The sequence below is a fragment of the Syngnathus acus genome, chromosome 13 (genome assembly GCF_901709675.1).
Source record: "Syngnathus acus chromosome 13, fSynAcu1.2, whole genome shotgun sequence".
Lineage (NCBI taxonomy): Eukaryota > Metazoa > Chordata > Actinopteri > Syngnathiformes > Syngnathidae > Syngnathus > Syngnathus acus.
Genome location: NC_051098.1, coordinates 4,796,289 through 4,851,951, shown reverse-complemented (window position 1 = coordinate 4,851,951; position 55,663 = coordinate 4,796,289). Strand labels below are relative to the sequence as shown.

Genomic DNA, 55,663 nt, shown 5'->3' with positions numbered 1-55,663 from the left:
CCCTTTTCTGTCTCCTTGTACATTTTAGACTGCATTGTAATATTTTTTCCATTTCTCTTTACATCTTGAAATGGTCTAATCCCATCTCACCTCTTTGAGCTCCTCCACCTCTTTGTACCAGCCTCAAGTCAGAGGACCAGACGCTACTTTTTCTGTCCGCCTATAAGATACATGTAACACCTTCCAACCTGTCTCCCTTATCAGTGCTGCTGTATCAAGCCAATTATCTGCCAGTGGCTCGGCATAATCCAGAGCTTTTCTCAGCTCCTTCTTAAAGTCCCCACAACATTGCCTCCTTCTTGACACCCACCATTTGATCTCCAGCTCTACCTTTCCTATCTTGCTATTTCTCACTTCCAGTCATCTTGCACACGACCATCTGATTCTGGCTGGCTGTGCTCTTCCTTGTCAACACCCGACAGTTTGCAATCTTTCCCAGGCCTGCCTCCATATGTCATCTTGCATTTCCCCTCTCTTTTGGAAAGAAGTCTTCACCACAGTCATTTCTTTCCCTTTTGCAAAAGACATTAGCATTTGTCCTGGTGAATTCCTTTCCTTAACAGCAAACCAAGTATTTTTTTCACTGCACTGTATGAATTTTATTACATAACATTCCATTGCAACGGGCTGTTCATTTCATCGATGTTCACAAGAATCATATATATATATATACATATATATATATATATATATATATATATATATATACATGTTGTGAAATTGGTGCATTGTTTAAAATATACATGAAAATGTATATTTATTTCATAAATCATGAATTTATTGTTCAAATTCGAAAAATTCTATGTTATAGAGAGTTTACAATCAAGATATTTGATTGACAAAAGGTGAAACTAATGTCCTGCAATTTAACCTAACCTGCCTTTCACCTAGTCAACTCCAGCTCAGTCACAACCTTGATTGGGAAAAGCGTTATAGAAAATGAAAAGATAGATAGGTGAGGACACACAAGTTGGTAAAACTGCTTGACACAAATTTGTTTAGTAATTCATCTCATACTTATCGGCCACCGTACCCCAGAGTATTTAAAAACACCTGATATGCACGCAAATAAAACAGACAAACCCTCACACACCAATCGATCAAAGTTGGAGGAGGTGTAGCTATTTTCATTCAAGCAGAAGATCCCTGGACTCCGACGATTGATTCTCATTTAGTGTGTGTTTAATTCGCAGCCAGAATACGCCCGCCACAGCCGCCACTTCCCACTGACTTTATCGACCACATCATTCGCCTTCTGAGCTCACTGAGTGTATTTTCTCTTTGGCACTTCCGCACTGCATGCCTCATAGCATTTTATAGGTAACAGCTATGAGATGAACATCCTATACCTCCTTTTTTTTTTTACCCTATTTGAATGAGTGACTACTAGTGGAAATACCATTGCAGTATAGGACTTGAAAATAATATTTTCATTTGTTTTGAACCCTGGTGATAAATGTTTGTGAGCAAAACAAATGACAGCCGAATCTTTCAATAATGTAGCTGTGTTTCAAAGGATCTCAAAAACAACCTCCGTGTGGAAGACTTCATGTAAGCATGACATCACATGCTGCTTAAGGAGTCTTGTGATTCCATGTTACAATGCCTGTATTCTGTCTCTCTGTTGAGTTCTTGTTGCTCAGGAGACCAGATGAGAACAGACAAATGAGTCGGTGAAATATTCTGACAATGTGCATGTATCTGTGTGTGTGCACAAAGAAGAAGGTTTGGATTTTACATAATACTGAAGAAAATTCCAATCACAGCTCAAATGAAAGCCACTCCCTCTTGCTTTTCTGCACTTTTACGTTGCCTCCACCAGGCACTTGGTTAAAGGTTAGAATTTCGATTAGAAATACTTTGTGGGTTCAGCCTTTTTCGGGTCAGCTTATCTCACCTGTTTATGTGGTGAAATCCCATCCTATGTTAGCCCACATGGTCTTACATGGGTTTCTGATTAGGTCTTTGGTGGTTTTCAAAATTTGATGTCTGAACTACCTATGCCCCCCTGTGTATTTGCCTATATGGGCTTTAAATGGGAATCTGAATGGTCCCTGTGTGGGTTTTTGTATACAACCAATGTACTAAGCCCAGTTTGGGTTTGCCCATTTAGGGTTTTGGTGGTTTAGGTGTAGTCACGTGTTAGGGCACCAGCAATGCCAGCTGATAGAATCCTGGAGCAGACAAGTGTAACGCATTATAATTGTAAAGCTAATCCAATTTGGAACATACTTGAATTAAATAAGGGTGCATGAAAAAAAATGTGAAAAATAACAAAAGGCGCACGCAAAAGGCGAGCATGTACAGAAGGTTAGACAGACCGACAGAAGGATCCCGTAAGGCAGGGGTCACCAAACTACGGCCCGCGGGCCGGATACGGCCCACGGGACCGTTTAATCCGGCCCGCCAACCCTGAACAAATTGTATTATTAAACTTTTTTTTTTTGGTCATTTTGCCCGCAATGACTGCGTTTCCCCAGTAGATGGGGAAGCGCTCGCCTGCGCATTTACTACCGGAAGCCGTGTCAGAAAGCTCGGTGCACACTCACAAGTGCGTGTACGTACTCAGTAGTACGGACATGGCGCACTCGCGCTCTATTTGTATCAGTCCCGAATTTAAACCGTGGGTTGTGACGACAGCATTCTTGTAATTCGCGCGCTGAGCTTTCAGATGCAGTTTTGCGCTAAAGCCACCCACAAACCTTCCCCTGGAATCCTTCCATTAAAATGAGTCGCCCAAGGAAAAGCAAGGTGGACACAGTGCCGAGCGTTTAAAAGAGAGTGGCCAATTTGGCTCGACGTACGCGACGTGACGTTCAGCCACATGAACGTCAACATCAAACCGTCACAGATCGAGGTAAACGGACCAACACCTCGGATCTCGCCTAAGAATTGCCACAACAAATTTTACTCCAGACTATGACGCACTAGCAAACTTTAACAAAAAAGACAGCGGTGTCTACAAGCCTACTGGAACCTACAAAAGGATTATAAGGAAGGAACACAAGAACTTTAAGAGACTGCTCATATGTGTCAGAGAGATTCTGCTCTGACAACTGAGCTGAACTTTTATCTGTTAAGATTGTGCATGGCACAACAGAAAGTTAATGTTCCATGGCTTTTTTTTTCTATGAGGAACCCAGAGAGAGTTATTTAGTTATTATTTACTTCCTGTTTTTTCTGTGAAGAACTCAGAGAGGGTTATTTAGTTATTATTTATTTCATTAATAGTGTTATTATTTGTTTCCTGACTTTTTTTCTGTAAAGAACCTGGAAAGGGTTATTAAATAACCGTTATTTGGTTATATGTGGCTTTCTGGAAAACAATAAATTTTTTAAGCTCCCCTACGATCGTCACACTTTTTCTGTTACAAACTGACACCGGCCCCCCATCAGAGAAGGGAAAGGTTATGTGGCCCTCACAGGAAAAAGTTTGGGGACCCCTGCCGTAAGGAGTCCACGAAACAAACAATGTAAAAGAGTCATATGTACTTACAGTGGCAAGAGGAAGAAGAAAAAAACTAAATCCATAAGCACATGCAATGTCCAAGAGTCATCACTGAACTGAACTGGAAAATAAAAAGGCACATGGAACCCAGGAAACACACATTCACCCCACTTGAGGCACAACTGGACATGTTGGCTGGGATAATTCCAACGTTTTGCAGAAGAACTGTAAAGCATTAAAAATTCAAAGCTTACCATATTCTAACATAACTTTCATAAATGACAGTAAGTAGTAATCCCACCAACCATTTGCCACATTGCTTGTCATCATACCTATTTTTACCATGCTTTGTAATTTATAGCTATGGCGTTAGCCATACAAAACAATATTTGTATGGTTATTTTTAGGTCCAATTGCTTGAATAATGATCAAATGAATACTAAAATCTATTAAAAATAAACAGACAATCAGGCAGATACGAAAGTTGTTTATTCTTGTGAAGAAATGGCCACATCTTTGGTTCTATAATCTGTTGGTATGACAGTACATAGGGGTTTGTGTCAATATTGTATTCATTCATCAAATAATTACAAATATTACGAATTATGGACATTGCAAATAGAATATATATTTCACACACACACTATATATATATATATATATATATATATATACACCATTTTGGCCCGAATATTTTTTGCATTGAAATAATGCAAAAGTGGGACTGAAAAAGTGGGAGTCGCCTTACATTCGGGTCTAGACATTATACCCATTCACAACGCTAGATGGCACCAGATATCTTTAAAGTGAATGCTGAACTCGCGGTAGCACGAAGAAGAAAAATAAAAAATAGTGGTAAGAAAGGAAAGAGTATAGTAAGAAAATAAAAGAAGAGATAACAGGAAATAGAGAAACGTAGCGACAATCTGGAGAAAAGTGGGTCGAAGATTAAACCAGTTTGCATTATTTTATTGCAATGTTTTTCCATATTCAGATTTGTTTCAAGATGACAGTTAGTTAGACTTCACTTTGATGGTTAATGCAGTTATTGCAATTTTGTTGTTTTATCACAGTAGATTGGTTTATTTACATTTCAAAAACCAGAAGCCATTCATTTACAAATGTGATTGGACTTTAGTTTACATATTTAAATGTTCAGATATTAAGATGTGATAGACAGTTTTTGCATGATTTGAATGAGGCAAAATAACATGCTTTTTCTCTCGAATAAATCGTTATAATCATTTGTTTCAGATGTACTATAATTATTTTCTGTATAAAAATTAAATTTGGTGTTCAAAAAGTATTTTTTCAAACTTGAGTCTTGAAAAAGAGGGGGTCGTCTTATAACCAGGATCGTCTTATATGGTATATATATATACGGGTATATATGTACACACATAAATACATATATGTACATATATATACAGTAATCCCTCGTTTATCACGGATAATTGGTTCCAAAACCACCCCGCAATAAGGGAAATCCGCGAAGTAGGGTCACTCTCTCATCTGTACATTTTTTGTGTCAATAAATGTAGTATATGAAACCATTTAAGTGCACATGTTATTATTAGAACATTAAATAATAGTTTCAAACAAGTACATAATATAATAATAGTATAAATAACAGACAGAAAAGATTGCACAAATATTGAAAATATAAATCTTATATGTGTGTGGGTGTGTAACATATGTCGATGTAACGTTCTGTTCTTAACCTTAGTTAAACAGGGACCTCTAGTGGTCACATGCTACCATAGCAGTGCTATGCGCATTTTGTAGATGTACCGTATTTTCCGGACTATAAGGCGCACCTAAAAACCTCAAATTTTCTTAAAAGCCGACAGTGCGCCTTATAGTCAGGTGCGCCTTATATATGGACCAAATTGCGGTCTAAATTTAAACTGTCCCGAAGCATTGCGTCATAAAATCAATCATAAGTGGCCCGCTGAAGACTATAAGTTGCGTCTGAAGTTGAAATAAAAAATGATTTGATTTGGATTAAAAATCTGACGTGATGCAACCTGGCCTGTTTACTGCAGTCACAAACACCAATATCACCTTTCTTATTCATACAACAATAACAACAATAAAACAAACTTAATACATCTAATAAAAAATTCATTAAACTTTCAAAAACTGTTAATTTGTTATTATTTTAATATTTAACTTTTAAAGTCTACTGATCTATCTGACTGTTTTGTTTTGTACTTATTAAAGTAAGCTTTACATGTTTATTTTGTGTTGTGTGATATTAACATTATTGATATATTGTTTTCACTATTTCAAGTTATTATATTGTGATTGCATTAATGGTGCGCCTTATAGTCCGGTGCGCCTTATATATGGACAAAGTTTTAAAATGGGCCATTTATTGAAGGTGCGCCTTATAGTCCGGTGTGCCTTATAGTCCGGAAAATACGGTATATGTCGATGTAGCTAAAGTATACATACTGTAAATATGATTTTAGGACTCTTTCATTATTACAACTTTCTATAACAAGGTACAATACTGTAAATATGTTTTCAGAAGTCTTTTATTATAACAACTTCTTTTATGACAAAGTAGAACACTGCAAATATGTTTTTAGAACTTATAACAACTTCCGCAATGCAGTGAAGCCGCAATAAACGAACCGCGAAGTAGTGAGGAATCACTGTATATATATATTAATTACGATGAATGAATTACAAAAGAATTAAAGCATTAAAACATGTACGCATTTATTTGCATTCCAAACAATGGAACCTATGCCCGATTTCTCTGTAGACCAATTATATATTGTGTTGGATACTCTTGCACACAGTGTTGCACGGTAATGGGGGAACTGGTAAGATTGGTATTTTATTTTTAGTCTGTTTTCACTTGCTCTGTTTTGATCTCACATTCTGTCATTTTTGCCACAAAGTAAACCAAACCAAAAAATGAAACTCCAATTAGAAATGTGAATTATTTTATTATCCATGCTTTGCCATTGATGATAAGATTGCCCCCACTAATGTGGCCCCTACGTAGGCATGTCGCATAGCGGGGCGTATCTCGTCTTCTATTCAGATCTTTGGCTAGTACCACCTCAATAATTGCAAAGCATGTTGTAGCGAGTGCAGAAACCACCAAAGCGTAAAATACATTTGTTGTGCTAATCTTTAAAACAGTTGTTATTAAATTTTGGAAGTATATTCAAATCTATCCAGAGTATACAAATATCATGTTTTCATATCCTCTAAGTGCATCTATAAATAAAGTACTTAGTAATCATGAAAATTACAATCCTCTAACGTAACGTCTAAGACCGTATATTAATAAAGAACTTAGTAATCATGAAAATTACAGTCCTCTAACATATCCGCCCATCACAAATGATTTTCATGGGCAGTGCAGTTACGTTAGGACTGTGCATGAATGGATGACGACTCCAATTGAGATGCTAACGGTCTGTTAAAAACAGATTCGACTAAGAATAAATCGAATCATATTGTCACGTGTACTCGTGTCAGAGGAATGTTTGAATGGTGGCAACGCATGTGATGTATGTACATATTAGATGGCAGCATACTTACGTCATGTGAAGCCCGATGTCATCGAGAGCAACACCCGCAAGTGTTTGCCTGTGTGTGGTAATGTTTAGCCTTACAAACGAGCAAGAAATGTGCCTGTTAGGCAAGCAGCTCTTCCGGGTAGTGTATGAAAGTCTGTCATGACTTTGCTGTTGGCTTCTTTGGATCATTGCAAAGGCAATAAGGAACACACTCTGTAGTCAGAAAGGAGACCGAAAATGAAACAATCGAGTGAAGGAAACCAAAGTGTGGGCGAGAGACTGAGATGCAAAGGTCATGAGGAGTGACAGCCAACATGGATTGAAGATCTGAACCTTTAGCAGAGATATTCTCTCATTTGTTGCACTCGCTCTGAGCATGCGTTCATTGAGTAACTGCGTTTCCATGGTTACAGAAGTGCTAAAGATGCGAGTGACCTTGTCTTTGACAGGCACGCGCAGGCCTGTCTATTGTTCTTTCGCAACCTTTTCTTTCACCCGCTCATTCCGCTGCCAAAGCGAGCTGTCAGAGGAGAAAAAAAAACATTGTCCCTAAAATCACCAAGCTCAGCCTCTGCACACGGACCAACTTTGCATGGAATGACATACACAAGGACGCCTACGCGTCACGAGCCATTACTGCGATCTGAAGCAGGAGGAGCATGTCCCGCCTTTGTCCGTCTCTAAGTGGGGGGTGATGGTGTCGTGGACTTCCGATTGGAGCATGTCGTTCTCACTGGAAATGATATGTTTCACCAAGCAGTTTGCCGCCTCGTCAATGTTGATGTTTTCCTAAGCATGGAGATAGAAAGAGGGAGAAGGAACAAAATATTGATGCAAAATAAATGATTTTTCCCCTTCACTTGGCGGTATATTTTGATTTGACTGGACTTGTCTCCATGCCAACAATACACAGCTGTCATGGACTTTTCAACTGTGGCTTAGCTCAGGTGGTAGAAAGCACAGCCCCCCCCCACACATACCTTTTTGGTGGCCCTGATAAGAGCCTCTAATGTGTGTGAATGAGTGCACAAAGGGGTTGTACAAGGATACAGTCAGAGAGCCATTTGTTGTATAATTAAATTTCATCCGAATTCAATCCAATGATTATTTAGCTTTGTAAAAATATTTACCCCCCCCACCCACTCCCAAGAAAAACTAATAAAAATGTTTTAAATCACAAAAAACAATGTTGCTCCTCCAAATAAAATTATTTTTCCCCTCTATTGTTCTTGATTTTCTTCACATTTGTTGGCCTATTCAAGGTTCCTTTGAGTCATTTTGCACCACGGTGAATATAGACGAACTAGACAAAGTGTTATCATGCTTCACTTAAAGGGCTTTTTTTCTGAACACAACAAAAAATTGATACATTTGTGTTATAGCCGTTGCACTGGATCTCATTAGATTGTGCAGGTGTGCCAACTGCTGTAGGCGGTGGGTGTCAAAGTGTGTGCGTGTCTTCGTGCACGTCTTGTTCTATTTTCCTCCCTTCCCACCTGGCCGTGACATTCCTGCAGCACATCACTCATGACATGCAGGGACTTTGCGGTTGTGTCTTTGTGTCGGTTCAGGTCGCACAAGCCGCACAAGTCAATTTTTGTCTTACTGAGATATTTGAAGAGAAGACATCTAAAACACATACCGTAATTTCCGGACTATAAGGCGCACCTAAAAACCTAAAATATTCTCAAAAGCCGACAGTGCGCCTTATAGTCCGGTGCGCCTTATATATGGACCAAATTCCTAAATTTAAACTGGCCCGAAGCATTGTGTCATGAAATCAATCACAAGTGGCCCGCTGAAGACTATGAATCATGAATCAAAAAAGTATAAAGTATACTTATATAAAGTAATTTGTTGCGTCTGAAGTTGAAATAAAAAAGATAAAATGGAGAATGATTTGATTTGGATTAAAAATCTGACATGATGCATTAATGGTGCGCCTTTAGTCCGGTGCGCCTTATATAAGGACAAAGTTTTAAAATGGGCCATGCATTGAAAGTGCGCCTTATAGTCCGGAAAATACGGTAGTGTCTAGATAAAAGGTGTGTGCACAATACTTGAGTGTTTGTGTTTTACCTTAGCAGATGTCTCGAACCATCCCACAAAGCCATTCTCCTGGCAGAACTGCTCCATCTTTATTCCATTATTGGTGAGTACGTCCCTGCCCTGGTCACATTTGTTAGCCAGGAGCACCGTGGCCACATGCTTTCCATTGGCTAGTGTCACTTTGGAGTCCAAGTCTTCCTTCCATTTGGTGACTGCCTCGAAGGAGGCGGGCCTTGTCACGTCGAACACAATGAAGGCACCCATTGCCTCGCGGTAATATACGCGGGTCATGTTGCCAAATCTCTCTTGACCTATAAATAACAGTCACACAGACAGAATTTTGCAGTCTCATAACAATTGAAATTTTGACCAGATATGTAAAAACTAATTACAACAATTACCACCAATATTGAGAAAAAGGAAAACATGTCATGCCATAAGTGGCAAGAACCTCCGGTCGACTAATTCTCGAGCAGCTCTTTTCACCTTTTAGATTCATATCCATCCCAACTAGAATATGCATATAAGGTTACATAATGCTAACACAAGATGTGGATTCGCATGACACGACTGCTACTCATTGCTCCAGGGACATAGCCAGGATTTTTTTTCAGTGGGGTGGCCAGGGTGACACAACACGTCAGTGAGTGATGGCCATATACAAATGTGCAATGTGTCCTTGAAACCACCTCTGTAACTGAGAAGTCGCTGTTTATCATAGCAGCCATGGTGAGGATTTTATAGACTAAAACATGTACATATACAGAACCTAGCCCAACACACTTATCCTAAAAACAGGAACAAGTTTTGCTTAGTATTTCATTTCCTACTTCTATCTCACCGATTCACTAGTTAGCACCCAATCAGAGAGTGATGTATTGTCATCAATGGCCGACGCCATTTTGCATACTGTAATCGATGGCTCATTCATTCAAATCATATCGAAAAAGCAAAATCATTAAAACAATTGACTTATGTAGAAAACTGTGGAAACGTGAACAATCCAGGTAGCTGTATTCTCATTAGTCAAGCATTTGCCTCACTGAGTCCATGTCTTTAATGTGGAATGCACTTAACACAGTGTGTCGCACACACTCAACCATGGTTGTGATGCTACAAGTACCACTATCAAGTGAATTTATTGATAAAAATCTTTTCTAGATATGCAAAGACACAAAGGAACTATTTACAACTGGTAAAATCGGTTACAAATGTAACTTTATAATGATTCAACGTATAATGAATCGTGAATACTGGATTTGTGAGCGTTTCGCTTTTTTGAGCTCACGTAAACACTGATTTAACGATTGTTCTTACTCCAGATTGCTCTTTTTCTGGTTCTAAATGTGGAGGTGTCATTTTGTTGCTGCTCAGTATGGGGGTGGATCTTTTTGATGGGGATACAGCACCGCAGGGACAGAAAGTTGTGATGTAGCAATTCTTTAAAATAAACAATCACATATAATTGCTGCACAGATTGGTTTGAACATTTTTATTAAACTAAAATTGAAGAAAATGAAGGAGCTCTTGCATTTTTCTATTTGGATCTGGATGTAAAAATGTGAACACCTATGTTCTAAAAGATGATCCCGCCAAAGCGAGGGACCTTATCACAGCAACATTCCCACTTGTTCTTACTCAACTAATTGCATAACCTGATAAAAGGCTTGGCAGAACATTTACAGTTCTTTCTAAGAGGGCCACAATAAACACTCTTGCTATAAACGGGCTGGGCCTCAAATCTGGCTCACATGAGGCAGAGACACATGACCGCTTGTGCTTATTGGAGAAAATGCAACAGAGGACTGTGAGCAGCAAGTCAACTTCAGCCGATACTCACATGAGATGGGCCTGCTAGCGGAACTTTTGGTTCTGCTCTCTCAGCCACAAACCATCATTCATTATCTGAACAACTAAATTCAACATTTGTTAAGAACTAAGGACTTCACTAGTCAATTGTTTGTGTTGTTGTAGTTGTAGGGAGAGTTGCTGCATAAAAGAGGTCAAAGCAAGATTAAAACAAGAAAATTAAAAGATTGAAATCAATTATTAAGGCTGACAAACGCTGTTTCACAGTTTCATCTCACTGATATGTTAGTTTTATTGGGATAACTGCCAAGAATTGTTGATTTTCCACAGTGAAGATGCCATTTATGTGGGAAACAACTGTAAACATGCAAGGTGACAGTCACATGTTGATACCCCCCCCCCCCCCCACTCCCTTGGGCATCACATGTGCAGCATGCGTCCGGATACTGTAATGTCATTTGCAAATACTGTACCGCTGTACTATCATTAAGGATACACCTTGTGCCCCAATTCCCATTTCCAAGTAGACTGCTTATGGATTAACATAGATTTAATTTGAAATAAAATTAAAAATAAAATTCCCCCATCACGCTTTTTATATTATCTACTTATATTTACTTATTTATCTCAATGTGCAAATCAATTAATTTTAAAGCACTTGATCAGCTGATACATTGCTACAGTATATAAGCCACATTATTTCTAACAGCACTAACAGTTGCCCCCGTCCCCAGAGAGAGTGTGTTTAAAAGTAGCTCCATTTGAAAAAGTGGTACCTGCAATGTCCCAGAGTTGGAGGCGCACAGTCTCCTGGTCCAAGTTGAGCACTTTGAGGGCAAAGTCCACGCCGATGGTGGCTCTGTAGTTTGGGCTGAAGTTGTGGTGCACATAGCGCTTGATGATGCTGGTCTTGCCCACACCCAGGTCTCCAATGACCAGGATTTTGTAGAGGTGTTCTTTGGCGTGGTTGTTCTGCATGGCGGGCAAATAGGGTGAGGGCCGAGCATGAATCCACTCGAGTGGAAGCGGCCGCGGGACGAAGAACTGAGCTGGAGAGTCCGGGAGTGAGCTTGTGAGAAAAGGGGAGGTGAACTTGGAATGATCAACTGTGTGTGTGTGTGTGTGTGTGTGTGTGTGTGTGTGTGTGTGTGTGTGTGTGTGTGTGTGTGTGTGTGTGTGTGTGTGTGTGTGTGTGTGTGTGTGTGTGTGTGTGTGTGTGTGTGTGAGGGGGGGGGGGGGTTACTAGACCTTGTGACTGATGCGGAGAGGAGGCCTGCAGAACAGATAAGTCAGGCAAAATTATTAGATACATGCTTAATAAATTAAAATTTAAAAAAATTAAAAAAATTAAAAAATAATAATAATAATAAACATCTTATAAACGCAAAGCAATTGGCACAACCTATGCTATCAAAACTTGTTCCCATATGGGAACACGCAGGTGATCATATACACTAGAGATGATGAAGTTTAAAAACGTTATTGTACTGATATTTCAGTCATCTGTACTTGAACATATTTTCGACAACTTTTACTTCCACACTAATGTCAATCGAAACTGAGCATGCTATTGCAAAAACACTTGCATATTGACACTGTTGCTTTTCTTAACCCGCCCCCCCAACTTAACACGCAAGTTATTTTGATTTGTTTGAAAGCATGAAATAATCACAAGTTTAAAGTGGGTAAAAACCTGGTCAGCTGTTTAGCTTTAAGGTCAGAAGAAGCCACAAAAAGATGTACCGTATTTTTCGGACTAAAGGTCGCTCCGGAATATAGGTAGCATTAGCCATAAAATGCACAATAACGTGAAAAAAAACATATATAAGTCACTCCGGGGTATAAGTCGCATTTTGGGGGAAATTTATTCGACAAAATCCAACACCAAGAAGAGACATGAACGAGCAACACCAGGCTAAACGATAGGTAAGCTAACGTGACATAAACACAAACGAAGAGCTGAGAACGGGCCTGACGTAACATTGAGTTATTCAAAAAACTATTACATGAATAACACGTTTATAAAACCATCTGTCACTCCAATTCATTAAATCCATCGATCGTCCTTTATGTTAACAATGGGTGCGCGCCGCTGACGGCGCTTGCACTTCAAAATATTCCACAGGCCCATATAACGATATATAAATTATATATCAAATAACGATTATATAAGCAATAATATTATCAAACCGTCTGTGCACTCTAAATCATTAAATCCATCGATCAAATTCCGCGTCCTTTGTCAACAACGCCGCGCGTGCGCCCTGACGTCAGCCTCGTTGTTATTCCACAGAACTAGTATATAACTATATTGTAGCGTTAACAAAGTACAAGGAAAGACGTGGGTTTGGTAAACAGCTCTTTATTTAACAAAACAAGAGTTCAACGAGCCAACAACTACTGAACTGTAACGATAAAAACATATACAAGTTGCTACACGAAATAAAATATATCAAATAACTATAACATAAATAGTTAACCGCCACATGGCCCCAAGCACTGGCGTCGACTTCCAGGCGTGTGGCGGCGTGGACTTCGCTCCTCAGTATAAGTCGCCCCCCCCACCCAAACTATGAAAAAAACCGCGACTTATAGTCCGAACATTACGGTAATATAACTCTTACCAAAGTGTGTGTGTGTGAGTGGGCTGCTTCAAAGTGTTCCTGTAATTTGTTAACAGCAGTTTGATTGTTCACATCATCACATCAAAGGATTGCGCATATTTTTTTCACAGACTTTTTCTTTCAATTATGGTCTCTCTTTACTAGTATTAAAAGCACACGTACAGTAAATGTTTTCAAAATGATACATTAACAAAAGAACATGCATTGGGTTGCCCTGAGACAAACAAGACCCTGACAGGCAGAATTTACAAACTAATCTCACCTGACCAATCTTTTTACACAGCTTCAAATCGGTGGGTACAACCCACACTAAAAATCGTCAATCACTGAGGAGAAATCAATTGGATTTTAAAAACATCACATGCAATTTGCAATCATAACCCACTTGTGAAGGTGCTTTTTGCAAGTGGACCTGAAACCGAAACTAACCAGCATACTTGTGATTTCCATTTTAGAATACTGTTAAGTCATTAAAGTGTCAACCCACGCATGCACTAAAAAACAATGTGTGGGTTTGAAAATGCAGCTCGAATGAGAGCTCCCTTACAGCGCATCCTAAAAAAATAAAAAAAAGAAGGCCTCTAGAGTTTGGGTATAGGCTTGGCTGCAACTGCGATGCTTTCAATGGAACACTCATCACTTCCCCGGCGGATTCGGAAGTAGCCACCCTCTCCCCAGCTGGTGCCCCAGCTATTCTTAACAAGCCAGTACTTCTGGCCAGTCATGTGACAGCGGCCGTAGCCAACCAGCAGCACGGCGTGGTTGGTCAGCTCAAAAGGGTTGAAGGAATCGGATATGCCCGTGTGGTGGTAGATGCCCTCCTTGTAATGCATGAAGTCTGGGTACACCTGCAAAGGAAGAGTTCGTAGACCGTATTTGACCATTCCATATCCTCTGGTGCTCAATTAAAGAATGTTACACTTGATCGAATACCAATAGTTTATACCTCAAAGGACACCGCCATAGGGCCGTTCTGGACCAGTTCCAGCATCATGGCAGCCTCACTGCAGCCACCATAAAATCCTCCCACATAGCTGTACTCCGCTACGTAGGTGCGGCCGCAGTTTTGAGGGAGGCCGCACGGAGTGTTCTTTCCAACATATGGAAAACAAGATTCATCCACAATACCAAAGTCCTGGACGTACTTTCCCAACAGATATGGAAATCCACCATCACAACCTAGAATCAGGGAGAAAGAGTTGAAATCACAATTAGGTCAAAAATTTGACATTTAATAATAGCTGCCCTGAAGTAATACAAAACTGGAACACAGCCTACCAAAGCAATCCCAAACTAAATAACTTCATTTGTTTGTGTCAACAACACTGCAATTTGCCAATAGTGAACATATTGCTCCAGTGGTCCTTGGTCATGCTGTTTTTCAATCGGCTTGTGAAAATTCCCATACCTTGGGAAAATTCTGAGCAGGAGACCACTTGTTGGGGGCTGAGTACGGGTGCCTCACTGTTGTTGGTTAGGATTCGGATGCGAGCCTCTAACATCCCCATGGAGGCGAAGGAATAGCAGCTACCGCATGAAGCTAGAAAAAAGGGAAAATGTAAAAGTAGAAAACCAGTGCCCGTGCTCGCTGTTCATAAGAAAATAGTTGGCAGGGAAAAAAAAAAAAAAAAAACGATTAAAGTAATCTCTGCAGTGACTCGTAGCGCCAAAAACAGGATGTTCAGAAACATTCATGTTCCTTTGAGAATCGAAGCAAAGCGTCAATGGGCCTCCACCTGACTGTACAGGCTTGAGCGCCGCAGTGTAACAGCAGCTTAAAGGGCTTCTAGTCAAACACTCCAGCCCTCTCCAGATCCTAAAGCACAGCCCTGCAGAGTTGCTCTCAGACACTCCAACTACTCAGCACGCTTAATCCTTCCACTCACACAACAGGCTGTGCGGAAACACAAGAGAGCGACCAGACGAGTCAGGCCTGCCAGGAGGGATGCAAGCAAGCTGCCGCTCAGTGTCTGCTGCTCGCCATGCTGCGCACGTCAATGTGTAAGATTTCATCCTGCATCGGTCAAACGTATCTTCTCCTAGTTCATTTTTCCCAAAAATTCCATTTTTTTTCATTCTTCAAAGATGAATAATGTATATGCTTAGACTCCCACCCTGAGTAAGAAACAAGAGAAAGTGAATGTCACCTTGGTTTCGCACAGGGCTGACAAAGTTCACGCCATCGACGTTCCTCCAGTCCCAGTGCTTTGGCAGAGCTGCTGCCAGCTTGGCTACTTGGGCTGTTACGGGTGTCGGGGGCACATGGCTGAAGCATGGCAGAAAAAAATACATATAGTGTAAATACAGGGTGTCTGCAAAGTTTCAAAGTACATCATTTTAAAAACGTACACAGGAATGCGGGAGGCGGGTCCTCCTGCTCTGTAGTGCAGCTCCTGCAGCGAGTACATCTTATATTCTGGGTAGGAGACAGCCTTCCAAGAGTTCTGGGCCGCCGAGTTAATGAACTCAATGACGCCGTGGTTCGGTATAAAAGGCCTGTTGAGGAGCCTGAGGTGATGAAACAACTGTCAGGACCTGTACTGCTGCAAGCACTCGGCTCTCATGTGAAACAAAGTAGCAGCCGGTCGGTCATCTGAGGCTTGATTATGTCTTGATCATATCTTAAATTGAAAGCAGAGTTTTGATATAGCAGCAAATAACTCTTATGCAAATCCTCCTCGAACTCTAATGGCCCAGGAGACAAAAAGATCCATATTCCACTCAATGCACATCTGACAAAAAGAAAAGTACTTTTGATGTACTACACAACAATAAACAGCATGGTGAGGCATGGGAGAGAGGATTATATGAAATCTTTACAGATCTGCCGCACAGTCGCCGAAGGAAATATTACATTAATCATGCAGAGGGCTGCATCACCAGGCTGCGCGGAAGACTTCAAATGTACTTGAACAATGAGCGTAAACATTTACTGACATTTGGTAAGGAATAAAGCTTCCTCTGATTCTCGTGATCCGCGTCTTACAATACAGTGACCATTTGTGTATCGTTGACTAATGTGGTGTAGGATATAAATTCTTAAAATTGTCATGAGTCAAAGGAGGAACCGAACTACTTCTAGGAAAAAAAAAAATTCTATTTGAATAATATTGCAGTTAATTACTGTACATTGAGCTGAAGGATTCAGATTCTCAAGATGGTTGTCTCTTGTGGTAAAGCCGCATTTAAAAAAAGAGTATTAAAAATAATGGATACAGAATTTGTATTGTATATCACTGTATTGCGAGTTAGTGGTCATAATGTTGACGCAGGTTGGCACAGGTTTAGTTCGGTAAAGTACCTGGAGCTCAAGACTGGTTTATTGTAAACCTGTGCTGCTACTGGTTTCATTTTCTTCCCAACAAAACAGCCCCAGTTGTTGCCCAGGACATCATGCACCCATCCTGGTAGCGTATGGTCGCAATAGCTGGTCACCTTCGGGCCTTCTTCTGCGTACTAAAAAAAATAAAGAGAAGAAAACGTTTGTGATTTCCCCGAGGCAGATTTGGGAGAGATTGATAAGAGCAAAATGTCTTAAAATGTCCAAAGGAAAGAAATAGCAGATGAGGATGTTACAGAATCACATGAGTTTTGAAGCCCAAAGGGACACACTGCTTCCTCTACACATGCATCATGTGTCATGTGAGAGAAAGCAGAAACACTAAGGTGTTGTCAACTTGCTGAATGATGAGGACCAACATATTTCATGAACAGAATATTGGATGAAGACAAGATTCAACCTTGTTGAACCTAGACATTTGGCTCGACCCCATCAACATAAACTCGACAACGCTATAAGAAAACATTCAAATACAATAACACAAATGCTACTTTTACCTTGAAGAATGCAAACCATTTGTAGCCATTGATGACAACTTCAAAACCCTGGTTGTAGATTAGGGTGAAGAAGCCACTGTTTCCCAGCTCATCTTTGGCCACAGACAGCTTCTCAAGGGTCACTGTCACCATGCTCTCACCTGTGCCTGAAAAGGGGGGGAAATGTCAAATGGCTAGCCAAAACCACCATCCTGACTTCCGTTATGGTATTCATCCATCCATTTTGGAAAGTTAGTCTATTATGAAATCTATCAATGCACAAGGTTGGAAACTTCATGATTTTTTTTCTCATCTTTCATCTGAGAATTTAGTCATCCTATGTTTCTTTGTAAAGTATTGCCACTTTCATTCTAATATTTTCAGAAGATGGTTTACACATGCATATATACGTGCACATACTTTTTTGTGAGGCTCCTTCACACTTTTTGCACAGTATGCAACTATTTGTAATGTTTATGGAGGATGGGGCTGGTTGCATAAATGTCTTTTTTCTTGCTTCTCAAAGAAAGAATATGAAACCTGACATGGGCACAAGTGCGATCTAAAGTATGGCAACACTTGATGCCATACAGGCATATTTAAAGCACAATATACCAGGAAACAAGTAAAATATGAACAGTGTCGTCTTACGGCACGCGTTTCATCAAAGTGATTATATGAACGTGCTACTTCAAGCTGAAAATAAGCACGTCAAATAGTTCTAACTCCGATGTGCCGTCAAGACTTTGGCCCTAATTTTGAGAACCTTTGTAGTTTACCTTCAGCGGAGCAGTTGATGGTCTTGTCGTGGCCCCCACGGGAAACCTGGAACACCCATGTCCCCAACAGGTCCTCGTAGGTGCAGTTGGCCGGGGTGTCCCCCCAACACACCCCAGAGCAAATCGCAAACACACACGCCAAGACGCCACTCAGCTTCATCTTGACAAGGTGACACTGACACGCATGCAAAGTTGAGCAAGTTAACTTCTCTTTCCTGTTCCTTTTACAGCACGACCTAATTTCAGCAAGGCAAAACTTTTTTTACAAAAACAAAGATAGTTGGTCAAGATGATAATTTGTTTGTGTGCGCGGAAGTAGCTAGCAACGAGCCACCAAATGTGTCATTCAACAAGAGTTTATCGTCCATCGTCAAATGACGAATATTTAAAAGTTTATAGTTTATATAGCTTATAGTTTGTTGGGTCTTTTTCATTATTTCATTTTTTAGCGCCGCGAGCTATGTTGCACCAACTACAGCTGTTGCGAGTAAGGAAGTAATTATCTTGGTTCTAAAATGTTCTTTGTTTCTGTCGCCCTTTGGTTTCGATTTCGCCGTCATGTGACCATCACCACTGCGCAAGCGTACATCTGTTACTACGACATGCATAACGGGAATGACTTTAACATCGGTTTCCCCTACATTACAAAAACGTCATGCATGGTATCTTAAAAATCTACATCAGGGGTGGGCAAACTTTTTGAGCTCGCGAGCTACTTTTGAAATGACCAAGTCACAAAGATCTACCCACTAAAAATGTAAATTCGGATTCGGTAAGTAAACTAATAGACTTGCGTGCACATTAATTGTGTACATAGTGTTATTGTAAAAACAACAAGCGAGCGCACAACTTTATTTTTCCTCCTTCCCTCACTCACGTTTTGCTCCCGTCAAGGGGCTTATATGCAGAGATGGGGACTCGAGTCACTGTGACTTGGACTCGAGTCGACTCGAGTCGCTGTTTTGATGACTTGTGACTTGACTTGACAAAAATAAAAAACTTGAGACTCGACTTGGACTTGGAAGTGAAAGACTGGGGACTTGACTTGACTTGGGACACGATGACTTGAATGACTTCGGTGTTATTTAGTTTATGTTTTCAGTTTGAATATAAAATTAATAATACATTTAAAAAAAAAGTAATATCGATAACACGGTAGGAGCGCAGGCTGAGAATGGCGTTGTCATGATTGGATCGCTACCCTGTCAATCAATCAGTCGTTCCCTCTCTACCTACCTAACGTGTTTATTGGAGAATCACGCCCCTTTATATCAGACATGCACAAACATGTCAGCGGGAGCGGTACCTTCGGCTATCGTAATTACCTTTATGACGGCAAAAGACGGACAGCACAGTGCAAGATATGCAACAGAAACATTTCAGACAGCCAGACGACAACTTCAAACTTTGTCCGTTGGAAGTTTATAGAGCTCTGGTGTCTCCAGATGTTATAGATGAAACATAAAATGTTTCTAATGCTCTTTAACGTGTTTCTTCTTTCAGATTTTTTCCAGATTATTTTTTCATATTTGCAACTCAAATGTGTCAGACACTGTCGGCAGACGTTCATTTGTTTAGATTGAGCTGTCAATCATTGTATGAGGTCATTTCTTTTTTGTTTTATTCCATGGTGTATTTTACTGAATATCAGTAATTACAGTGCAAATCCAAATTATTGTCATTTTTTAAACAGGTTAGACACATTGGACAATGATGGTTACTTAAAGTTACTTATATGTTGTCTTTTCACGTTACTAAGATCAGATTCTGCGGGTAAAATTGCAATAATAAGGTGACTTGATTTGGACTTGACCTATTTAAGGACTTGACTTGGACTTGACGTGACCTATTTAAGGACTTGACTTGACTTGACTTGACTTGCCCAAGAAAAAAATGACTTGGGACTTACTTGAGACTTGAAGGTTAAGACTTGAGACTCACTTGAGACTTGCACATGTGTGACTTGGTCCCATCTCTGCTTATACGTCACTCCTCTGCACACACTTACTGCTTTTTGATTAAATTCTTGCATCAGTGCACCTTCCCTATATGTGTTGCGTTTGATGTCGCACAGGCATCCTCAATCTGTCTAGTTCCTAACTTTTTAACGCTTTCCAAAGAGGCTGGGGCACCTCACCTATAAAACAACAAATCATCCCTGTATGCTGGCATTGCATATTTACATGAAAATAAAGCGTGAATGAAAGGGTATTTCACGCCAGGTAGATGTAAAGTGAATTCATATAATTCTTTCAAAATACATTATACAGTACATGTTTAAAGATCATTTCTGAAAGCAGAGACCTTTATAGTACTGGATCATGGAGCCCTGCTTAACAAACTTACATTAACATTTTAAAACATAACTCAAATAACAGTAATAAAATATGTAAACACAATATTAAAATTTCTATTTTATTTTGAAATTAACAAATTCATCAATCACACGTATTTAAAAATATTCTTTTAGCTATATGAATAAATCATGAATAACATTTTATTTTAAAACAAGAACATTTCCTGGAACCATATATTCTTGTTTCTAAAGGAAAATGTGCTTTTTTTTTTTTTAAATTAAACAAATTCACCAAATCACACGTATTTAAAAATATTCTTTTAGCTATATGAATAAATCATGAATAACATTTTATTTTAAAACAAGAACATTTCCTGGAACCATATATTCTTGTTTCTAAAGAAAAATGTGCTTTTTGGCAGCTTGCAAACATATTTTATTAAAGGCTACGTTAGACATATATATAATCACATCAATATAATCTTCAGTAGTGGCTGTACGTGTGCAAAACATTGATGAACCGGAAAGTGAGGAAGTGTGCAGACAGCTGCACCAAGATGTTTTCTCCTAAGTGTTGTGTACACAGGGTGCAAGCATCGGTGAGGCGGGACCAAGACGACGTACAAGCTGTCAAAAATATCTCCAAATTGGAGAGGTGACAATCACATCTCGTCGTTGTGGTCGGAAAGAACCCAACCACCAGAAGAGATGCACTCAGCGATAACATCCCGTGAGGAGGGGACGGCCATCGACCAATCATCTCACAATGTTTTGCATGTTTGAATATTCATATTGTGTTTCTTTATAACTGGGCAATCCGGAAGAATGTGTTGTTCCTTGATGGTCACAAAGAACACACCAGTTTTGTGTGAGGGACCCGGGAACCCAGGCCTGTATTAGCTTGCTTTGTCAGGAATAAACAATTGGTAAATTCGGTCTGATTGAGCTACTGGTCTTCTCTTTGACAGAACGAACTCGCAAAATTGTTTGGCGCGCCAGTGTGTGGATTAGGACATAACAATTCATGTGTTAAGTGTTGATCATAATTTGGAGTCAGATCAATAGCTAAAATCCGTAACCTAACATTTCCAATAAAAAATGCTTCTCAATTAAAGGTTGGCCCGCATCTTATAGGAGGTACAGTATTGTGATGTTTCACAATATATTGAGGCCAGTTGCATTATCGTTTGCAGTGAAATTTAATTTGTAAAATAGTGACATCATCCATTCAATAATCAATTGGTCTGTTCATCCTGCTTGATTCCTACTTGACAGGCTGATGCTAACAGTAAAGAGGGCTAGGAGAGAGTGTTACTGTTTACTTGTATGTCCAGCGAAATTTGCTACCACTGCAATGGTGAACAGTAATTTCATTTCATGAACACGTGGGAGCAGCCACTTCACCCTTGTGTTGCGTTCTTCTCATTTAGATGAAGTGCTTTCACAATCACTTATCTCCAACCAGACCCATACACCTACGCACTAGAGAATACTGTTTGGCCATATTTCTTTGTGCAAAGGGTACCTCTCTCTCACTGTTTATGACGCTACCATGACGCAGTTTCTACACGAGTCACTGAATCCACAAATTGACATCATTAACCATCCAGCTTTAGACATGTTGCGTTCAAGGTTTTAACGCATCTTTAGCAGTCGTGGATCAGTAACTGCGCAAACACAAACAGCACTCGAAGAGTCAATGAAATCACATATTAAAATTGATTAGAAACTAAAATGCTATACCATCAAATCAATAAACTCTGCCTCTAAACACACACAATCACATAGCTGAGGACTAATGAATTAGTTATACTGTAGCTGATGTGCCTGTTTTGCATTGGAGGAATATTTTAGACAAGTGCTTTGACTCGACGTGCTTTGAGCTGTGCAGAAGTGCAGAGTGACTCACAAAAAGGGCACAATGTGAAGACATTTTATTCTCGGAGAAAACCGTCTCATGTCAGTTTGTAGTATTGGAGAACAATCTAAAGCAAGTTCGGCTCTAAAAATGTCAAATATGCTTGAAGCACACACTCCATACACTCAGACCGGTGCGAATCAAAACCCTGCTCTACAAAGCCACTTAGAAAGATACTGTAATTTTTATACAGCTATCACCATAAAGTCTCACCAGTTCACACTATACAAATCCAAATACAGTATTTAAATATAAATCCATCTTGCAGTGTCACAGACGTACAGCATCAAATTACATTCTACATTTCTGTCATCAGAAAAAAAAAACAATGACAAAGCTTGTAAAACATTCCTAAAAATGAATCATCGGAATATCAAATGACCAACGATGAATATAAACAATACAATATTTTCCTTTAATAAACAATAGATTTGAACGGTTTTCAGACCTGTACAACAAGTTTAACGCTTCTGTACTTCAGAATTTCAGAAAGAGAATCATAGCACTTCAAATGGGGGATGGGGGGGTGTTGAAAATTGGCACTGTGTGGGTAACTTCATTTTAAGATTGCAAACAGCAGAGTCGGAGGATATGCGCTTGACACGTGATGTGCTTTCTGAATGTTAGAATTACAAAGAGCAGTTATTATTACCGTTTACTTCAATAACAGTCATTTTGGTCCAGTGCTAAGCTAACGCTTTTGCACAAGTAGCATTCAGAGCAAATTTCTTCGTCATCAACCATTTTCCCAACTGAGCTACATTAAACCCAAACTAACTGCTTGGTATGTTGCTGAGATTGAAGATTGAAACACAACACAGCCACTTTATTTAAATGCAGATGTATTTTACTGCTCTCTCTACACCCCCACATTAGTGTTGCAATAAAAAAAAGAAAAGAAAAGAGAAATCCACATGACATTTGCTGACAAGCTTGTGGAAATGAACGCCTTGACTACCTGTGATGAAGTTGATCCGCTCCAGTGAGCAGAAACGTGTAAACATCACTTTCTAAAGGCAACATTCATATTCTTATTGGTAGCGCCGCCGTCTCAAATGAGAATCTCATCACAATTGAACACGCAACAATGACTGGAGGTTGTTTGCGCTCAAAGCAACAGCTTTTTAGCATCTATTTGATTTCCCATCGGCTTTAATTTCACATCTACCTGTGCTTGTTATACCTTTAACAGAGAGAAACTTTAGATATGGAAATACAGTGGAACCTCGAGTTACAAATAACCAGGTTGACAAACAATTGGTTTGAGCACCAAATTTTCAAAGAAAACACTGCCTTGTTTGATTCACTATTTACAATTTGTGAATCTTCTCGGCATGTAGTTGTGCTTTTTCTTGCGCTGGGTTAACGTCCATGGCTCCCTGCATCGCACATTACATGTATCTTTGTTCATTTTCTCTTCATTAGCTACAGTCGGGTTCCAAAGAAAGCGAAAACTTGTACCGGTACAGTTTGGAAGCCTAACTGCATTGTTAAAAACAAGAAGGAAATGCAGTGAAAACTTTTCTTTCTATATCGCACAGATTATTCAATTCTATTGTATAGTTTTGTTTTCAGATTGGAATGGATTCATTCTGCTTCCATTCATTTCAATGGGAAACATTACTTTGTTATGCAAAGGTTTCGGGTTGGATACGGGGTCACGGAAGGAATAAAATTTGTGACCTGAGGTTTCACTGTATAACAAATGAAAAATGTAATGAGATCTGCCTGCTTTGTATTTTAAAACAACCTGCATTTCACCTCTGATAATCCATAAAATATATATATATGAGACTTATAACGTATAACATTAACATGTAACTAAAATGCAATAAGCAAGCTTCAGTCCATTAAAAAGCAAACTAATCATCAGCAGCATTACACCATACGCAAAATACAAAAATACTGTGGTTGGCATATTTAAGACAAGTAGGCATAGCCACCTCTGCCCTGGATTGCACTCAGCCTCTGTCTTGCAAAAGCAAACATGTACGCAGCTCTTAGCTACTTAATATTCAAGTCAACACTGATAAGTCTCTGTGTTCAGTCTCTTCCCTGCACATCCTATTAAATGCTTTTCTACACACAGAAATCCTTAGGTCAGTCATTTTGAAATACTGCTTAAGCATATGGGTGTCTTTTTAAACTCATGGGAAGCAATACATGAGACCTACTACTGCATTACAAGAAACTGATACGGTTGAAAAATGTATTTGACACAAAATTAATTCTGGGTTGAATCTGATTGTTCCCCAATTTTACTCCTCCTTAGACGTCGTCAACAGACAGACACACTGAAACATATAACCTCCATATAACCATAAATTGATTCTCATACAACACGGGTAGACTTGGCCAATTATAAAAGTGGAGGATCTATCGTTACATTAGATTACAACCTGCTTTGTGTGCTTTTTGTGTGCGTGCAGTGTTGGAGATAAAACTGCCTCCTGCCACCATTAATGATTGGGTTAAAAGCAAACAGTTCAAGATTACATAACCTAGAGATTGTTCTCGTCTGATCAGCAGATGAGCGCTTTTGGATTAAAAGTACATATAAGGATTATCAATTCAATTCTTCGGAGTGCAGTTCCAAAGATAAGTCATGCTACAGCTTTTTGGTAGCGCATCAGCAGGGCATCATATGTCGGCAATGATCATCCTTTCATTCATTTCAATTGTCTTTCTGATCAGTCACATGATTTTTAATATAAAATGATGTCACATCATAAAGTCCCTTTCGGAAATGAGATGTGGGCATTGATTGTGTCTGTCTGCTGAGGCAGCACACAGTTCCACCTGAGGGGCCGATAACAACCATGCGAAGGTCTGAAACGAGCGCACTCGCTTAACTCAATGAACACAGTCGGTGACAGGAGCATGTAAACCAGCTTCTCCCAAATCACACCACCACAACGGCGCTGGCTAATTGTTGGGTCATGTCTAGTCTGTTCAGGTCTGTTTTGACTTAGAGAAGTCATAATAATGATAATAATAATAATAATAATGCAGCGATTGGAATTAATGGTCCTGTTTTTTTCTTTGCTTCATTGTCAACAAATCTTTGACTCAAAGTACAAATCCAGCAATGCTGTCTTTAAACATTGCCATTCAAATGGAGACAATAAAATGTCACAAAATAACCTCTCGATCGCATACACACAGCTATTATACAAGACTGAATTAGAAATAAACAACTCGTTTCACCTTGAGCAGTTTTCCGTAAACACAAGGGTGTTTGGGTATGAGTGCTCCTTGGCAAACTACCCCCAGAGAATGCAGAACTATTTCTTAAAAGTGATTAGAAACCCCATTTAGATGTACTGTATGGGTACTATTGCTTTTACAATGAAAAGAACACAATGATCAATTTTAAAATATCAAAATACATTAGAAAGTCTTTAACATTTACCTTTTTTTTGTTGTTGTTTTTATGAAACCACATATTCACTAACAAAGCATATAATTTAGCCCCGCCCAAAACCCTTTGGCACAATAATCATGTTATCTGAATTGGAATGTTCACTGAGACATTCAAAGTGATAGCACAGTTTGGGAGTCATACTATTTGTTTTTGACTCTTTTTCTTTGTTGATGTGTAAATCATTGTAGATGTTCTATTTGACATTGTATGATGACGGAAACGGGTAGAACACGGGCTATAAGCAACAAATTCCGTCTTTGCTGTAAAACGACACACAATCTATTTAATTGAATGCACAAACAAATGTAAAGACTCAGCTGAGCTACTATGCTCAACTAAATGTTATCATAATAATTAGTAATCACATTATTGCTTAACAGTCTGTTTGATTTTTATTTTTTTTATGTAAGGTTGCCAGGCAACAAGACTTTATATACAGTACTTGTCTGTGTAATAGTGTTAGCAAGCGCTTCATTTAACACTCTGCTCGAAATAATTTTGCATTGACCAAAATTTTTAACTGACAAGGCTTGGATTTCTTTTCAAATATAATTGGCCTGAAGTGCTTTCTGCTGAAGGATTTATCAAAGCTTCTCTGCCACCAACATGAGGGAATAATTTCAAGTGTGCACCTGCGCCACAGACTGACAGAAGCGAATGATGTGAACTTTTTCCCCAAGAGATGGAAGTGAATCTAATGAGTTCAGTCAAATATGACGAAGGAGAGCAAGATTGGTACCCTGCTGTCACATTGTATGGAAAAGAAAAGACTCACATCAAGCGGAACGTTGCTATTATCCGGCGAGGTCAGATTTGAGTCAATTAGCAACCAGATTTGATGTTATTCATTTAACATTTTGTCGATTTGCCTTTCTTGCTTTCTGGTGGCCTACATAAGGTTTTGGTGCCAAACCCTTCAGGAATCAAGTGAAACAAAACAACAGTTTTAACGGCTAATGTAATAAAAAAGTCGCTTATCTGTAAAGCAGCTGCATGTTCACGCCATGGACCTCCGCAACCCACACCTTGTGAAATATTTACAGTTGTAGTTCTTGACGGTGCGTGTTTGACTGCTGTACAGCAGATCACCTGTACAGTTTATGTGCCCTTTGGGAGCTTTTAGCTGCTCCACAAGTATTTCCCTTTGCCCATTTCTCTTTAAGACAAATGAAATGCACTCATGGAGGTATGCGTACCGTACATACACACATACGACGAGTGCACGGTTGCTATCTCTAATTAGCTGACAGCCATGTTAGCGTAAGGCCACAATCTAAACCTAATACATATTTTCAAACCACAGATTTTCTCTTGTGGTTGTTTCCCTTTCTGATGTAAGGAACATCACTATGAAAATATGATCTCACTGCACACATGTAAACACAAAGCTTTCACATCCTTGTGGGGATGGATTTGACTTGATCCATCCGCTTGTCTTAATTGCTCCTCTTTCTTGCCGTCATGTCTGCCTCACAGTGAAGAGGAACTCTGGCTGTAGTTTCTGAGATTTAGTCTGGCGTACCTGGGCGAAGGAGGCGACGGGGGAGGATGGGAGGGCACCGGCGGGAGACACAAATCTATATCAGACACGGCCGAGCTACCGCTTGATGCCAAAGAGTCGCGGAAGGGAGACGGGGGAGTCAAAGCAATAAGCTCCTCCTCCAATTCCACCCTCCCTAGTGGGGAGTCCATGAGGCGGGTGACCAAGCCACCTCGCATGGGGGAAAGAGACGGGGAGGACTGGGGGTGAGGAGGGGGGAGAGGGTAAGGCGAATGTGGAAGTGGGACAGGGTGAACCGGACAGCCGAACCGGTGGCCCAAGCTGGACTCGGCGAGGGGGTGGGGCTGGACGTCAGCGTAGGCAGTGAGCATAGGAGGCGTGTGGATCTCACGAGGAAGAAGATAAGGGTCGGTGGGGTGCGGCGGCGGCGGTGGCGAATGTTTGTGTGCGTGGGGGTGTGTAGGCGAGGACCATAGCATCATAGTGTTGAGCTCGCTGATGTTGGCAGTAAAGCGGTTCACCACACAGCTGATCTGATCCATCAGGTTGCTTTGGCATGCCACCGGGCGACCCTCCAAGATGACCAGGCGACCGTCACCCCCGGCCACACCCGAGCCACTGCTGACACGGCCGTAACTGCTGCCGCTGCTCTGGCTGCAAGTACTGCTGGGATACTTGGCACCGCTTGCCGACTGAGACTCCTCTTCCAAACCGGCACAGAGTCTCTGGCTCACCGTGCTGACCGGGGAGGGCGTTTGTGGCCGATAAGTTAGGGAGTACCTCTCCTCTGCTTCGGAGAGGTCGTACAGGCTCTTGTCTGCGCCGGTGTCACTTTGAGAGGGCAGGGAGGAGATGGAGGGGAGGGAGGGCAGGGGCATGTGCGGAGGCAGGTTGGCACCACCGCAGTATCGCTCCTCAGCTGCCTTGGAGAAGGGCTTGATGACCGCAGTTTGATTGTTCTCCTTCTTCTTGATGTGGAAGGACAGACGCTGCCACAAGTGGTTCCCGTGTGAACTGTTGCGCTCTGTCTGGGCCCAAGACACTGACTTGCCGTTTGAGCTGAAAAACAAGTTCCGTTAAAAACATAATTGCTTGTGGTAAGGCATTTCTGCAAGAAAACTGGCTATTGTGAGACTTCTGCAAGATCAGAAATTCAGATGCATGCCACCATGTTGATTTCCACCAACAATTGTGAAAAAGAGGGCCAGAATAGATGAAGATATGCAAAGGGGCGTGAAAAAGAAAAGAGAGGGAAGCGCTCCTGACATTTGTCATCAAAGTACGAGTGAAATCTTACTTGGCGAGCCGGGTGAGCTGATGTAACTGGCTGACAAATAAAACGCTCTTTTCTACCCTTTTCGGTGTCATTGACTTTGTGTATTTGATCTTTTGCTTATTGCCTTATAGATGACAAGAGGTTGGCTTGAAGACTGATAAAAATGTCCATCACACAACATGCCACTTCTTTTCTCTTTTCTCCCTCTCTCTTTATTCCATTCATCTCTCACTGATTGGACTCCAATTTTGCTCCCCAATTTCCCCCCTTGCTTCCCTTCTACTCAATTCAATCCCATCTCTGTCTTTGCCGTGTCCCCATTAGCCAATTGTCTGCAGTTCATGTTAGGGTCAGAAGAACAAACGAGCAGGGAGCTTCAGTAAATCAATCTTCCGGAGAGCTCAAACACACATTCGCATACGGTCACCTACCTGAGAGTCTCTGCAGTGGAGCCTCTGCGTCTCCACAGGTTAACCAGACTGGAGGAGCGGCTGGCAGCTGAAGAGGATTTGCCATCGCCGACATGCATGCGCACCACCGTACTGGTGGTAAAGGCACTGCGCACGTTTCGCTCTGGTTTGGCTAGAATGATGTACACCTTTGATGACAGAAAAAAGTACATGATGGCGTATAATGGCCACACTGACAAGTTTATATACCGTGCTGCGTTTTACAAAAGGTGCCATTAAAAATGTATCAGATGTGCTGTACACATTGCTCCTCTAAATCACCACACAACAATTCAAATTTCAAACTTACCTTTGGTACAAACATGCAGCAAAGGGCCACAGTAGCGCTGAGGCTGACACTGAAGCACATGGTGATTATTTTGTAATTGGAGCCAAAGTAGATGGGAACAAAGGCCAGCCATATAATGCAGGTAGTGTACATGGTGAAGGCAATGTACTTCGCCTCGTTGAAATTTGCCGGAACGTTGCGGGTCTTGAAGAGAAGCACAAGCATCGACAAATAGCTTGTTGTTATTACTCAGTTGATTTGGCTTTAATTGAGCCACATTTATTAAGTCAAGTAAATGAACTCTTGCAAATTCTGTCATTAAACGTTAGGTATGATAGTGATCAATTGCTTTGTGGGGCTTGTCGTGCTTTCAAAATCTGGAGAAAATTAATGGCTCCAGGCCACAAATTGTCAAAGTTAATTTGCATTTGGGGAAAAAAACGAATCACGTTTCATTTATCGGTAGAAGTTAAACATCAGCCAACAGCATTTCAATTATTTTTATCAGGCAAGACTTACTTCAAATAAAACTTAGCTGTGACTCCACCATTAATTTTCAAGTCGTAAGTTAGATGTGTTAAATGCTTATTATTCCACTAAATCACATTTCATCCTAAATTTTAGAAAGGCAACTGAGTCATCCAAAACATTATTCTAGTGCACAATATGTCAGAGTAGAAAGGACTGGTTATTACTTTGAAGGCATAGAAGGTACAGCTGAGAATGAGCAGGCCATTGTATCCCAGCGGAGCAACCACACCCAAGTTAGTGGTGTTGCATATGAGGTTGACTTGACGGATACTGGGGTAGTCATGGATCACCTGTAGGAAGGGATGAAATCAGGAAGCTATTTTTTTATGTCAACGCTTTGGCAAGCTTTTATGAACATGAATTATTTTGCTTCAGGAAGAGACTAAAGAACATGTCAGCGCAACAATCCAATTACCTTTAGTTGCGTGTGTACTGAAAACAAAAGATTGTCGTTGTGCGGTGACTGTTGTATCAAGACTTGAGCCATATATTTATAATAGAAAAAATAATAAAACAGACTCACCTGAGGTGGCTCCATGAGGAAGAGTGCTACAATGATGCCTAGCTGTAAGAGTATGAGCAGGAAGGCAATGATGAGCTGAGCACAGGCAGACATGAAACGAGGCTTCTTTGTACAAATCTTCTTCTTGCTGCCTGCCAGGATCCGTGCAATGCGGTTGGTCTAGAAGCACAATGCAAAAAAAAAATCAAGCATTTAAGATGATGTCCACTCACTTTTTTCACTATCTTGGCCTGTTTTAATTTGTCGTACACATCATCAATTTGTGCCATATACGGCACATCGTATTCTGTGATCCGCACCTTGGTGACCAGAGCAGAGTAGCTCATGGCGGGTGACAGGCCAATTCCCAGGCGTTGGAGGTAGCAATGGATGACATGCGGTTTGGCGATGAGGCTGAAGGTACACAAGTACCCCAGGCAGATACCCGCCAGTATTATATAGCAAAGCTCCCTGCTGGAGGATTTCACCACAGGAGTGTCCCTGAACCTAAAACAGGCAATTCCACTAAATACAATGCTTTACCGTTCACAGATGTACAGAAAATATAGTCAGAGGTGTGTATTACCTAATGAAGACGGCAGTGACAAAGAACGTGGCCATGAGCCCAAGGCAGGCAAAAACCATAGCAGCGATGGGTTCGGGGTCTCCCCATCGGAGGTATTCCACTGGGATTGGATCGCATCCTGGTTGAAGACAGACAACAGAAATTGTAAAAATATTTCCAAAATGTCCATTGTGTTATATAAATCTTTATTTCTTGCACTTTTCAAACTCTCTCATCACTTGAGCTTAATTATCAACAGTGCCAGGCCAAAAAGGATGATTAATTAAAAGGGACAGCTGTAATTATGGCCATTCTACATGCTTGCTGAAATTATATAACTATCAAGTTTGGCGCTGCAGTAGTGTAGCAACAGCTACATGTCAGTCAGTCTGTCTGTTTTTGAGCTTTCATATTACTTGATCTTATTTTCAGTCGCTCGTGCTGGCTGTGCATGGTTGTCATAGTTTGCTCATCTGCACACTCCTCCTCCTCCTCATTAAATACACATACTGGTGACTTTCAGTGAGCCACATCAACTAAAATGATCTCTTTTCCAGGCTTGAACCACACACATGAAATAGCATTTGAAGCCTTCTCTAGGAAGGGTTTCGAAGGATATGTCAATACTGCATAAAATTTAAGACTTCAAATGCATCCAAACTTTGGGACTCTGGAACTTTACTGACCAGAGATCCTCAAAGCCCCAACCTAATCCTCTCTTTTTTCTTATTTGACTTTCCCCACCTAACATTTCTCTTAAGACGCCATTCATCTGCTTTTCTCCCATTCTCTGCTCCATTTTTAAGTTGAAGTCACTTTCATGCAAACTTCAAACTACAAAGATGTCCTGCTGTTGTTTTGTCCTATTTACCGTATGTAAGAAAACAAAAACAAAAAAAACAGCGGAGGAATATTGGATTTTAATGACTTGGGAGGCACACTTATTGCTTGTAATATGGCTAAATAAAGTAACTTAAATATTACAGTAATGATATGCAGGGCAGTTCCAGACATTTGCACAACAACCACATGAGACCAGTGAGTGTATACTGTTTCACAATGGAGGAACAAAAAGCCCCGATGACACCACCCTTTGTGTTTATCTTTTATTCCATGAAATACGCCTGTGAGGAGGCTTCCGTTGCTGCCATTGAGGCTCGATTTGAATTTTCAGCAGGATTCTATTCACGTTTTAATCATTGCATGGCAGGCAGCATAATGAGCTACTGAAAGAATAACAAAGCAATATTCATTCGTTCGCTTGGAGAGTAGAAATACATTTTCACAGCAGCACAAATATGTTTGCATTGTAAGCCGCTCTTAATGGAGAATAATTAAAACACTAGTGATCGCAAATTAGAAAGAACCGGGTGGCAGTGGAGGGTGGCGAATATACAATAATAGGAATCAATCATGGCTCACTGCACCTGCAATAAAATGTTCATTATAGGGAGCACTGTTTATGTGTTACATCTGAAACATGAAGAAATAAAAATAATAATAATAATACAGACACCCAAACAGAGAGACTAACCTGTGAGGTCATGAGTGGGCCAGGAGCCCAGATCACAAGCTCGGCAGGTATACTCATCAAACACAAACTCGTTTTCTTTACAGGGGGTACACGTCCAACAACAGCTCACTTCACCTTTACGGATCACCTTGAAAAGAAGTCAAATACGCTACTCTTACTGTGTCACTTTATGTCAACAAACAAGGCAGACATTTTTTTTTTTTTTTTACCAAACAGAGCCTTTTTTATTGATTACAACTCAGTCCCTTACCTTAATCTGCCCTTTTTCACAGGGTTCACTACAAACTGACTTGATGACAACTTCTTTGCTTGACCAGATTTCGTCATCATCTATTTTCAAGCCACGGTTGTCCCAACTGCCCACATTAATGTAATCATAGTAGTCCTTCCCCATCTTCTTGAAATTCATGATTTCATACCTAAAGGCAAAATTACCATCATAATCAAACTCGTAGGTTCTGCTTAGAGACCAATTGAAGGTTGCTTTTGCAAAATAACAGGCACCAAAGTTCCCGATAATTTCACTTCGATACATACCTGCCAGGTGAATCTCCATTCTCATCAAAGAGGATTCCCTCCCCAGATACTCCAGTAAAGTTTGTTTTCATTAGGAAGTCCAACAACGTAGCGCCATCAATAGGCCTCATGGCATCACATAGGCCCTTCAAATGCAACAGCAGTCAAATGTCGGTCATATTATAATCTGATTTATAGATGGAAAAGCCTAATTTGACTCAAAATCATGTCAGCAGGCAAAATACATTTAGCATAAAAGACTAAACAAACCATACATACTCTGAAATAATGGCATGTAAAATCAAAACAATCATATGTTGTTGTTGATATTGTCGTATTTTTTTTTAAAAACACTGCCCACCCAAAAGTATTAGAAAAGTAAGGTTGAATACTTCATCATTTTTATTGACTGAAAGCATTGAGGTGGAAATGAAATAAGCCATATGACAGAAGAGATCAATATTTCAACTTTTGTAACCAGGTTTTTCCATGAGTGCATTTGGAGCAAGCAAATTAGCAAAAAGTACTGATGTGCTCCCACCGTGTTCGAAAATCATTATGGTGACCTAACTATGGGCAGCATGCAAACAGATTAGACTGTTGATTTAACTATGTATGCACAATTGATTAGCATGCACTTTGCAAATGAGAAAAATGTGCACGAGTTGTGCTTTTAAAGTCCCCGCGGCTGCTTGCTGGTGCGCTATAGCCTGCTAAATTGAGAAATAAATAAAATGTCAACAACAAATCATTGTGCTTGCTGCGATTTCCAATGTGATTTGTTTTTCCAAACAGTCTAAAGGAATGGTGATTTTATCTTCTTGACAGTTTATTTTGGAACTCGTAATCCTTTGAGGGCAAGTATCTATACTGCGCTCATATTTATTATAGTAGTAACACCAATTATTATCATAATGGTCACTTTAACTGTAATCTAAAAATTCCCACAGTTTCATCTCTGCGGGAATGCATCAACACCTGTTCTTATAGTAGCCACTCAGTCAGTTGTACGTCTTTATCATCCATGATCAGAGCAGCGCCTACCTGATAGCCTGGGCACAGTGTCCGTTGCATGTTATGCAGGCCATATGCCATTGAATAAATGGCATTGATGACGAAGCCCATCTTGGTGTCCTGTGCATACTGCTGCCGAAGAGATTCCCGTTCTACACAGGTGGGGGAGAGAAAGAAGGGGGTGGGGGGGTGATGGCGTTTGAAAGAATAATTTAATGAGAAAGGCGGCTACGTGACAATGACTCTTGATTTAATGTTACCCTCTGTGTTTTGTATAAATTGCAACCGGTTTTTCCTTTCCAACATGAAAGAGCACTCGACTGCCTCTCGTTGCTTCTCGGGAGCCACTTCTCCTCGGCCTATCTCGTTTCTTTCTGCCTCCTGTTCATTTGGATTCCAAATCCCGTTTCATTAGAAAACAGGAGACGTGATCCCTTTCAAGTTGCGCTCTCACAGTATTTTACCGATGAAGGCGACCAATGAAACAGAAAGAAATGGGAGTTGCACAAAGAAATAAAAGGGGGCTGCTGCCAGAACAACTAAGGCTATTTGTGGCAAACCACAGACCCGTGTGTATTGAAAAAGCATGGATAATTTGTGGGTATGTGAGCAGAGAGTCTGCTCGTGTGATTTGTGTGTGATTTGTGTGTGTGCGTGCATATATATATACACATATATATATATACATATATATATATATATATATACATATATATACATATATATACATATATACATATATATATATATATATACATATATATACATATATATATCATATATATACATATATATATATATACATATATATACATATAATATATAATATAACATATATATATATATATATACATATATATATATATACACATATATACATATATATACATATATATATACATATATACATATATATATATATACACATATATATACATATATATACATATATATACATATAATACATAATATATACTATTACATATATATATATATATATATAATATATATTATATATATATACATATATATATATATATATATATATATGCATAACGTTTTTATTTGTTTTTACCAATGTGAGTCTATTATAACTACAATAGTGAAGTTCAGTGCTGATTGCTTAAACAACAAATGATGAGAAAAAGTATTTTCCCAATATTGTGCGTACATTTTTACAGTATCTCACTTACTGCTACAGGTGCGATTGTACTTGTTGTTTTCCTGTGGGTGGCCTTTCAGTCGACAGTGGAAGCGATGTTGCCAGAATTCTATGAACCACGGGTTCCTGAGGTTGTTGTCAGGGCGCAGTTTAAGGTAGTAGTCATCAAACCACTTGACGTCAGCAGATTGAAGCTTTATGGTTATGCCACCGGCGGCTTCCTTCACATAACCATCCGTCACGTCATAACGGTCTGCCCATCCGTCACTGACAAGACAGAGTAGATTATAATTAATGCGTTTATTGAATTATTGTATGATTCTTGCCTCTGCAAAAAGCAACATTCAAGATAGATTATTGTCATTATAATTAACATGTGAAATGCACACGTTTATGCACACTGTGCGTGTAACTATGGTTTGATTATTGCTATTGCCAAATGCTTCATTATAGATAGCACACTCAGCTCATACCTCTAAATGTATTGTCTATCATCATTTGCAAAATCAAAAAGAGAAAGGCTGCCTCTGTGCTACTGACACGCCTTCTGTTGATTTTATTCAGGTAATCCACAACAGCCACCAGAACAATTTGCATTACCTTGTAAACTGGAAATGCGGTCAGTAAATAAATCCAACAAAGCTGTCAGCTCATCTTCAATTCACCCTTATATTACGCACATTACATTGTCATTGATACGATACCTCTGACATCGTAAATTTTGTTTGAATTGAAGTTGACTGACATATAAAATTTGACAGGTTGTCTCTCAGTTTGAGCTTTGTGAGGGCAACTAGTGTATTTGCTTGGCAGGGGGAAAAGGAAAAAAATAAAAAAAACACCAATGGTATAACTGCCTGTTTACATGATTGTGCGGGTCAGCTGCTGCCAGATGTAATGACTACATTGCAGTGGAAACAAATCCATTTGATGAGTTGTACCGTGCATTTAAATCACATTACAGCACTCCATTCCTTTTTTCGGTGCAAAACTGCAAACAGGTGAATAAGACAGACAATAAGAAAGAAACAGAAGTGAAGGAAAATATTCTCACTTCTCATCCAGACAAGATGGCTTTAAGTGAGACAACCATGTGCTGTTTTTGCCTCTTTCTTAATTGATCTCTTTTGTCTTATTCTTCCCAAATTGGTTTCTTTTTATATTTGTTATCCTTTCCTTTATCTTTGCTCTTTCACTTCTTTGGAGAATAAAGCTCATTTTCTGCGACAGTACTCCTTCAAGTTTGCGTACGCGTGTGGATTCAAGTTAGAATCCACCATGATTTCTGTCCCTATATATGTGATTTTAGTTGACCTTCTGCCTTTGAGCTATGGCCATAAATCAAAGTGAATTACGTGACAGGACATGGCTGGTAACTCTTAAAAGGATTGCATGTTTCTTAGTTCCTATAAAAAAAAAGTATATCATAACTTTCAGCAATTGCATTTATAAGACCCTGTTACAAGGAAAACTCATTCATACCAACAAAACAAAGAGCAACCAACATTTGGCATTTTTATATTTCTTTTAAGAGCATCATAAAAAGATACAAATGCTTTCATACATGATGCCGGTTATACAATGTTAGATGACATATTGAAATTAGACTCACACTATGGAACTGTGTGGGCGATGTTTCAATAAGAGGCCTCCATAAGGGCTCTACATTGTATCGGAGTGGGATTACTACAAACCACACATTTACGTTCATGTATTTGTGTGAGGCATAAATACAGATCAGAGATTAGGCTGATGAGATACTAGCTGGATCAAAATGACTGATGCAAATGACGTTCTGGTTCTCCTCTTTTTACCTCCCTCAGTCTAGGACCCAAAGGCTGTTGCCATGGTTCTCAGCCCACGCTCAGCCAACTGTCTGTACTTCATGTCTCATAAAAACGCACTGCTTTGTGTACACAAACATATTCACCTGTCGTGCACTTTAGTGTTCACGCTAAAATAAACATGAGCTGACAATAATGCAAAAGTGATTTGTCTATTGTAATCCACATACATTGCAGCATAAGCTTGACAAACAGCCCTGCAATGGGCATTTCCATTTTATCCTTAAAGAAACAATACCCTGATTACAAATTGTTAATTTGAATTTGATTAGCTATTTATTATAAAATCCATCTTGAGCTTGAAGTAATTGACTAATGTGGTAAAGCACCATTGCGCCATAAATCAAGGCAAACTCTACTGCATAATTCATACAAGGATTCAAACCGTAAGTGTACCTTTACAAAAGTCTTTTGGGATGGGGAAATGTTCACTTGATTAATTGCTCCACTTTCCCCTGAATCATGCTGTGCTTAACAGTAACACATTTAAAATAATTACTTGGATCAAAATGTAGAAACATTTGTCTGGATCAAAAATAATTGTGTCAAATATTAAGTCTTGGCAAACTATTTGATTCTGCTTCAAAACAGTGCTGCTCTCATTGCCGTGATTTATGATATTGTACAATGACTCGCCTTGACCATTACGCATACACTCTAAAGCTGCCATGGTAACCTAGTAAAGAAATTCTAGAAGAACATTTGCGGCTTACAGCCAGACAACGTATCCATAAAAGCCAGAAAGCACATAGCTATACACACGCAAGTTGGAAGTTAAGTCATAAATGTTGCATTGATTAGCTACACAAAGTTTCGAAAAGTTGATGCAAACACTTTTACTTAGCTGAAAATGAATTTCCAGTCTACATACTTGCAGCTTTGTTCACACATATGGCTAAGCGATGCTGCACTGGTTTTCCTTCCATATTGTTGAACTTATTGACTCCAACTTTAATATGAGATGAAAGGAAATACACAGTATCTTGTACTACTACATTAACCTAATTTTGCAAACTGTTATCTAAAAATATATTCACCATTTGAGTGCGCTGTAACAGTTAAAATTGATCTCAACTGACTTTATGCCGGTTAATCACAGGATACACAGAAACAGACAGCCATTCATACTTGAATTTGCACAGTTATGGAGAGGGAACCAGTCCCACGTGGGCTGTGTGAAAGTCAGCCCTGTCAAGCACTACACAAGCCACAATGTACCATTTGGATTTGTTGAAATAAAAAAATTGTGACTGGGAAACAATTTAAGAACCACAAAGGGCATGCTGGTCCCAGTTTTTCCTTGCATCCTCACAAAGTCTTCTTTTGGATGGTTTGTTTTGGTGATACAAGTTTTTTAGTCTAAAATAAAAAACGTCCTTTTGGACCATTTATGAAAAATGTTGGTGACTTAAAAATTTGTACATCTCATGACACTGCATCTAAAATATTTTTTCTCCACCACGATTGTATATGAAGATATATGTATAAACACACACGAACACACAATCGTACGTGTGTGTGTGTGTGTGCATGTGTGTGTGTGTGTGTGTGTGTGTGTGTACACGCTCACATGCAAGCATGCGTGTGTGTTGCCAAAAGAGAACCAGACAGTACAGTAAATTAGCTGTGTGTTATTCTGGACTTTAATTGCTCTGCCCCACATCTCAGTGGTATCAAATGCCGCAGAATGAACATTCATCTTTTTCTCTTTGTCTTCACTAAATACCCCAATTTTATCCTCGCTACAAGTTTGTGCCAAACACGGTCCATTAAGTTTATGCATGGAAACATTTATCTTTCAAAGAAAGGTCAAAAATTAGGTAATGATGGGACCGGGGCTAAAGAAAATAAAAGGTTCTATGGTCAATTGGCCTAGTACACAAAGATCCTTATTTGTCCATCTTTTTCCAAACACTATCCCTCACACTGTTATTTTCTTGGTTTTCGTCTCAGTGGTTGCTATAGTAACAAGCTGTGCGGGGGCTGTGATGCAGCACACATACTGTAACACTGGGCTCACCAAGAGAGAGAGAGAGAGAGGGAGAGTGAAAAAAAGGCAAAGAAAATGGGTGAGATTAGTGAGTGACAGTTGCTCACTTCACTTTGATGCTTAACATCCAGATGTTTATTTTCATTTTATTTATTTTATTTTCATTTAAACTTTCCTAAACTGCTGGCTAGATTGAACTGATACAAATTAACACTGACTGAACAAATTTGCATGCTAATCAGGTAGATTATGTCAATATGAACAATAATACAATGTTTCTGTTTGATTAAACTTTTGCCCTACATTAAGATTCGAAATATAACAGAAATCCTCACGTGCATGACTTTTAGAAGTAATGCTTAAAATGTTCACAGAACCTGACTCTTGAAAGTATTCACAATTAAGTGTTTGGGAGTTGAGCTACTTTACGAGCGAGCAAACCTGGTGTAAATTCTCATTTAGAAGTTAAAATCGGAATGAAAAATCTGAATCTTTTTGTTTCTAAAGCTTTGTTATTTTTCTCCCACCTTTGCCCCATTTTGCTTGTATTTCCAATGAGTGCTACTAAAAGAGAATTTCCAAGGCTGCACATACAATACTTTTGTCCTGACATCCGACGACAAATCGCATAATTATGCAGTGACGTAAGTGAAGCTTGAATAGAGGTGACCAAATTTTTGCGAAAAAGGTTAATACTTTCCAAATGTGCTAATTTCCTTTTGGATGCTCATAATTCCCATCTTACAGGGTCGGGTCTTTCTCAGGGGCATCGCAGTTCACATTTCTTTTAATTAACGTTTTCCGAGTTCAGTGTCTGGGCTAAATTAGGGGTCAATTAATTTGCTATTCAGGAACAGCATGAGCATGCAGGACACTTTGTTAGGTAGCTGATGAATGAGTTGTCTGATGAATGAGTTGAGCACAAAAAAAGGAAATTACAAAATACAGATATAGATAAAAGGAAGACAGGTAGTAATTCAATAGAGTAACGACTAAGAACCTTTTTTTTTTTTTTAATATATCAAAAACCTTTGAGGGGGTTGCTGTCTTTTCACTGGATTATTCCCTGGATCTCAAACTCCGAATGATGTATATTGACTATTTGAATTCCGAATAAATGCAGAGAAAAGCATTCATGTGTTTTTTATTTGAATGGTAACAATTAGATGACACAAATGAAGTGTATTTCCGATTTTGGGGAAGAAGTATAGTTCTCTCCTCTATGAAACATCCCCTCAGGTTAAACTTGGAGAGTGGAAGCAGTGAAAGGCACTAGTAGAGAGAGCGAGTGGAAGGTAAAATGTCAAAAAGAGAGTCGCAGGGGGAGAAAGAGGAGGACACAAGGACAGAATGGGAACAAGAAAGAAAGCCCTCTGGGCAATAAGAATTCTTTCATATTTGGTTTAGTTACTTTTGATGTGTGATTTCACCCAAACTGACAGTTTCAGCTCGCAGTCAAGGTAGACGGAGGTTGTAGTATAAAGAGACAGAGCTGCCAACAGCATCCTTTGATATGTGTTTGACACTTGAAACCAAAGATCTCACAAGTTTTAATGCATGAATTATTTCTTGTTTCAAAAGCGACAGAAACACATCTTGACACTTTACAAAAAAAGCAACCAAGCATATTCTAACGCCATTCACCATGGCTGGTCATCATTTCAAAACAAACCCTCCAATCAAAATTGTTTATTTTCGGTGACGTATCCTTTGTGAGCAACGTCACATTCTTTGTGTAAGTCCCTCTTCATTCAAAATAGTGCGCGGGAGAGATGATAATTTGTTAAGTTATTATTTGGGTCTCTGGTTAAAAAAAAAAAAGCAATATTTTGTTTCATCAGTGATTCCATACGTTCTGAACATAGCTTAAGACTGAGTTACAAAAAAAAAAAAACATCACACATGTACCAACACTCACATGGGTGTACAGTATTGCGATGGACCCACGCATGCAAACATTCCCATAATTCTGTACTACATCGCACCGCAGTGCAAAATGCATTTAAATATGGAGGGAAATATTTCCATGGAAACAGCAGAAAAAATAAATAAAAAAGCATGCGCGCTGTCTTCACAGATGATCTGATATTAGACACTTGAGTCAAAGTTATGTTAATTAATCCAAATGGCCACGGGGAGGAATGCTGAAGGAATAAGTCACTGCTTTGATCATTGAGAACCACAATGATGGTAACTTGATGATGGCCTGAAATTTGAGTTTTTCTATTACGTAAGTTTTTTTTTTTTCATAATGGACAACAATAGCTTCTTTCAATGGCATGACATCCAGAGGTTCCATGCGAATAATTGGTCATGATTTTCCTTTTCTTCAAACCTTTAGCACAGTGGGCAAAAACTACCGTAATTTTCCATGTATAATACGCCCCCATGCATAATACGCACCCTAAAAATGGCATGTCGATGCTGGAAAAAAGCCTGTACCCATGTATAATACGCACCCAAATTTTGACTCTTACTTAAGTCCGTAAACGTAAAATTATTTCAGAAAAAAGATCATCTTTGGGAACAACCGCTTTCTTTCCTCTTCCAGGTGCTCTTGCTGAAGCCTTCGCTGTATCAAAATGATTTTTTTTCTTCCTCCAGAGTCTTATGTTTGATTCATTGACATCAAATTGGCGCGCAGCTGCCCTATTGCCTAATTCTTCTGCCACTTCAATGACTTTCTTTTGAAATGCTATACTATAACTTGCTCTCTTAACCATTTTGATGAAACTGCTAATTAAACTGAACTCTCGCTCTTTAAATAGCTGACGTGTCTTGCGCATCCGTTCTGCGCATCGGATCCATAGTGCGCATGCGCAGTGATACTGCCTCCGTATGATATCCGGTCTGCGATGGAGATTAAAAAACAAACAATATTTGACAATAACACACCATCAAGGATTGCACCATCGCATCAAACGATGTGTCGTCAATTATGAATTTTACTGACTAAGTGTGTTGGGCAGGATGGCTGAATGTGATGCGCGATTGACGTGTCTTGCGCATCCGTTCTGCGCATACTGTCATGGCGGCCTCCGTATGATATCCGGTCTGCGATGGAGATTAAAAAACAAACAATATTTGACAATAACACACCATCAAGGATTGCACCATCGCATCAAACGATGTGTCGTCAATTATGAATTTTACTGACTAAGTGTGTTGGGCAGGATGGCTGAATGCTGAAAGGTGATTTCAAGTTTTATTTCGAGGGAGATTTTCTTCAAAAATTTTTGTACCCATGCATAATGCGCACCCCAGATTTTAGGACAATAAATTAGTTAAATTTTGCGCATTATGCATGGAAAATCACGGTATTTTCAAGTTAGACAAAGAGCAAATATCTCCCATACCATCTAGCTACTTTTGAAATGAAACGTTTTACAGAAATACATGGTGAAAATAAATTTGTGAAGTGGCATGGAAATATGGAAGGGGAAAATAGAAATCAATGTGCATGAATACCTTCAATCATTTCATTATGAAGGTTTTCTGTTATGTTCCTTGAACAATGACTCAGTCCTTCAAAGTTGTTTCAACAAGTTACACTGACAACTACTTTGACTTTTTGCCATATGCCGCCTTGTAAAATCCACCACTTGTGAAGTTTTCTGTTTAACCAAAAGGTTAATACACAAAATGTCACCTTGGCTGCTGTCTTCTTCTTAATTTGGTTGGCTGAAGAGGGGAGAAAATTTAAAAAAATTAAAAATGATCCTCTGAGCTTTCAGTGGTTGTCTCATGATTCATCTTGCAAGGCATTTTTGGCTAAATTTGCTGTTGCTGCTGGTGCAGTTTGACTCCCAATTACCTTTAGAGCGACTGCAGCTGCTCGGAGATAAATAAGGGAGACAATGTTCTCTTTCACTAATGTGAACCAACACGTTCCAAGTCAGTGGGAGCGAAAGGTTATTGTATTGTTCGGCAAATTTTATTCCGAGCCAAATAGATTCAAAATCACGGTTGACTGGTTTCTGACCATTACTTTAGCAAAAGTTCTGCAAAATGAAACAAGAGAGAAGAGTACACATGCAATGTACGAGTATAGACGTGGCGTGTGCATTTGTCCCAGTTCTGCTGTTCATTATTTTGTTTGTTGCCCGCTGGGAACACAAAGAATCTTAGAAACAGCAATCAATGCAACCGGGATCCCACTCAATAAGTCTTTAACTTTAAGTCTGTCTCCATCTTTCCTTTCTGTGGTTTCGCTGGCTGTGAGAGAAAAAATATTACTTGCCCTGACCTAACCTTAACCGCATTGATATATAAAATATGGAGCCAGTATTGTTTTTTTTTCCAAATGTACATCAAAATAAATTAGTTGAAAAGCTCAGATCATACGTTTCATGGTCGCCAGTAGCCAGCATTATTATTTAGGAGGTATTGATGTGGTACTGATTAATTAATTTAAATTAAAAAAAAAACCAGGGTTGCACTACGGGCCCAGAGGAAACTGAGGGTAAACTAGGACAAACATGATGATCTGCTTGAGGTATTTTCTTATTTATCCTAATGGCCATTGCGGAAACTGGAGAAGGGGAAAGTCATGCCGAGAGGTGTTAAACACTCAGTATAATTAGATCAGTGGTAAAGGGAATGATTATCTTTATCATCATCAGTGCGCTCTTGTGGCAATATAATTATGTCGACATTAAAGAGTGCCTGCCCAACAGAACGGGGCTGATAATTTCCTTCCACAGACCTCCGGTGAGCCGAGCATCCACCCATGTCCACCTCCAATCTAAAGCCCATTTATGACAGGGACGTTATCGAAGGCTAACGTTTTATACGCTGGACTAATCGAAACAAATTGGCCACTACAAAGCTGATGAGTAATGGATGAGTTCCACTGCGCCAAATCACGATTTAAACACGGAAGACATCTTCCACATTAACCTCAGGGTAAAATGACAAAATATTTTGTAAGCTCCCTACCCTTTTGCATTACAAAGTAACAAGTCAAAAAACAAATTCTATTTGTTTTGCTTGATTATACATACAACACTCAGAATGAAAAAAGCCCATGCAGGATGTTCCAAGACTTTACCTCACTCATCCGGATGACGATGACCATGTTGATAATGATGATGGGAAGGATAAGCATGATGGTAATAATGAGCATCATGGTAGCGAGGACAACAAAAAGGATGTCGTTACGATGTCTTAGTTACAGAGTGGAGATCACTGTGGAAAGAGTAGATTCACATTATATTGTGCATATGTAAAAAAAAATTCTATGAACTCCCCAAACTCTTCTGAAAATGCAAAAGATTCATAATATGTTTTTTATGGGGGATGAGTGGACATATTGAAAGAAATACAGCAAAAAATCAGAAAACACCCAAACTTCAGTTTGCTGGCCTGGCACCTGGGGGGGGGGGGGGGGGGGGGAGCATATTTCAGGGCAGTGCCAGTGCCCCTGTCACCCCCCCCCCTTGTTCCATTAGTGCAAGAGACCAACAGAAATCTGATCTAAAGGAATGCAGCATGCAGATAAAAGCTTGTGTGGATCCCGAAGCATATCTAATGTGGACCATTTAGCTGTGTTCCCGTCATGCATCGATTGGCTACCACAAACTGGCGCGATTGCTCTGCTAGTATGGTTCATTTGGTTGAGTGTAAACACGATCATCAAAACCACTGAAAGACACCAGTTGCAATTGGTGCGAGTCGCTTTACTTGAACTCGAGCGTAAACACAGCACCATGTCGACTTCCTGAACACAGTTTTACTGACCTGCCAATGAGAAGAAACTCTCCCACCAGTCCTTGGCGCCTTATAGCCATGAGGATATTGCGGATGGTCATGCCTTCACAGAAGCAAGCCACCACCCTGGCCTTGGGCAGGTGAGCCTTCAGCCTTTCCACCAATCGATCGAAGCTCTGCTCTCCGGCATTGCTCCAGATTTTGCCTTAAGAGAAATCGCACAGCCTGTAATACTTGCCAGTCATTTGCATTGCATTTTATTTTTACAGTCAGCTTTTCTACTTTACGGTTTCAATTTTCAAAAGTGTTTGGGTTGTAATCCTGCACAGATAATATTTGAATCACAAAGATGATATCATTTGCTTTGGTTTTCATATCTTACCAGAATGAGCGATGCAAATGCCCTCTTTTGCCGCCATGTCCTTGAAGGCTTCCATCCCACTTTCGCCATAGTTGCCTGAGAAGACAAAAAAAGGTTTGAACGAGACACAACTCACAGGAAGACATGGTGAAGACATCCCGACCCAGTTCCCTGACTCGTCTGCCATAGCACAATTTATTAATCTCACATTTGTGTCAGAGAAACTGTCTCCCCACTGTGGCACCCGTTTCGTTGCCAAAGAAAGTGGGTGACCTGGAATTTATGCAAATGAAAGCGTTGTACACACTGGCAAAGAATATGATAGGATTTCCCAGCCTAAAATCTCCCTCTTTCCCTTTCATCTCGCTATTTTATGGACTCATTGGAGAAAACACCAGAAAGCCTGCCCTCCACCAGGGCAGCTCTTACGGTTTGTCCTGCTCTTACAGAGTGTAATCAATAACAGAATATGATCTCAAATTTGCCGCCCTCATCTGTGGTCTAACGAAAATGTGTCGAACGGACATGGCCAGAAATAGTGGGGGGGTAAGTCTGGTTTTAAAAAAAAAAAAAAAAAAAAAACAGACAGCAGATCATGGCATTTGTGTATGTTGGGTGGGGGGTGCACATGCAGGGGTCCATGGCAATGATGAGTGTGTCAGAGCTAAGTATAAATTCCTGTAATTAGTCTCTCAGTGAGAAGAGCAGGAGACAGATGGTGCAGACCATGACACACACACACACACACACAGAGAGAGAGACAGAGAGAGAGAGAGAGTTTAAGTCATGAGAATCGATAAAGCTTGTAACCTACTTCACTCGAGTCTCAACAGGGATTTATGTGAGAGACATCTTTTTCACAGAGTCCCCATGTAATTCTTTCTGGCTTTGAAATGTTTCTCGACATGTGTGCACTCCATTTCTGCTACAGGCAATATTTTCCAATGATGTCTCATTTTTAGTCATTCCCACTCTTATATTCTGGGAAACTTCATTCACTTTTCCTCGCACAAAAATATATTTATATTTTCTTTTTTAGTACAGTCAAAATTGTCAATGCAGTCCACATCCCATCCTCAATCTGCCTGAGGAGCTGTACTTAACAAGAGACTTCCTCAAGGTTGACTGTCTTTTTTTTTACAAGAGAGGCAGATTCTTTGGGACTCGTTTCCGCAGACATCCTTCCTCCACCCTCCTAGTTCTCTCCTTCCTCTATCCCTCTCAATTACTACTCTCATCCTCTTGTCACATCACGCCTGCTATTCCCCATTTTAAACATGTTTCTCTCTCTCCACTCCTTGGCCCTCATCTCCTTTCGCTCCTCGTCAATGCTTCACCACAGGGGGGGGGGGGACAGCATGTTGTAAACATGTACTTGTCCTCCACCGGGTTTCCTTGAATTCTTCGAGGCTCACATAACATCTTGAGTTACATGTACATACTGTAGCTTTCAGACAAAATCCCAAAAGAGTCACGTAGGCTCAATGGCTTATGAACAGCTTTGTGGTAATGTTGAACTGGTTATGGCCACACTTCCCTACAGTAACAGCTGAGCATCAAACTCCCTGAAGAAAAACAATGGTATAAAATGCACCATAGTCTAAGAGTGAGTTCTCACAACATAGATATATTTTATGTAGTCCTGCAACAAAAGCTCATTAAAATTGAGTACTTATTAAAGAGACATTGCCTTGACACTGAAGCTCACTTTCAATCTATAGCCCGGGGCTGCACAGGCAAAGTGTAGGGTAGAATCGACACAGATTCTGTCAGTGTGCCTGAAGATTCATTATCATCATTTTCTACGCAACACGTTCCATTTCCATCAGCTTTTGTGGCTGAATGAAAGCCAATAAGCTCAAATAAAGCAGCAATAAACAGTAGGCAGACAGCTTGATTTATGGGGGTATCGATCAATTTCTGCTGGATCACACTTGGGTGATGTGTCAAATTTGATATCAATGAAACCCAATGAGGTGAATTGACCAAGCAGAGAGAGAAATAATTGAGGCTCAATTCAATAGTGAAGAAAAAATGATAACTCTAAATGAAACGAGTAGGTTGTCAAGAGTGATCAGAATGTGACCTATTGGACAGACACTTTGTTGTTCTGTTCCACATTGTAGCACAATAAATGAAGTAAATTCTGATCAATCCAGTTTCTATGGCAACATGGGTATATCAACTGTACTGTAGGGCTGTAAGTTTTAGATAAAGGGGAAAAAATAGGGTCCAAATTGGTCTCAGTAAATTTTAACTTAGAGTGGTTCTCAATTTTTGTCGAACAAGTAGCCCCTTTAAAAAAAAAAAAAAACTACCATGTACCAGTGTGGCAGAAATTTTCTTCCCATGTGGGACAATGAAATATATATTGTATCTTTTCAGTATATATTTTTTAATTAAATTGCTAATTATTAATTGGAGGAAGATACAAGAATGAATGGTGCAAAATTAACAGTTCTTATATGTACCATAAATGGAAACATAGTAATATTATCACTGCCACCATTCAGTTATTTTATATTCTAATTGTATTCCTCACTGCCTTGCATAATAACCTCTAGCATATCTTTAAGACATATGCTAAATGCTAATGCTGAGGGTGAGTATGTGTGAATACCCAACCCCACTCTGCTGTACTTACTGTACACCCATTTACGTATCTATCCCAAGCACTCAATTTATGACAACTACACGTACATACTTTCTCACGCACACACACACACACACGTATCATTGCTTTTTCCATGTTCCATTCCTCCCTCATCCTTGTTTCACTACCCCCATCCTGAATGTAAATGCTTCCCTCCCTCTTTTTCCATTTCTTGCCATCTTTCCCACACCCTCCCTCTCTCTCTGGCTCTGTGATTGTATTTCAGAAAGCAACACCCAACCTTGAATATCTATTTCAAGGTCAATAGGCATGTCGTAACCGACACATAGCCTATACACACCTGCACAAAACAAGTCCCCTCAGACACAAACAAGATCTTATACACAGGAATACAATCACATGCATGTACACACACGCATAAATTCTTCTTCCCAGCAAACTATAAGAAAGGAAAATATTTCAGAGACAAGCAATGTTCCAAACTATTTGTAGTTTTGTGTTTTCAAGTAGATAAGTTAAATAAATCTACTGTCAAATATCAGAAACGACCAACTCAAAGTCAATAGCAAGCGGTGGGACCCATTACTTATATCATGATCAGAAAATATCTTCAAATATTAAAACTAGTATTCACAGGATGCATCACCTAGATGAGAGGAAGATCTATAATATTTCAAGAAAAAAATCCAAGAGGGCTAAGTTAATGTTCAGTTGTCAAAATGTATCACGTCGCAGACAAAATCCATGTTATTGCTTGGACACGTCCAGTCAGGAAAATGGCTTCCTGATCAATAGTCTGAATTGATCAGAAATGTTTGGCTGCAAGCCATACAGCACTATTAATCTGTCTTAAACTCTTCTCAGTCCTCTTGGACACCGCCACCACAATATGCTGGAGGGCACACAACACACAGAAATGTCTAGAAGGAGTTAGCTAAATTTAGTGGTTGCAGAAGTGTGACCATACTCCTATCCGGTGATTCGTTAATTCTAATTCATATGATGTAGCCAACTTGTTTTACATCAAAAGTCACAGCCAAAAGTGGAAACGTTTGCTGTGGAAGAACGCCATCACACGGCCCTCAACAACACCAAAACGCTGTTATTTTCTTCCACTCTAATCAAAATCCAATTGAAAATCAGTGCGATAACCCGAGTGCAGTAATTTATCTTTGGATCTCAACACTTGAGCATCATCAGAGAACCAGAAATGGAAAAGCAGAAGCATCGGTGTCTTAGATACTCAAGTTCAAGTTGAAAAGGGCATCGAGAATTCCAGAACGCATTGGATGTTGTACCTTCAGTGTTGATGGCTGACACATAGCTCCAGTTGTATCTCTTGACGATGTCCACCATCGCCCTTGCCTGTTGGGCATCTGATGGCACCACCCGCATGAAGTACTTGTAAAGACTCTGTAAAAGTAGAGACATAATGTTGAAAAGCACCATAATGTTATTTATGAGCAAAGACTCAGTAAACTATGTCTCACCTTGTCACTAAGATCCATACTAGTGGCAGAGTAGGCAATTTGCGGTATATTGAACAGCTGTAGAAGGTTCTGGACCTGGATCGCGACTGAGCTCGATCCTGGCCCGATTAAACCCACAATGGGTTTTTTCCCTCGCATGGGAGTGGCAGAGGGGTCAGCGCACTTCATGGCTGCACCCCCGCCGCCTCCTCCCCAAGGGCTTCCCCCACCCCACTCCTCCGCCTCGTCGGACGACACCAGCGAATCCCGTATAAATTCGATGCTCTGCTCCAGAGCCACAGCCGAGTGCCAACAGGAGTCACGGATCTCACATCCAAGGGTGATGTTGGGAAGGATGAGAGGGTCTGCATTGATGCGGTCCAGCGTGTGCATCATGGCCTCCACCCGTTGGATACCGTACTGCTCTCGAACTGCGCCGCACTTACGTTCATGAACCTGAACATGAAGGAATAAGGATTCATCACAAAGGGCAGGAAATCTTACAAACGTGGTCAATATTGTTCCTTTCACACATATATTATTTTATATGCACATTATAATGTAAAAGATGTGAAATACTCCAAAAGCAACCTTGTCTGCAGGAGGCTGATGATGCACAGAGAACAACGCTCCAATTATGATGTCCCCAGGGATGTGGGCTACAACTCGCCGTTCGCTAGACTGTGCCGAGTCCGTTTGCTCAAGTGCCGCCCAAACAAAGACGAGGAGTAGCCACACAATCATCTTGCTCTGTTTATTCATCCCAAAGTGAAATTCAAAGTTGTTGTCACAGGTTACCATTTGTCCTGCAAACAGTTTTCCTGGCCATAACAACTCGTTTTTTTCTTCTGTCTTCAGATTTCAACGTGGGGTGGTCACCATAACAGAGAAAGGATCTGCAGTGCGACTAGAGAAATTTAGCAGAAAGTCTTGACTGCCTTTTAATAAATGGTAGAAGTCCAGAGGGAGAGCTAGCGTCCAAAGTAGGTTACAGCAGACAGACATGTTCACATGAACCTGGAAGACAGAGGGGGGAAAAAAGTGTCAATCTTACACACTGCAGCTGCTACAGGACACCCACGAACACATGTAATCAATGCATAATATACATCTTTCGCTTAATAATGATGCTATGTGGCAAAACATTGATGTTTATTCATTTGTGATAGGGGTGTCAAAACTAATTGATTAGTCGAAAACAAAACGATTATCACATTAATCGCCTTGTATTTTAATAATCGAGTAATCATTTAGAGACACTTTTTTTTCTGAAGATCCAAATCTTCTCTACTCCTTCGTCGAAGCAGATTGTTTTATCTTTTGTGTTTAATCGAAACAAGATGCTTGCAAACTTTGGAAAACAATGACCAACAATCTGAGTGAAATTGCTTATCTATTGCTTAGCTGTTCTTAAATCACTAAATAATTTCAAATAAAAAAACAAATTGCTTAATAAACAATAATGGGGAAAAAAATAACACTTGTTTCCAATTAATCGATGGAGAACATCGATCCTAAAAATGTTCGACAGTGGCGGCCTAATTTGTGTTATTATTGTGCAACGAGGTGGGCACGTTTTATTTTGATCAAATGGAAGGCCAAACATAGAATGTTTGCCTATATTGTATACTGCCATTAAACAGTCAGAGAGACTAGCGAGACATTTGTTTTCTCAAGTAAAGCTAATAAACAATCATGGGGCTGTTCTCTACCAGATGACCTGACAAATGATTTACTGCACAGCATTCGCCCCTCAAGCCAAGTTGGGTGAAGGTCATGGCACAGGTGTTTGGGCTTTGCTGACTACGGGGAGGTGACAGAGAGGAGTGGAATTAAATTATGAACATTAATATAATAAAGGGTAAAAATAGTGGGTAAAAATATGTATTCAGAAACTAAGTATGAGTGAGCTGCAACCTAGCCCAAGAGGACCCCAGATTCAAACCCCCAACCTCAGAATTGTAAAGTGGACGTGCTAAGCACTTACTCGACATGCCACAGAATTTCATTTATGAAAATGTGAAGCACATGACAAAGAAAAAAAAAGCAGCAAGGGACAGTCTGGCTAATTGTAATTAAAATGACAGTGTCAGGAAGGCAGCCTGGCTAACCACTGCTCTAGTAATGAACACGTCAAAGAGAACATCTTTTCTTTCACATACTTCCACACAAACCCACTCGCTCACGGAAAACAAACTAGTAGTGTTTCATTCCAAGATTTTCACACACTCAGTCATACATGCTCGGGTCTCTCAATCACACGCCCCCCCCACCCTTTTCGTGCGTCTGTCTCGTTGCGTAGGCCTCGCCTCTGTTGAACGCAAAAGAAAATCCAATCCACAATCCCTCCTCAGAAAAATTTCCCACACCATAATGCATTTATAAATATATTGAAACTCAACACAAAGATATCACAGAAGCTTCTAAATGCAATTTTGCAATATAAACATATATCGATAAAAACTTGTATCTTTCCTTGTCCCCATTCATTGATGCATGTTTCAACATTGCAATCAATTATTTTGCCGTTCAACTGAAAATACAAGATAATCTTTGTGTCTTCACACACAGCCTGAGTGACTGAGTCACTGAGTGAATGCTGCTTGTGCTACTTTAAAACATGCAGCTGTGCGAGGGGCCCGTGTTTATGCAATGCACGACTCCTTGGGGGGGGCGGGAGGTACCTTCGGGTTGCAGGGTTAAATCCAATACAACAATTGCTCACAATAAACACAATTAAGTTGCTCTAATTTGATCACTTTAACAGTTAGCCTATTTAAGTGGGGGCGGCTAGGGATTTTTAGGATGCACATATACATATGTTATATTGTTATCACATTTTGAAATTCTATACATGGAAATTAATGTCATGTATCATTAACAGTACAAGTAAAATGTGTACGACAACAAACATGGAGAACATTTAACACAATGTAATTATTTTGATAGTCTGAGGAAAATATGGGCACACTGACAACTATATAATTTTTATGTAATAATATTTTGCACAAACACTACACAACAGCTAGGTGTAATAAATAATCTCTCACTTTTTCTAATTATTCAACAAGTTGCTGAAGGTGTGAAGCATCATCATAGCATCTACAGTAGAAACAGATCAATATCCAAATCCTGATTTTCTCTTCTGTTCACAATGATCTTTGGTCACTGAATTGATTCCAGTCATTGTATCTTGTTAGAAAAACATTATGTCACAATCCAAACAATGAAACCCGCCTAAATGTCACCATTGCTTACCCATTCTCAAATTATATGCAGTGATAAATTGCCCTACCCTGCGACATCTTTGAACTCTGACTTGAGTCTAAAAGAGGGTTTGCAAAATATGATAATGAATGGCCTATTCAAACAGTAAAGGGCACCATCCGTTTCTCTGCACACCGTACAGAGCCCAAGTCAATAACCAAGAATTATGTCACTATAAAAGATACAGCAGGGTACTACAAACACACTGGCAAGCGCCCCCATGGGAAGATAAGGAAGACAAGGTGCGGGCATTGTCTCCAATAAGTCCCAAAGCCGAGTGGACTTGAACTGCTGACACTGCAGTAGCAAGATCAGACAAGGTGGGCACTAGTACACCTGACTACATCGGATCCAGAAACCACTTCATGTAGAAATGTTTGACAGCCAAGCAAAACACGTATTTGCACCAGAGTAGCCACTAAGCATTTAATTCACACGTTTAACAGCGATTAATAACTCATCACGATGAGTCTTCTGCGTGCATGAGACAATAATGATGAAGACGCCTGGTGCAGCGCTGCGCCCACCAGCCGCATTGGGAGAGGAGCTCTTTGGAATCCCGCATACACACTTCGGTGCGACTTCGGTGCACAACATGAAAGAGTGAAAGCTGCACACGAATGCAAATATTGCCCATGTTTAGACTGAGTCTCCAGTTGCACGACAGGATTTCCTTCACACCAATTGCAACCGCTTCTTGCTCACCGAGGAGGCAAAATGCACTCCAATGCGTTTGTGTCTCCATTCACATTTTGCAAAGATGACGACAAACTCCGCTAAATTTAGTAAGGGCAAAAGGGAGAAAAGCAAGACTCCACGTGAATATGAAACGGATTACAATTCACGTTGCTATTTCCGCCAGAGCTGAAGTCTTACCTTTCTCTTAAATAATTAGGTCGCAATTTGGTGATCTCAAGGAGAAAAGATCGCAGCGACGGCGCTCAATTCAATGTCAAAGCCACCAGCAGCTTTGCCTCATTTGCCACCGCTTCGTCCGTTTTCCAGTCACGCACACCTGAGCCTCTCTCCAAACATCTCTCCTTCAAACACACGCGCACACACCTTGCCACACTTGTCAACAAATGCCACGACGCTGGCTGCTTATATTCCCAATTCCAATACAAAACACTCATGGTAAATTCTAAGGCAAAAGTGCCTTCTCCTGTCTGGTTTGCTGTTTGGAAAGTTGTCGCTCCATAACCACCTTAACGGGTGCGCCAGGTTTGCGTAAATTAAGCTGTTCTTCCCATGTAGGTCATATATTGCTTCATACTATCATGATACATATCAATAAAGTGCCCCATGAAACTCACTCAGTCATCATGAAAATGTGACAGAATCATAAAACTCTTATTATAAGATTTGCAATAAATCTCTTAAAATGTGTTTTTCTTTATTCCATGACTTATTTTTTTCAATGGGCGTAAGTGGTTTTGCTAAACAACTCCGTGAACTCCACTCCGTCTAAAAATATTTATTTTCACACGTCATTTCAGTCATGCATGATCTATTTTCATAATCATCTCGAATATTATGCCTGTGACCCTGAATTTGTCCTCCCCACTAGGGTCAAGCACGTCATAAATAAAATTAAACAATCTTGCTGAGCCTCTACATAGTATAATGTATGCACATGTGAGCCACTTTGCATTCAGTGTCTGTACTTGTGTCAGTGAACTGTTCTAAGACGTTTGAAAAATTCTCCCATCTTTGTATTTTGACTTTATTGTCTTATCATTCAAATTCATAATCATCATGAAGCTTATAGTTAACATTTAACCAGCTATATCATCTATGTGTTTCCCAACTTTTATTAAGCTAGGCACCCATTTTTTACATTTACAAATCTCACTCGAACTAGCTATCAATACTGACGTAACGATGACCTCATCTCAATTTTCTCACACAGTAATGTTTTATAACTAGCATGTTGTATGATTGGCAATGGGTTTATTGTGGCTTTTGCCATCTAATGAAAGAGCCTTTAGCTGCATCGCTTGCATAGCTCCTCTAGATGAGCAATCTGCAATGAATAAATAATTATTTTCTGAGAAATGAAGTAGGATTGGATACTTTTCCGCAGCATCACTGATGATCTTCTCAGCACTGGTCGGAAATCACTGCACTAAACTGTGACCATTTCATCTGTCTCAAAGTCATGTTTAAACAACTTTATTATCACCTTTTATTCTGGATTTATTCTTTTTATTCTGAAGACTCTTATTTTCTTGGAATATGTATAAGGGAAGGAAAAAAATCCTTTTGTTCTTAGAATAGGATTTTATCAAAATGTCTTTTTTATGGAGGGATGAGACATTTGTGTGATAGGCCAATCGTATCAGTTTTTAATTGACCCAAAGCCAGAGGATTACCTGATTTATTATATTTGTTTAATTGGCAACCGGTCCCCAGTTATGCAACTTTTTAAATTATACATAGTATTAATTTATTGAAAATTATTTCAAAATTTCTAAATTAATACAATTGAAAAACCTATAGGCTAGAACTTGTCTAGAGAAACAATAGGGATGCTGATAGAACCTCCCATGTTCATTTTAAAACAGATTGTAAACTGATTCATTTGGAATAGATCGATGTGGTGCACTCTGTGCATGTTTATGCTTGCATGTGCACTTTTCAGCAACGAATAAAGGCAGACATTGCTTGCCTGTCTTCACGAGAGGGGACACTATAAGATTCTAGAGATGGATCAAGTGTCAGCGCAATGGCCGTCAACCTACACATGCAAAGCAATGCGATCCAAATGCACCCATAGATGTGCTTCTAACTTCAATGTGTGCTTGTTTTGCTTACTTTTCAGCATGCATGACTACATTCATTATATGTGTGTTGGAACACATGCTAACGCATACATGAATGGGGGGGGGGTGACCAAAATAGAAATATGTGGTCATAATAATGAGTTCAGGTTTTGGTCAATACATTTTCAGACAGTCTAATAAATAGATATTCAATAAATGGGAAGCATACCTCTACTTGCAGGACAGGTGTGCCGACTTGGAGAAGAGCAACATCCCTCATGCGTCCATCATGGCATCGCTGCTCGCTTTGGTTAATCTACTTTTTCACTATGGCAACAAATGAAACCCCCTCCTCGCTCTCTCTCTTGCTCGCTCTCTCTATTTCTCAATGCTCCAATGAGGAGGCTCCTCTCAAATCACAGGCCACCCAACCTCTCTCCCGCTCCTACAGTCTCTCTCTCTCTCTCTCTCGCTCACTCTCACACCTACCTCCACTATACCATCTGGAGATGGATACTGATAAAGAGTGAGAGGGAACCATGAGGAGAGACAGGAGGGATGGGGTAATATGGGATTGAAGGGATTTGAGAGCTTGGCTATGAC

The 55,663-nt window shown here is 39.9% G+C and overlaps 3 protein-coding genes across 4 annotated transcripts; all 3 read right to left on the bottom strand.

Annotated features, from left to right (window-relative positions):
* Window positions 1-5,931: 5,931 nt before the first annotated feature.
* Window positions 5,932-12,013, bottom strand: rab38a (RAB38a, member RAS oncogene family). Its single transcript, XM_037268229.1, has 3 exons — window positions 11,625-12,013; window positions 9,070-9,350; window positions 5,932-7,779 (listed from the first exon to the last, which is right to left on the bottom strand). Exons 1-3 carry the CDS (start codon window positions 11,824-11,826, stop codon window positions 7,624-7,626), a joined length of 639 nt encoding a protein of 212 aa, XP_037124124.1. The 5' UTR covers window positions 11,827-12,013; the 3' UTR covers window positions 5,932-7,623.
* Window positions 12,014-13,570: 1,557 nt separating this feature from the next.
* On the bottom strand, window positions 13,571-18,606 carry ctsc (cathepsin C). Of its 2 annotated transcripts, none has more exons than XM_037268008.1 (8): window positions 18,068-18,606; window positions 17,310-17,455; window positions 16,774-16,928; window positions 15,822-15,980; window positions 15,620-15,738; window positions 14,881-15,012; window positions 14,419-14,651; window positions 13,571-14,320 (listed from the first exon to the last, which is right to left on the bottom strand). In XM_037268008.1, the coding sequence occupies exons 1-8, from the start codon at window positions 18,225-18,227 to the stop codon at window positions 14,054-14,056; spliced, it is 1,371 nt and encodes a 456-aa protein (XP_037123903.1). In that variant the 5' UTR covers window positions 18,228-18,606; the 3' UTR covers window positions 13,571-14,053. The 2 variants fall into 2 exon arrangements, with proteins under 2 accessions (XP_037123903.1, XP_037123904.1); XM_037268009.1 differs by having other exon boundaries at window positions 15,822-15,968.
* A 3,674-nt stretch (window positions 18,607-22,280) lies between these two features.
* On the bottom strand, window positions 22,281-55,406 carry grm5b (glutamate receptor, metabotropic 5b). The gene is made up of 18 exons (XM_037267720.1): window positions 55,290-55,406; window positions 49,623-50,048; window positions 49,053-49,487; window positions 48,861-48,975; window positions 44,970-45,044; window positions 44,618-44,792; window positions 35,076-35,311; window positions 33,913-34,034; window positions 32,890-33,014; window positions 32,603-32,771; window positions 32,353-32,479; window positions 30,840-30,957; window positions 30,574-30,760; window positions 30,275-30,433; window positions 29,916-30,041; window positions 29,242-29,424; window positions 28,914-29,080; window positions 22,281-28,265 (listed from the first exon to the last, which is right to left on the bottom strand). Exons 2-18 carry the CDS (start codon window positions 49,830-49,832, stop codon window positions 27,176-27,178), a joined length of 3,819 nt encoding a protein of 1,272 aa, XP_037123615.1. The 5' UTR covers window positions 49,833-50,048; window positions 55,290-55,406; the 3' UTR covers window positions 22,281-27,175.
* Window positions 55,407-55,663: the final 257 nt, after the last annotated feature.

What these genes read in the sequence shown, in the direction of transcription:
- rab38a (XM_037268229.1), bottom strand. Translation starts at nt 11,826, where the DNA reads ATGCAGAACAACCACGCCAAAGAACACCTCTACAAAATCCTGGTCATT. An exon ending in CCAACTCTGGGACATTGCAG is followed by an intron (nt 9,351 to 11,624) that starts GTACCACTTTTT and finishes TGTTATTTATAG; the next exon opens with GTCAAGAGAGATTTGGCAAC. An exon ending in GGTTCGAGACATCTGCTAAG is followed by an intron (nt 7,780 to 9,069) that starts GTAAAACACAAA and finishes CTCCATGCTTAG; the next exon opens with GAAAACATCAACATTGACGA.
- ctsc (XM_037268008.1), bottom strand. Translation starts at nt 18,227, where the DNA reads ATGAAGCTGAGTGGCGTCTTGGCGTGTGTGTTTGCGATTTGCTCTGGG. An exon ending in CTGCTCAGAATTTTCCCAAG is followed by an intron (nt 14,652 to 14,880) that starts GTATGGGAATTT and finishes CCCTGATTCTAG; the next exon opens with GTTGTGATGGTGGATTTCCA. An exon ending in CTATGGCGGTGTCCTTTGAG is followed by an intron (nt 14,321 to 14,418) that starts GTATAAACTATT and finishes CTTCCTTTGCAG; the next exon opens with GTGTACCCAGACTTCATGCA.
- grm5b (XM_037267720.1), bottom strand. Translation starts at nt 49,832, where the DNA reads ATGGTAACCTGTGACAACAACTTTGAATTTCACTTTGGGATGAATAAA. An exon ending in GTCAGCCATCAACACTGAAG is followed by an intron (nt 45,045 to 48,860) that starts GTACAACATCCA and finishes TTGTCTTCTCAG; the next exon opens with GCAACTATGGCGAAAGTGGG. An exon ending in GTACCTTCTATGCCTTCAAA is followed by an intron (nt 29,425 to 29,915) that starts GTAATAACCAGT and finishes CTTCTCTTCAAG; the next exon opens with ACCCGCAACGTTCCGGCAAA.